The 67,341-nt window shown below is 41.0% G+C and overlaps 1 protein-coding gene and 1 pseudogene across 5 annotated transcripts; both read right to left on the bottom strand.

The window, feature by feature from the left end:
• Positions 1 to 5,761: 5,761 nt before the first annotated feature.
• LOC118350150 (ATP synthase membrane subunit K, mitochondrial-like) lies at positions 5,762 to 6,265 on the bottom strand (annotated as a pseudogene).
• A 19,015-nt stretch (positions 6,266 to 25,280) lies between these two features.
• On the bottom strand, positions 25,281 to 67,125 carry TBK1 (TANK binding kinase 1). 5 transcript variants are annotated; one of them, XM_025476722.3, is made up of 21 exons: positions 66,971 to 67,125; positions 64,519 to 64,633; positions 58,891 to 59,031; positions 54,688 to 54,817; positions 51,506 to 51,687; positions 47,020 to 47,180; positions 43,808 to 43,918; positions 41,325 to 41,504; positions 37,947 to 38,143; positions 36,453 to 36,511; positions 35,925 to 36,016; positions 32,331 to 32,432; positions 31,464 to 31,542; positions 30,780 to 30,901; positions 30,604 to 30,680; positions 29,844 to 29,883; positions 29,244 to 29,345; positions 29,033 to 29,129; positions 28,525 to 28,631; positions 28,236 to 28,307; positions 25,281 to 26,075 (listed from the first exon to the last, which is right to left on the bottom strand). In XM_025476722.3, exons 2-21 carry the CDS (start codon positions 64,603 to 64,605, stop codon positions 26,024 to 26,026), a joined length of 2,190 nt encoding a protein of 729 aa, XP_025332507.1. In that variant the 5' UTR covers positions 64,606 to 64,633; positions 66,971 to 67,125; the 3' UTR covers positions 25,281 to 26,023. The 5 variants fall into 5 exon arrangements, with proteins under 5 accessions (XP_025332507.1, XP_048971690.1, XP_048971691.1 ...); XM_049115733.1 differs by lacking the exon at positions 66,971 to 67,125 and adding an exon at positions 66,038 to 66,229; XM_049115734.1 differs by lacking the exon at positions 66,971 to 67,125 and adding an exon at positions 60,332 to 60,490.
• Between the last annotated feature and the right edge of the window lie 216 nt (positions 67,126 to 67,341).

Raw genomic sequence — 67,341 nt, 5'->3', positions numbered from 1 at the left:
AAATATTAAAAAAAAAAAAGGAAGGGCTGATGAGGGTGCAAACCGATAGAAACTTTCCGATACAAACTTTCTGTTAAAGAATCTGGCAATTTGTATGAAGATCCATGAAAGCACTTGACCAGATAATTCTCCTTTGGGAATCTGTATTAAGGAAATAAATGGAAACATGCAAAAAGATTTTCATACAAATATGTTATTGCAGCTTTTTTTGGTAGTAGTAAGAAGCAACTATTACTATTCTTCTTCAGTAAAATAAAGTCATTAAATCAATTACAAAACATGAATAAGATGAAATATTGGATCTTCAAGAAAATGATCACATTGTAATGAAGAGTGAAGATATATCTATATCTAATGCTCCTAATTTTATAAGAAATATATATAGACAATAGACACTTAAAAAGAGGAAAGATACTGAAATACACAGGGATTACTTCTGGGTTTGTGGGCTCTACATCCAACATGGGGATTGAACTCACAACCCAGAGATCAAAAGTCACACATTCTACTGACTGAGCCACCCAGGCGCCCTGTTTTCTTTGTTTCTTTCTTTTTTTATGTTAATACTTTCTTAAAATTTTTTACATTCTCCCAAATCATCATGTATTACTTTCATAATCACAAAACCATATGGAGTATTTTTTTTAAAGATTTTCTTTCTTTCTTTTTTTTTCTTTTCTTTTTTTTTTTTTTTAAGATTTTATTTATTTATTCATGAGATAGAGAGAGAGAGAGCGAGAGAGGCAGAGACACAGGCCGAGGGAGAAGCAGGCTCCATGCAGGGAGCCTGACATGGGACTCGATTCTGGGTCCCCAGGATCACGCCCTGGGCAGAAGGCAGACGCTTAACCACTGAGCCACCCCAGCATCCCAACTATATGGAATATAAAAGCAATTTGCAAAGTCTTCATGGTATTTTTTTTTAATTTTTATTTATTTATGATAGTCACAGAGAGAGAGAGAGGCGCAGAGACACAGGCAGAGGGAGAAGCAGGCTCCATGCACCGGGAGCCCGACGTGGGATTTGATCCCGGGTCTCCAGGATCGCGCCCTGGGCCAAAGGCAGGGGCCAAACCGCTGCGCCACCCAGGGATCCCGTCTTCATGGTATTGAATGCAAAAACTGAACACAAGGCTTCATCAAAATCTGAGGTTGACAAGTAACTACATAGGTTTTAAAATATGGTTTAGAGTTGAAAAGTGCTTTTCAACAATCTTTCAAGGTCCTCACCGTATCAGAAGGCCACAGGAAAATAAGAGCAAATTATTTTCTTGCCTCTGGCCAAATTCTATGGCTTCTAGGAGATTCGGCTCGAATCATTCTTTTCCAGGGTCTTCCCTGAACTGAAACCATCCTGAAGTCTCTCCAACTATCAGTGGCCAACACGAACCGCGTTGGGGATTATGGTTAGACCGAGAGATCTTGTCGCACAATCGGCTGACACACACCTCCTCAGGCTGGAGACATTGCCAACACTCAGAATCCTGTGGATGACTTTGGAACGACTGCATTGATCATTTTGTACGTGTAAAGCCAGTAGGGGAAAAATCTAAGTATCACATCCCAATTCACCAGAGGAGCTTGATTAGGTGGACCATTGAGAGCATGCGCCACGTCTTGGGGTATGCCTCATGGAAAAACAAATATTCAAGCTCTAAGACGATTCTCATCACCCTGGACAAGCACGGATCATTATCCCCGAGATGTACATACAGGAAATGATCTGCTAGTGTGGCATTCCCTATTTCCCTATTCCTACTGTGATACAGAGGGATTTTATACGCAGCCTGTTGGGAAGGCTGTTGTCACCATGTTCTGTGTGGCTCCATCCTGCAAAACCAAATCTGGGACTCCCCCAAATGTCAACTGCTACAGCTTAATGTTCTACAATCTCAAAATGACTGAACTAAAATAAGTATCAAATTATCATTTTCTAAAGCTTTTAGAGACAGCTCGGTGTTATTTAAAAAAAAAAAAAAATCCATACAAGAAAAAGACTCTATACAAGGAAGGAATGTGAAGTGTTTAAGCCCTGGAAGTGCAGGTATCTTCTCAGCAACTTCCTAAAGCATTTGTTGAAAGCTTGCACTTGAACTCAGAAATTTTTTTCCGAGGCCAACAAGCTTCTGTTCCTCCTCCCCAGAGCTCCTCATCACACGGCTATTAGCCTCTTTGCTCCCTCTTTGTTTCTTTCTTATTTTTAATGTTAATACTTTCTTAAAATAGTATTAACATAATACTATTTTACATACATACATAATACATACATACATAATACATAATAATAGGATGACTTGACTCCCAAGTCATCCTATTAAATTGCAAAGTGATCCCTAACCCAAGCTCTTCCTCCTAAGATGAAGGCACACTGTGGGGTTAGTTTTACAGGAACCCCAGTCGGCTCCAGTGGTAAAGTTCACGTGGGTCACTGCCCATAATGAAGCCGTCGGTGTGCCAGTCGTGGCCCCTCCAGATTCCCCACTCGTGCCCTGTGCTCCTGCCACGTATAATTAAGCCGAACGGGAATTCAGCAGATGGGAGCCGCACACGCTGAACCAAGTCCTCCCAACAGCTCTTAACTGTTCCGATCACGAGTCCGTTAGGGGGAAACCAGGAGCCAGATCTTGGTTCTGGTCTTTTGTACTCAGCGCCGGTCGGGGGGGCGGGGGGGCTCATGGGGAGTCAGCCTCAGTGGCCCCAAATTGAACAACAGCGCTGCTCATGTAGGAAAGCTGGAGGGGTGCCACCTAATTCTTGTAATCCTGTTCAGGGCCAGCAGCGAGCTAACAGAAACTGGGGGGGGGGAGGGCAGCAAACATCCTCAGCAAGCGTCCTCAACCTTATGGTGAGACAGACAGACAGACTAACAAATATACCCCGTCTTTCAAAGAAAACCCTCCATGTGTCAGGAGAGAAGATGCTAGAAATAGTTGAGGTTGCAGGGGAGCCGGCGTCGCGGCCTGTCGCCCCCCCACCCTTGGAGAATCTCAGCGAGGCAGGGAGGACAGTGTGGAGGATCTGCTGGGAAGCAGATCATGACCTCCTCGCTAGAGGTCCTTGCTTTGGGTTTTTTTTTTATATATATTTTTAATTTATTTATTCATGAGAGACATACAGGCAGAGGCAGAGACACAGGCAGAGGGAGAAGCAGGCTCCATGCAGGAAGCCCGACGTGGGACTCGATCCCATGACCCCAGGGTCATGACCTGAGCCAAAGGCAGATGCTCAACCCCTGAGCCCCCCACCCCCGGGAGCCCCAGGTCCTTGCTTTGATGGAACAACTGGAGGTTGCCCCGGCAGGGCCTCCCTTCTGAGCCTCTTGATCAGAGATCCCCCCCCCACACACACACACACACGCGTGCACACACACGCACGTCCGCATTGCCGGCCCATGCTCATGGCAGTGAGCGCGCCTGGCAGCAGGAGCACATTCAGAGAACGTGGACGAGCAGCTGTGCACCCGGAGCCTCAGATCTTATCCCCAGTCTGTTAGAAGAACTCTCAGAACATTCTACCCTGTTACTTCTAAAATCCCAGGCCACGCAGTCAAGCTCCTGCTGGCCGGGCCCGAGGAAAGGAGGAGGAGGAGAGCGTGGCCGCGGGCTGGGGCCGTGCGGCCGCCGGCGACCCAGGGTGGGGAGGCCCGAGCTGGGCCCGGCCCGGCCCGCCCAGAGCGACACCCGCAGAGCCTACCTGGGGGTCCTTGCGGCTCGACGGTCTCACTTCGCGGGCCGCCCCGCAGCTCGGCAGCTCCCCACTCTGCGCACAGTCCAGGTGCACCAGGTCTCGGCAGCGAGAGTGACAGACGTATCTGCCCCCTGGAAGAGAGGGCCACGGTGCCTGGTCGGCTCACGGCGCCCGGAGCAAACCGGCCCCCAGCCAAAGGCGGCTGGGACCCCGGGTACCGGACCTGTCTGTGTGAGGCCCACCGGTTCTTTTCTTTCTTTCTCTTTTTTAAAAAATATTTTATTTATTTATTCATGAGATACCCAGAGACAGAGAGAGGCAGAGACCCAGGCAGAGGGAGAAGCAGGCTCCATGCAGGGAGCCCGGTGCGGGACTCGAACCTGGGACTCCAGGATCAGGCTGTGGGCTGAAGGCGACACTAAACCGCTGAGCCACCCGGGGATCCCCCAAGGCCCACTGGTTCACAGCAGTGTGTGGGGCCACTTAAACCCGGCTGTCTTGGCCTTCACTGAAATCTAAACATGATATGTTGGTGAATGTATTCCACAGAGACAGATTAGGCTACTAGAAATATTTATATATATATAATATGTATGTTGTATATATAATGTTTGAATTGAGAAACATTGTATATATATATATACATTCAATATATGTATATATACATATTATATATAATATATATAATATATGTATAAAAGTATATATAATATGTATATTATATATATATAATGTTTCAATTGAGGTAAAAAGTCACATAATGTACAATTCACCACCGTGAAGAGTAAAATTCAGTCTTTTTCAGTATATTCATCATGTTGTGTAACCACGATCAAATTCCAGAACATTCCATCGCCCTGGGAACAAAATCCCTTACCTGTTAGCAGTCCCTCCCCATTTCCTTCTTCCTCTAGCCCCTGCCAACCACAGATCTATTTTCTGTGGATTTGCCTTCTCTGGACATCCCCCCCTCCTCCCGCCGGACATTTCCTATAAACGGAATCCTACAATCTGCGGCCTCTTGTGTCTGGCTTCTTTCACCCCGCAGGTGGTGGCACATATCAGAATTCCATTCTTTCTTTATTGTTGACTAATATTCCCTTGCCTGGAAGGGCCACCTTGTGTTTATCCACTTGTGGGTTGATAGACATTGGGTTGGTTCCAGTCCTAGGAATAGAATTGCTGGGTCATGTGGTAATTGTTTAATTTTTTGAGGAACTTCCAAGCCATTTTCCAGGATAAACACCTTTAACAGAGCTTTTCCAGCCACATTTACAGCACATACAGGAGAAATTCTGCAACTCTGTTTACCGGCAAACAGAATCCTCACAGTACTGGTCTAGGAATGGAGTCCGTTACGTTATGAAGGACTGAAGGCGCCTGAGCATGAGATAACTTTACCCATTAAAGTAGTTTTATCTTGGGGTGCCCGGGTGGCTCAGTGGTTGAGCGTCGCCTTCCACCCAGGGCATGATCCTGGGGTCCCGGGATCGAGTCCCGTGTTGGCCTCCTGCATGGAGCCTGCTTCTCCCTCTGCCTGTGTCTCTGCCTCTCTCTGTGTCTCTCATGAATAAATAAATAAAATCTTTTAAAAAAATGATCAAAGTAGTTTTATCCAGGTAAGAAGGACCCTGCAGGAAAATTTAGAGTGGGGATCTATTCACAGTTTTTATTCTAGCCAAGGAAAAAGCAGTCTATATCCTCCTTGTCATTAAAATGTCTTCTGTGCTGATGCCTTGATTAAACCTACAGGACAGTGTCAGAGACCTGGCTTCCAAAACAGCATCCAAGTGTGACCTAGGGGGACACCTGGGGGGCTTAGCGGTTGAGCATCTGCCTTTGGCTCAAGGCATGATCCTGGGGTCCCGGGATCGAGTCCCACATCGGGCTCCCTGAATGGAGCCTGCTTCTCCCTCTGCCTGTGTCTCTGCCTCTCTCTGTGTGTCTCATGAATAAATAAAATCTTAATAACAACAACAAAAACAAAGGTGACCTGGAAGCCAGAGGCTTGAGAGTCAAACTCAACTAATTTGCAGAGACTTACTTCTCATGCTTGTGCACATTCTTTTTTTTTTTTCCACGTTCGTAATTTATTGTACAAATTGAGTATCACATGATGAGTTGACATTAGCTTCTCCAAGCATGGGAACTTAACAGATGAGGTCCAAGTTAAAGTCCATTTATGTTGCTTTCACAACTGGTGTTTTTTTAGACCTTAATTTGAAGTATAAAATCATCAAAACAATTTCCTCCATATGTGGCCAATAGACAATTCATTCAATTACTGTGAGAGTATAAGAGTTGAAATATTTTTTGATGCCAGTGAAATGGAATTGGGCATCAGTTTCTGGACCTGCCATGATTTCAATCTTGCAAAAGGTAGCAATTCCACTGGTTGTGTCCTTCAACGTTATGCAGCTAACCTGCGGCTGGCCGGAAGAAATGCTTGTGCACATTCTTAAATCCATGCAGAAAATGCTAGTGCCTCCTTCACCCCAGGGCTTGTTGAGACTCAGGCTCAGCCCTCAGTGGGAGGAACGGGTACGAGAGGCAATGCTCACAGTGTGGCAAGTGCTGTGACATTACGGTGGGGACACGGAACCCATATGTGCCCATGCCTGGAAGCTAGTAGAAGCCCTGGCTTTCCCCGGCGTGCCCTGCACCCGAGCACCCCCACCATCCTCCTTCCAGCACCCCCCCACCCCCAAGCCCAAACACATTTTCCATCGCTTCTCAAGAAAGATTTGGGGGGGCAGCCCCGGTGGCTCAGCGGTTTAGCGCCGCCTGCAGCCCAGGGTGTGATCCTGGAGACCTGGGATTGAGTCCCACATCAGGCTCCCTGCATGCAGCCTGCTTCTCCCTCTGCCTGTGTCTCTGCCTCTCTCTGTCTCTATGAATAAATAAGAAAAAATTAAAAAAAAATTTTTTTATTTTTATTTTATTTTTTTTTATTTTTTATTTTTTATTTTTTTATTTTTTTTTTTTTTAAAAAAATTTTTTAGAAAAGAAAGATTTGGGAGCTGCGGACTAAAGCTTCAAAGTCCTTGCGTCCTTTTAGGAAGAATCTGAACTGCAAACATATGTCTTCGATATTTATAACTAGTCAAAATAATGCTGGAGTTAATGTTCCATCTATTCCAGAAAGTTCGACCCACTGGGCTGTCCTGTAATAGAAGCTGCAGGGCTCTGTCGTCTGCACCTTTCATTTATTTTATTTATTTGTTTTAAAGATTTTATTTATTTATTCATGAGAGACACACAGAGAGGCAGAGACACAGGCAGAGGGAGAAGCAGGCCCGACACAGGGAGCCCGATGCGGGACTCGAACCCGGGTCTCTAGGGTCATGCCCTGGGCCCAAGGCAGGTGCTCAACCACTGAGCCCCCGGGCTGCCCTCCACCCCTCATTTAACTCAGGAGAAATGTGCCTGATGGGAAATAAAGGGCTCTTGTGAGCAAACTCGGATGGGAACCCAAAGGGCCGACCGGGCCCGCTGGCCGCAGCCTGCAGGCCTCCGGGCCTGGGAGCGCAGCCGAGGCGGGGCTCCCCGCTCCTCCCCTCCCGCAGCCCCGGCGCCGGCCTCGGGGGCACAGCTCACCTGCGGCCGAGGTCCTTCACCTGCAAGTGTCCGGGGGCTCCGTGGGCGAGGGCCCGGCTGACCCGGTGACTCGGGGCTCCCCGCTGCCCGGCTCTGCCCCGGGGGCTCTGGAACATTCACCGCGGGGCCCCAGGTCACCGAGACCGGCCGGGGAGCCTCTCCGGGCTCAGGGGCGAGCGGCCTGCGCGGCCCAGGCAGCTGGTGGCCTCGGTCAGCCCCGCTGGGCCTTGGTTTGTTCCGCAGAATGGGGGGACTGGGGTCCCCAGCCCGCTGAGCGCCGCAGCGTCCTGTGAGGGCTGCAAGGGGCCCTGCGCTTCTCTCGTGATGAAATTTACATTCGGAAGCCCCTGGCCGGCTGCTCAGAAGAGCTTGGGACTCTTGCTCTCAGGGTCGTGAGTTGGAGCCCCACGACCGGGAGAGACATTACTGAAAATAATGATAATAATAATAAATAAACTTAACTTTGCATTTGTGAGCAGGGTTCGTGACTGATTGGAGTCATGGTTCCAGCTGCTTCCAAGGACGCGCACTCCACGCGGTGAAGCAGAGCACGATTCTCAGTGTTGGGGGGAAGGGACCACTTGTAATAATGGCCATCTAGGCGGGGAGACTGGGGGGCTCAGCGGTGGAGCGTCTGCCTTGGGCCCAGGCCGAGACCCCAGGTCCCGGGTTCGAGTCCCGAGTCGGGCTCCCTGCAGGAAGCCTGCTTCTTCCTCTGCCTGGGTCTTTCATGAATAAATACAGAAAATCTTTTTTTTTTTTTTTTAAATTCAGAAAATCTTAAAAAAAAAAAAAAAATAGGGCAGCCCGGGTGGCTCAGCGGTTTAGCTCCTGCCTTGGGCCCAGGGCATGACCCTGGGGTCCCAGGATTGACTCCCCCATCCAGCTCCCTGCATGGAGCCTCCTGCTCCCTCTGCCTCTCTCTCTCTCTTTCTCTCTCTCTCTGGGTCTCTCATGAATAAATACAGAAAATCTTAAAATAAAAAAAAAATTAACCACCCTTGCAAAGAAGGAAGCAGCCCCTTAGCACTTCCAGCCAGGGACGTCCCCTCTACTCGCAGCGACACTGGAGCCACCCGGCCTGGAGTACCCCGTGTCTGTGGGAGCAGGGCCCCGGGTGCCCGTGCCCCCTCCGTGGGCCCTCGTCCTCCGCGGGGGGACCATGGCCCGGCCCGGGGCGCGGGGGCCTCCCCTGCGAAGAGCCATGCTGCTCCTGCTGCTCCTGTCGTGGGGCCTCCAGGTCACCCCAAGATCCCTGGGGTTCCGCGCTCCTCCCGGAGCCTCAGCGCTGGGCGACTCCGGGACAGACACTGTCGTGGGTCCCCAAAGGCTCCAGGCCACCTGTGCTTCGCCTCTTAGGGTCAGTGACACGCTGCTCGCTTTTCTTTCTCTCTTTCTTTCTTTCTTTCTTTTCTTTCTTTCTTTTCTCTTTCTTTCTTCTTTCTTCTTCTTCCTTCTTTCTCTTTCTTTTCTTCCTTCCTTTGTCTTTCTTTTCTTCTTTCTTTTTCTCTTTCTTCTTTCTTTATTTCTTTCTTTCTTTACTTCTTTCTTTTTCTTCTTTCTTTCTTTCTTTCTTTCTGTTTTATTTATTTATTCATGAGAGAAATACACAGACACACACACACACACACACACACACAGGCAGAGGGAGAAGCAGGCTCCAGCCCGATGTGGGACTAGATCCCGGGACCCTGGGGTCAGGCCCTGGGCTGAAGGCGGCACTAAACCGCTGAGCCCCCTGGGCTGCCCTGTTTGTTTGTTTGTTTGTTTATTATTATTTTGTTTTTTTTTTTAACAAAGATTTTATTTATTTATTCATGAGAGACACAGAGAGAGAGGCAGGGACACCGGCAGAGGGAGAAGAAGGCTCCCTTCAGGAGGCCGATGCGGGACTCGATCCCAGGACCCCAGGGTTACGCCCTGAGCCCAAGGCAGATGCTCCACCGCTGAGCCCCCGGGGCCCCCGTGGCAGGTTTTCTATACCCTACTCTTTTAAACCTGCAGCTTAAAATCTAGTTGTATTTCATTGCATATGATTATTCAGTCTAGAAAAATGCACATCGAAGTAAAAATAAAAGTCACCCCTGAGCCTGACTGTAGATTTCCGCTCAGCTCATGCTCTCAGGGCCTGAGATGGAGCCGTGCTGGGCATGCGGCCTGCTTCAGGTTCTCTTTCTCTCCCTCTGCCCCTCCACCAACCCCCCTTTTCCCTTGCTTAAAAAAAAAAAAAAAAGGCGACCCCTGCTGCCCGAGGCACTGTCTCTAGATGGCGCCTAACTTTCCCAGGAACCCTGTGAGGGCATTACACAGAGGGGAGCAAGGTTCAGGGGGGCAAAGTGATTGACGGGAGGACAAGCCTGGAGCGGCGAGCGTCAGACCCCCAGCTGCCTGACCCTGGGCTCGTCCCTTAGCTCTCTTGCCCCACACAGACCCCCATCTGCAGCGTCACCAGCTGCCGGCAGGCCCACCGCCCCGTGTCCCGGGGCCTCCCGTCCTGTGAGCCAGCAGCAGGGAGGGATGCAGTGAGGTGAACCTGCCCTTTGCACGTCCTCTTCTGCTTAATGCTGAATGGAGATTGACTTCGTAGCCAGTTTGACATCTAAAAGTTATTTCCAATTTGCTGACATCAGACTAACAAAAGAATGTTCCTTTTCCAGTACATTTCAAAAAAAAAATTTTTTTTTTTTAATTTAAGAAAGCTGTATGCACGACATGGGACCTGATCTCACAACCCTGAGATCAAGAGTTGCATGGTCTACCTTCCAGCCAGGCGCCCCCCCCCAGTGTGTTTTAAGAACCCTGCAAAATCATCCCTTTGATGTGGATACAGAGTCCTGCCCTAGTTAAGAGACTTGAATTCCTCTATTTCTGGCTTTTCCAACAATTCCCTGTGTGACCTTGGAAAATCCACTGAGCCTTTCTGAGTCTGTTTCCTGAGCTGAAGTTGGATTAGACCAGTATTTCCCACTGGTGGTAGACATACCATGGCAGTACCTAAAACAAGAGTTTTAGATTTTTGGTAGTTATGTATTAATTTTAATGTGTAAAAAAATGTTAGTACATGACATCAATTATTTCCCAGGTATCACTTTTTAGGATGATGCTAAATAAAAAGGGCGAGTTATTTAGTAACCAGTATTACATAAACTCCAGTAGAGGGTTACCCAGGCAAGACAAAAATTGTGACAGTGGCCTGTGAATGAGTGAAGTTTGGGAAGTGCTGGACAGAACACAAGAGCTGCCTTTTACTGAACATTTACTATGTGCTGGGAACCTTGCACTTTATATGCATTTTTTTTTTTTTAAGTAGGCTCCAGGCCCAATGTGGGGCTTGAACTTTCAACCCTGAGATTCAGAGTCCCATGCTCAAAAGAAAAAAAGAGTTGCATGGTGTACAGACCAAGCCATCCAGGTACCCTTGCATTAATTTTTAAAATTCTTTTCTTTTTACAAGATTTATTATTTTATTTATTCTGTAAAGATTTTATTTATTCACGAGAGACACAGAGAGAGATGCAGAGACATCTCCCCCGTGGGGAGCCTGAAGCAGGATCCATCCCAGGACCCCAGGATCATGACCTGAGCCGAAGGCAGATGCTCAACCACTGAGCCACCCAGGTATCACAATAAATAAAATCTTAAGAAAAAAAAAAAGACTAGTGCAAACATTTTCACACACGGATGGAGCAAGCTTGATGAGCAAATAAATGAAGCTGGTGTCACAGGCTGGTGGATTTGTGGGGCAAAGCGGGAGAGCTGTTTGGGACCTTAGGGAACATCTTTGTTCGGGAGGCAATGCCTGTGTTGGGAAACCCATTCTTTGCAGCAAGTGAGAGGAGACAGGGATTTCAGAGAAAGAACGGGGTGGCAATTTAAAAAATATGGGCATCTTTGCCCAGACATCAATTAGCACCGCCCCCCGCCCGCCACCAAGCCCCCCACCCTGGATTTGGGGAGGGTAGTGGGTCTAGAAGCAACACTATTCCTGGATTCCCAGAGGGGTTCAGCAGCCCAGAGTAATGGGGCGGGGGGACGGAGAGGACGGTATTCCCTCCCCACTTTCCCAGGGAACCGGATTGTCAGGTGGTATACTTTGTTACATCTTATTTTTTAATTTATTTTTATTTTTATTTTTTTTACTTTGTTGCATCTTAAACCCCTGGCAGGACACAAAACTTCTGTGTCCCCTGCCTCTTTAGCTGAGACCGAGGAGGCCGCCGGCCCTGGAGATGCAGCCAAGAGGATACCTTCGGGCGGGATGGGTTACCCGTGGGCTCCTGTGCCTTGGGTTGCGCGGCCCTCTCACCAGCAGGTCTCAGTGCTCTGGACACAAGGTGTAAGGGGCGATCGCCGACCCTCTGATGGTGGCCAATGCGCAAAGTGCCTCGGCAAGAGCCGTGTGTGGGTGTGTGTGTGTGTGTGTGTGTGTGTGTGTGCAGGTGGGCTCGGTGGGAGGAGGGGGCAGGTAGGCCCGGGATTGAAAACGTGCACTGTAGGGGCACCTGGGTGGCTCCGTCATGGGTCATGATCTCGGGGTCCTGGGGTCGAGCCCAGAGTCAGGTGCCCTGCTCAGTGGGGGGCCTGCTTCTCCCTTTCCCTCTGTCTCTCCCCCTGCTCTTTCTCTCTCAAATACATAAAATCTTAAAAAAAAAAAAAAAAGTTAACCATTTCACCAACAGCGCTGAGCACATCCTACCACGGCCTCGCACAGTGGGTGGCTGGACGAGCTGAGACCAGAGCTGCCAGTCTCCCCCCCATGCCCAAGGGCTGAGAGGAAAATAGTAGACTTGACATCTGGAGAACAGAAGTCCTGTTGCAAAAAAAAAAAAAAAAAAAAAAAAGTCCTGTTGCAATTTGTTTTTGTTTTATATGCTCCTAAAAAAGGAGAAAGAAAGAAGAAAGAAAAGAAAAGAAAAGAAAAGAAAAGAAAGAAAGAAGAAAAGAAAAAAAGAGAAGAGAAGAAAAGAAAAGAAAAGAAAAAGAAAAGAAAAGAAAAGAAAGAGAAGAAAAGAAAGAAAGGAGGAGGAAGAAAGGAAGGAAGGAAGGTAGTTTCGAGCCTGGAGGGGCTGCATCCTGTCACCTAGGCTCCTTGGTGTTCTCCGAGCTGCTCTACTTTGACTGCACGGCCCGGATCCATCTGGAAAACCGCGTCAGAGGAAACACAGGGCATTGCCAAAGGCATTTGCTTTCGTGCCTCCTGGGTTCCAAAAGAGCCTGCTGTTTCCAAGGAACTTACAAGTGTGAAATTAAGATTTTGAAGCTTCACAAGTCGAACTTTGTACAATTTCACGCTCCTCCTCCCTTCTGGAGGGGGGTCAGCCCAGCGCGGGGGGGCTGTGTTCCCAGCTTGGAGCAGGGCACCCGGAGGCGGGTGGAGCGCTCAGCCTCGGGCGCATCCCCAGCCCCTGCCACCCCCAGCCGTGGGACCTGGACAAGCCACTAAGCCTCTTTGAGCCTTTGTGCTTCTTTGATCAGAATAAAATGGGGTGAGGAATAAGGAGACCTGCGGTGTTGCAGTTCAGGCCACAGACGCAGACTCATCACCCCTAAAGTGATGAATGGTAATGACCAGGATGAAACTTTGGGAAACTGAACCATAAAACACGTGGAAGGAAGAAAACTATAACCCACGATCCCGCTACCCGTGGACTTTCTAGTCTTCCCTCCTCTGAGCATGTTTATGGCCCACATGTGATCGGTCTGCATTACATCTGCAGGTTGGGATTTTCAAAATCAAAAGACTTCTCTGGGGATCCCTGGGTGGCGCAGCGGTTTGGCGCCTGCCTTTGGCCCAGGGCGCGATCCTGGAGACCCGGGATCGAATCCCACGTCGGGCTCCCAGTGCCTGGAGCCTGCTTCTCCCTCTGCCTGTGTCTCTGCCTCTCTCTCTCTCTCTGTGACAATCATAAATAAATAAAAATTAAAAAAAAAAAAGACTTCTCTGGCTTTAATTTTGGCCAAGGCCAACCTACCGATGTTTCAGTCTCTGTGTGATTAGCACACCCCGCTGACACAGAGGACGCATGGAGGGCGGATGTGGGCCAGCGGGGAGAGCCGCAGATGTCATCATCTGATCAGGAGCCCAAGCTCAGCCTCACAGGAGGGATGCTGCTTTCTTGCCACCGTCCAAGGAGTGGGGGACACGCTTCCCCATCAAAGAGCAGCATTCCTCAGCTCCCCATTGCTCTAACCCCCATCTCCTACCTGTCCGTGTGAGTGGCACGCCTGGCATGGGTGCGACTACAGGGAACGGATGGTGGGGGCTGGTCCCTAACATTGGAGGCCACGAGGAAGTGGCACTGGGTCCAATCTATCTATCATCCATCCATCTATCTATCTATCATCTATCTATCATCTAATCTATCAATCATCTATATTGTATTGATCACATATCAATATACATATAGATTTATTTATCACACTTTTTTATCCATTCATCTGTCAACGGACACTTAGGTTGTTTCCACACCTTGGCTATTGTGAACAGTGCTGCAATGACTATGGGAGTGCTAAAATCGAGATCCTGATTTCACGTTTGGAGGAAATTAATACTGGGACTTGGGAAGCTGCGACTTGGGACTTGGGAAGTTCTATTTTAATTTTTTGAGAAAACTACATACTACTTTACAATTTTCCTTTTTTGGGGGGAGGGTAACGATTTATTTATTTTAGACAGAGACAAAGGGAGAGTGTGGGAGACAGGGAAGAAGGGCAGAGGGAATGAATCTCAAGCAGACTCGCTGCTGAGTGTGGAGCCCAATAGAGGACTCGCTCCCAGGACCCTGAGGTCATGACCTGAGCCAAAGGTAGATGCTTAACCAACTGAGCCACCCAGGGGCCCCTCCATACTATTTTCTATTTTGTTGCACATACTGCATGCAGTCCCATCAGAGTATAAGAGTTCCAGTTTCTCCACACCCTCATCCACACTTGCTTTTTGTCTCTTTGATAATGCCCATCCGAACACGTGGGAGGTGGTATCTCATTGTGCTTTTGATTTGCCTTTCCCTGATGGTGGGAGATATCAAGCTCCTCTGCATGTACCTGTTGGCCATCCGTAAGTCTTCTTTGGAGAAATGTCTATTCAAGTCCTTTGCCCTCTTCAAAAATTGGGTAATTAGGTTTTTTTTTGCCATTGAGTGGTAGATGTTATTTATATATTTTGGAAATTAACTCCTTATGGGGTATATGGTTTGCAAATATGTTCTCTCATTCCATAGATTGCCATTTTTACTCTACTGATTGTTTGCTGTGTAGAAACTTTTTACTTTGATGTAGTCCCACTTGTCTATTTTTGCATTTGTTGCTGGGCTCATAGACATTTCAAATCCATCTATTTTAAGACTTTAATGTAGACTCTTCAGAGACTACCAACACCCACTATTTCAACCAGTCATTTGGTTTCTCTTTTTTTTTCCCCAGTGTCCTCTTTTCAGTAATGACCTCAATATACTTTTAGCTGGCAGGAATAGCAACAGAAAACCAGAGAACTGAAATACCACATTCATATTTAACACGTATATCTAGGCTTCCAGTCTGGAAATGTACAATCCACATTTTTTTTCCTTTAAGGGATGAAAAATTAGCAGCTTTTCTGAAAGCACCATTATAACCAGAAGGAGAAGCTAGTACCTATATGGAATACTTTTGTGACAGTTTCTGATGTAAATACATTCTTTCTATCAATTCACTCAGTCCTCACAAATAATCCTACAAGGGAAGTACTATTAGGATGCCCATTTTAGAGAGAGACTGAGGAACTTGACCAAGGTCACACGTGGAAGGTGGTGGGGTGGGATTATGGACCTAGGCAGTTTGGTTCTAACACCAGAGCTCTTCGTCGCAATGCTGCTCTGATTTTACTCTCTTCAGAGTACATAAATATCCTGGTTAACTTCCTGGTGGTATAGATTACATACAAGGAAATGTACAGGTTTTCAGTTGCATAAGTTTTGAGGTACACACCTCTGTAACCACCACCTCAGTGAAGATTTAACATATTTCCATCAACTCTCATGGTCCTTTTTTTATTTTTTATTTTTTATTTTATTTATTTATTTATTTATTTATTTATTTATTATTTATTTATTTATTTATTTATTTATGATAGTCACACACACAAAGAGAGAGAGAGAGAGAGAGAGAGGCAGAGACACAGGCAGAGGGAGGAGCAGGCTCCATGCACCGGGAGCCCGATGTGGGATTCGATCCCGGGTCTCCAGGATCGCGTCCTGGGCCAAAGACAGGCGCTAAACTGCTGCGCCACCCAGGGATCCCTGGTCCTTTTTTTAAAAAAAATATTTTATTTATTTACCCATGAGAGACCAGAGAGAGAGGCAGAGACACAGGCAGAGGGAGAAGCAGGCTCCATGCAGGGAGCCCAACGTGGGACTCGATCCCGGGACTCCAGGATCACACCCTGGGCCAAAGGTAGGCGCTCTACCGCTGAGCCACCCAGGGATCCCTCTCATGGTCCTTTGTACTCAATCCTCCTCACCTCTTGCCAGGTGAACACTGGTCTGATTTCTATTGCCCTAAGAGCTAATCTATTTTTTTTTTTTTTTGAAAATAATGTGATGAAGGTGGGAGAGAGGTCTTCAAATCATGTGCCCATGTAGGATCAATCTTGTGATTTCTAGAAGTTTCAAGCTTTTAGTTATGGAAGAAAAGTAATGAATCTGCAAGCATTTTCCAATATGTGTTCCCTCCAGATGATGTTTGGTGATATAAGTAACTGGGTCATACAATGGCATTTGTCTTATCTTTCACCACCCCCCATCCTGTACCACATCTTCTCTTGAATATGTTCTTGGTGTCTAGTGGGTGTCCTATTAGGAAAAAAGACAATAGGGGTGCCTGACTGGCTCAGTTAGAGTCAGAGCATGCAACTCTTGATCTCAGAGTCATGAGTTCGAGCCCCATGTTGGGTGTAAAGATTACTTAAATAAAAAAAAAATTTAAGAAAGAGGGATACCTCCTGGGTGGCTTAGCAGTTGAGTGTCTGCCTTTGGCTCAGGGCCCAGGGTCCTGGAATCGAGTCCTACATTGGGCTCCCTGCGAGGAGCCTCCTTCTCCCTCTGCCTGTGTCTCTGCCTCTCTCTCTGTGTCTCTCATGGATAAATAAAATCTAAAAAAAAAAAAAAAAAAAAAAAATTAAGAAAGAAAGAAAAAGACAATAAAAGTAAATACACTGAAGCCATAATTAAATGAAGATGAGTTTTAAAACAATGGTTCAATAAAGTTAAATAGTTTTCTTTACTGCAGAACTTGAATTAAAAAAAAACCAACAACTTGAATTTATGTGGGGTGTCCCCAAGGAGATATGGTATGTAGTGTTTCTGAAACTCATTGAGCACAGAATCTTTTATGATAGAGTACATCAAAGGCCAGTGAGTGTGCTGCCAACCATAGAAAGTGCTGAATTGAAATTCATCCTGCAAAAGATTTTGACTTTCTAATTAGTTTTTTGTTCTCATTAGCTATGGCTAACTAATTTTTTAAGTTAAACCATAAAAACAATAGAGAGTAGAAGTGCCTGGATGGCTCAGTTGGGTGAGCATCCAACTCTTGATTTTGGCTCAGGTCATGATCTCAGGGTTGTGGGATGGAGCCCCAGGAGGGCTCCTCACAAGTCTGCTGTCTCCCTTCCCCTCACCTTGAGTGTGTGTGCTCTCTCTCAAATAAATAAATCTTATTAAAAAAAAAAAAGACACTAAAAAGAAAAGTTCATTTTCACCTGTTCCAACTTCCAATCTCACTCCCCAGAGTAACCAGTATTTAGAAGTCTGATATAAACTTTATATTATAGGGACACATGGGTGGCTCAGCACTTGAGCATCTGCCTTTGTCTCAGGTCATGATCCCAAGGTCCTGAGATCGAGTCCTACATGGGGTTCCCCACAGGGAGTCTGCTTCTCTCTCTGCCTGTGTCTCTGCCTCTGTCTGTGTCTCTCATGAATAAATAAATAAAATCTTAAAAAAAAATTTAAAATAAAAAAAAATATTTTTAGTAATCTCTACACTCAACGTGGGGCTCAAACTTACAACTCTGAGATCAAGAATCACATGCTCCACTGACTGAGCTAGCCAGGCACCCCTCAGTTCCTTTTAATAAAATCAGTGAACATTAATTTTATAATTAGCAACGGTCTTTGTTAAAAATAATTTAATAAAGTACTTACAAAAAGCTTGCTTTCTTAACCAGCTTAACATCCCAACTACTTCTCAAATAATCTGTTTAGCCAAGTCTTTCTTCACAGCATGCACAAAAGCAAACAGCAGTCCAGCCCAGATGCTATGAGTCAGAAGAGACTGCAATTAATTGTTTTTAAGTTCATTACTTTTCAGTCCCTTTCCCCCCGATATTTCTGTTTTTCTTAAGTCATTATATAATTAAGAGCTTCCAAAACTGAAAAGAAGTACTTCTGGTCCCTCTAGAGTTTATTAGGTTTATAGGTAATTGTCCAGAACTTCTTTGGTCCTGGGAAAGGGACTGGGGATAGGGAGTAAGACATGTTTTCATCCTCATGGGGCCCACAGCCAGCTGCTAGGATAATGCAGGATGAAAAGTCAAAGAGGAATAAATAAATGAAATCTTAAAAAAAAGAAAGAAAAAAAGAAAGAAAGAAAGAAAGAAAGAAAGAAAGAAAGAAAGAAAGAAAGAAAGAAAGAAAAGTCAAAGAGGTGGCCCAGGGGAGAAATTGTTAGAGGATCAGACTAGGAGAGCTGATAACCTTAAAGAGAATAGAAGACTCAGAGGGTAGGGAATTCTCAAAGAAATAATGCAAGAAAATTTCCTAGAATTGAAAGCTACATGTTTCCAGTTTGAAAGGGCCCAGTGAGTGTTTAGTTAAATATACGATCTTAAAGATTTACTTTTGTTTGAGAGAGAGCAAGAGAGAGTGAGAGTCCACACTCAAGGGGTGGTTTTGGGGAGGGGTAGAAGGAGTGGGAGAGTCCCAAGCAGACTCCGCACTGAGCACAGGGCCAGACTTGGGCCTGATCTCACGACCCTGAGATCACCCCCCCCCCCAGATCAGGACCCCGGGGCAAAACCAAGAGTCAGATGCTTAACTGCCTGCCACCCAGGCGCCCTGGAAGGAATATTTAAGATCAAGTCTGATCTCTGTGTTTTGCAGATAAGAAATCACAAGTGGCTCACTCAGAGCCACAGAGCTGTCAGCGGCAGGAGCAAGGTCTGCTGCCACAGTCCCGTGATCGCCCCATCAGACGCCCTGGCCCCGAGCTGGGTGCTTTTCACACGTAGCTAATGTTTCTCAACTTGACTAGAATGGCTCCAGGCCATCGAATGTGGATTTTCTCATACACTTTTCCCCATTCTTCCCCTTCAAGATCATAGATTAACGAGGTGCTTAAAATATGTGCTGAATTCAGATTTGTGACTTTCTCTATTTCTCGCTAGTTTGTGCTTTGCTATAACTTAACTGCTTTGTAAGGTGGGAAGATAGAGAAGAAATAAAGGAGAGTGAGGTCAAGTTACAGGGTGATAAAGCTATTATTTGAGAGCTTCTGCTTAATTAGTATTAGAATATCAATCATTAGTCTTGCCTTGAGACCATTTAAGTTTTCATGTGGGGTTGGTTGGGATAGAGGTATGTAGGGAACCCTTGACAAATTTCTGTGGCACCTTTAGACAATAACATATTGATGAGTGGCAGCAGGGACCTGATGTTGAGCTATCTTTTGTAGGTGGCCACAATCCATCAATCTACACAAAAAGCTGGAACAAGGGATTAGCTGATTGCTAAGAGTCAATTCATCCAATTCAGATCCCATATGGCTGTCTTCATAAGTCAATTCAGTAAGAAAAATAGTTATTAACTGCCCACTATTCAAAACATTGTGTCAAACACGGGAGGCAGGATAGAAATAGTTCTTGCTTTTGAGGGGATATAATTGTATAAGGCGTTCATTCATTCATTTATTCATTCATAAAAAGATTTATTTTAGAGAGTGAGAAAGAGAGAGGGAGAAAGTGTACCCATTAGCAGGGGGAGGGGACGAGGGAGGGAATTCTCAAGCAGACTTCCCACTGACACGGAGCCCGATGTGGGGCTCAATCCCAGGACCCTGAGACCATGACCTGAGCCTAAATCAAGAGTAGGCCATCGGGATCCCTGGGTGGCGCAGCAGTTTGGCGCCTGCCTTTGGCCCAGGGCGCGATCCTGGGGACCCGGGATCGAATCCCACATCGGGCTCCCTGTGCATGGAGCCTGCTTCTCCCTCTGCCTGTGTCTCTGCGCCTCTCTCTCTCTCTGTGACTATCATAAATAAATAAAAAAAATTAAAAGAGTAGGCCATCAACCGACCGAGCCAGCCAGGAACCTTTATAAGACAATGTGTTTAAGTAATGTCTTTAGAATAGGGTAATTTCTAATCTAAAGACTTTATCAGACTTTTTTTGTTTTGTTTTTACGACTTTATTTATTCATGAGAGAGACACACAGAGAGGTAGAGACACAGGCAGAGGGAGAAGCAGGCTCCATGCAGGGAGCCTGACGTGGGACTCCATCCCAGGACTCCAGGATTACGCCCTGGGCTGAAGGCAGGCACCAAACTGGCCACCCAGGCGTCCCATATTTTATTAGATTGTAAGTAAAAATATTTCTGGAAACAGGTTATTCATCTCCAAACTAATGACTAGCAAGTTCTGCTTTGGAAGAATAAATAACCAGACTTTATGGGTATAGGTTATCCAGTGACGAAGGCTCTGTCTGAAATATTCTGTGAGGGTTTATATGTTCACATTCTCTGATGTGCACATACCACACACAGCACTGTGGTGTGGTAACAAGAGCACCGGGTCAATAAGTATAACGTAGGATAAACTTCTTCCCATGTAATAGTTTTGGAAGGTTAAGACCCAGGTGTCTCAACAGAGGGACTTTTAAACTATTAAGTTAGGGGATCCCTGGGTGGCTCAGCGGTTTGGCGCCTGCCTTTGGCCCAGGGCGCTATCCTGGAGTCCCGCGATCCAGTCCTGCGTCGGGCTCCCTGCATGGAGCCTGCTTCTCCCTCTGTCTGTGTCTCTGCCTCTCTCTCTCTGTCTTTTATGAATAAATAAATAAATACATCTTAAAAAAATAAACTATTAAGTTAGATTCCCCATATTTTGACAGTGAAAAAGGGTAAAATATTAATTAAAAGAAAAATAGATGCTTGAAATGTACTGGGCCTCACATTTTGTAGATTTTTAAAAAAGATTTTATTTATTTATTCATGAGACACACACACAGAGAGAGAGAGAGAGAGAGAGAGGCAGAGACATAGGCAGAGGGAGAAGCAGGCTCTATGTAGGGAGCCCGACGTGGCACTTGACCCTGGGACTCCGGGATCACGCCCTGGGCCCAAGGCAGGTGCTAAACCGCTGAGGCACCCAGGGATCCCCCAAGGTTTCTTAATCAGATATGTTCCTTAGTGATTACAGACCGTAGTCATTTCTGTTTTAATTAAAAGAGGATCTGGGGGCACCTGGCTGGTTCAGTAGGTACAGCATGTGACTCTCCATCTAGGGGTCGTGGGTTCAAGCCCCACACTGGGCATAGAGCTTACTTGAAAGAAAAAAAAAAAAGAGGATGTGGTTCTAGATCATCTGTCATAGCATCATTGTGTCTGATAATCTTCCAGACAAGGGGAAACCGTTATGCTCTAACGTAAGATGCAGAACTACGTGGGTATCAAAGAGCACATGATTATAACTTTAATCCCATTGTAGGATGAGACATTATAAAGAGAAAGAGAATTTGCTCACCTTGCTCTGGGTGCTGTGCCCCCCCCCCCCGACCCCCCCTGCAGAGCACAAGGGGGAAAGCTGGCTCTGCAGGAGGCACTTTCAACAAGACCCAGGAGCTCCTTTACTCCCTCCATTCCCCTCTCCTCGGGCCCTGTCTCACTCCAGTCAGGTAGGACTGGCTAGAAAATGCAGAGCTTTGTGTGATAGTGTATTTAAGGTACTTTAAAATCTCCTATCAATGCCTAAGAAGACTCTAAAAAACAAACACAAAAACTCCTGACTTAAATATGCTGCATAAAACTGACCCCAGTCAAAGAAATACAAGGTCACTGCCCTTTTTAGTTTTCTAGGAAAAGGGGGTGAACCTTACTACTGATTTACTCTTTTCTGTTTGCTCTGAGGTATTTTAATTGTACAAGCAAATTAAGGTTCATTGAAAATAAAAGCTATTTTTTTTTTCAAAGCTAAAGTTTCCTCCATCTTTCTGTAGAAAACTCTGAACCTAAATGCCTATGAAGCATAAAGTTGGAATTACAGAAATCTTTGTGGCTTTTAAATACCTTACTTTCAATTACTTTCATTTTTCTCTCAATTTTTCCTCAATCGTGTTGAATAATGCCTTAAGAGCTTTATTTTTTCTCCATACTTGAGGAGGCTCCATTTTAGTAACGGGGGTGGGGGTGGGGGGGTGGAGGGAAGCATCTGAAATGAAGCATTAGCTTGAGAAAACTTACCTCTACCTTGGCTCCAGACCAACTTGGATTTCCGATTCTTTGAGCAGGTCAGTGATTTGGGGAACCAGTAGAAGAGTCGAGCTATTCTTCTGAAGGTCTTGTTGAAGTCACTTCTTATGGCCATAGCTAGAATATGAATGTTCCAGAATGACTCCCTACAGAGAATATGAAGAAAACACAGTAACACCCACATCTGACACTTTAGCTGTGAACTCTCTTCCAGCCAATATGTCTGGGGACCACCTGTTAGCCCTAAATCCCCTTCCCCTGTCATTCCTTTGGTTTGTCCTTTAGACCTTAGCCCTCATAACTAGAAACTGTATTAATAGATGTTCTTTCTAAAGAAAGAGCTTTAAGCTCCAGAAACTCTAACCTATTATAACACTTGATAATTTTTAAGCACAGACAACCACCCCCCGCCCCGCTTCATAAAAACACAATTACTTCCATAGAGGAACGAAGTAACCAGCGTCCAGTAAAGTTCAGCATCCAGCAGAATTTCAACACAATTTGTAGGGTTTGGTGGTGATCAACAAGCTACCTCCCAAAGCCACAGCCTTGACTGCATTTGTTTCGTACAAATTAAAAATGTTTTATTTTGTACAAACTGAGAATTTTTCCAGGGATAAAGTGATACGTATTTTAAACTCTGGCAGGAATTTATCCCAGAAAAAAAAATTGACTGATTCTTACAAGCCAAGAAAAGTGTAAAAGAACAAGATTTTTTTCTAGGGTCCTATTTTGGAATTTGACCCTTTGTTCAATATTTTTCTAGACCTTTAACATTATTGTATATTATCTCAGCAGACACCAACGTCTAGCTGCCTACTAAGCAACTGGGACTGACATTCTGGTCATCCCACCTGAAGCTATGTCTAATCATTATTCTCTTAATGTCAAAAGAAACTTATGATGGCTTGCTTAGTCCCTAAACATGCTGATGTAATATTTGAGTTGTGCTTTTATACACCACACTAAACCTTTGCTACTGGTTTATATACTAAAAAACATAAACGATTTTACCAGTTTTTATTTCCACGTTGGTGTCTTTGTTTCCTATTCCCTTTTCGGTATTCCTTAGGAATTTGGACTATGAGTCTTCCTGGAAGTGACACTTGGGGAGGAAGTCCAAATAAAACAGCAGTGTAAGCCTTTGGAAGATACTTTGGTCTAATTTTTTTTTTTTAGTAATCTCTACCCCCAATGTAGGGCTTGAACTCACAACCCGGAGATCAAGATTTGCATGGTCTCGCTGAGCCAGCCGGGCATCCCAACTTTAGCCTTCTTAAAAGCGGGATGTGGGTGGTGGATCCAGCTAAAACAATAGTGCTACAACTCCTTTATATTTTCAACACTTTAGATTTTCAGCACTCCTCAGTTGCTTTTTTTTTTTTTAATTTATGATAGTCACACACACACACACACACAGAGAGAGAGAGAGAGAGAGAGAGAGGCAGAGACATAGGCAGAGGGAGAAGCAGGCTCCACGCACCAGGAGCCCGATGTGGGATTCGATCCCGGGTCTCCAGGATCGCGCCCTGGGTCAAAGGCAGGCACCAAACCGCTGCGCCACCCAGGGATCCCAAGTTTCTGATAGATCAGTTGAGATTGCTCATTCCTACTGACAGCACCTTTTTCTTAATTCCAAACAATGTACCTCTTATTTTTAGCACAGAACACCAGAAAAGCGAAACCATTGCTTAAAAAAATAACAGGATAGCGGGATCCCTGGGTGGCACTGCGGTTTGGCACCTGCCTTTGGCCCAGGGCGTGATCCTGGAGACCCGGGATCGAATCCCACGTTGGGCTTCCGGTGCGTGGAGCCTGCTTCTCCCTCTGCCTCTGTCTCTGCCTCTCTCTCTCTCTCTCTCTCTCTCTCTCTCGTGACTATCATAAAAAAAAAAAAAAAAAAAAAAAAATAACAGGATAGCAGTATAAACCCAGCATTATTATAGCTCTTTTCTGGAGGACTTATTGATAAATATATTTTGAAATAAATATTATGAGATCTTTGATATTTAAGAAGAGGTACCCTGCTTGACATAGTGTCATAGGTCTATAAGCCAATTATACAGTGTTTGGTAATTTCCAAAATCATAGAACCTGGAACTTCAGAAGATGTTATGGGATTATCTTTCGTATTTTTTCCCTAACCTCTACATCCTTTTTTATTCACTCAGAAACAGCCCTTTTTACCCACATACTTTATTATGTTCACTTATTTTATTTCTTCTGCTGCTAGAACTATATAGCTTATGTAAATAGTTAAATCCATGAACTACGTATTATTTTTATATCATTAATCTCTTACCTTTTGAAAATATATTCCAATATTGAAAAAAAGGCTACTAAACTGAAGATGTAACTTACTAGGTTATTATTAGGTTAGCAGACTAGTATTACCAGATATTCATTAACTTAAAATGTTCTGAAAGAGGATTGTATTTTTTTTTTTAAGATTTTATTTTTTATTCATCTATTCATGAGAGACACCAAGAGAGAGGTAGAGACACAGGCAGAGAGAGAAGCAGGCTCTGTGCAGGGAGCCCAATGTAGGACTTGATCCCAGGACAGTGGGATCATGACCTGAGCTAAGGGAGACGCTCAACTGCTGACCCACCCAGGCATCTCAGGATTGTATTTTTGAAGATAAAATATTAAAAGCAAGAATGCTTGGTTTCCATGTTGCTGTAATGGGGAATAAAACAGTAAATCTTAACCAATATTAATGTGGAATGGATTTGTTCTTATCCATACAACTCATAAAAATTCAGTTCCTGCAGCATGGGTTTGTCTATTGGTAATCTTTTCTAGAGGTGCTGAAAACTGAATCTGCAAATATATAAACTCATCACATAAATTTAAGTAAAATTTTACCTAATGTTCAGTGACAAACATTTAAACTGTATAACTACATACATGTTAGATAATCAAAGGAAAATTGAAATCAAGAGGGATTAAACACCCCTTCACCCGACAAACTCTCAGACTAAACAGGTATTTGACAGGGACCATTCACCCATGCATTTTTTTCTATAATGTGTACAGGTGAAACTTAAAATTTTCTACTACAATAATGCATTGATTTGAGATTTCAAATTAAAACCTAATCCATTTTCAGTTTTCCAATGTTCATGGTAGTTAAATTTATTTACTCTTTGGGACTTGGTATCTTCATGATATGCAGGTTGTGCACACTCACACTTCAATAATCTGGTAAGTCAGAAACCAAAACCAAAATCAAAACCACATACTTGCTGGATGGAATAATTTCTTGTTGAGTATATCCTTTAGCATAGGACTCTGGGTAGATGTTTCAAAGAGAATGTTCTCTTTGGGTTTGGATAGCATATATTTATGGGAGAAATTTATACTAAACTTAGAATCAGATTTAGAAGAGAAACAAGACTGTCCCTATATTCAATAGTCTGAGAATGATTTACCATCACTACAGATATTATTTTTCAAAAGACAAATTGTCAAACTATTGTACACAGAAAGATACAAAGTTTTACATTAAAATTGAGAAATTTATTGATATTTTTTCATGATGGAGTAAGCAGAATTAAATTAAACAAGAAACATACAGCTTGAAACACAGTGGAAATAATTCTAAAATTTTTATGAGTTATACACTTATGGCCAAAATAAAATCAATAGTTTTTAATAATTAAATCACTTTAAAAATTTTGCTCAATACTTTATCTGAAATTAAACAGATAATGACGATAACTGGGATCTTGGCACCTTGTAAAATGAAATGATGTCACTTTATCCTTCCCCCAAAATTGTGATCCTAATAAAATAGTGGTTCGGTTTGGCTCCTCACCCAAAGAAGCCACTTCTCCATTTTATCACTTATAAACGTGTCAACTATCAGTCTTTTCTATTTGTAAGGATGACAATTTTGGTTCCATTTAAAAAATGTTTCCAATAGGCAGTCAGAGATGTAGAACTCAGCCTTACTCAGAAGAGTAGAGGATCAGTATTTCAACATATCAGTCATGGCTTTCTTCTAGTGCTCACTGAGGTCAAATGTCCTCATTTAATTATAAATGTTAAAAGGTAAAAGTACATCTTAACAGCAGCCAAAAATTTATATATTTTTTATGTATTTACAATACTGTACATATTTACATGACCACATCAAATACTGAATTGTAGAAATAAGAGACCACTTATACAGGCATTCATTTAATGCCTCAGCATTTTTTCTTGTGCAAACTAAAACTGTTCTTAAACTCCCGGAAAGCTAAAGACAGTCAACATTGCGAAGGCCGCCATCCATGGTTAAAGAGCCAAACCTAAAACACAAAAGAAAACAGGAAATCTCAGATGATTCATTTGTTTGGCCGCTGACATTTTTTTAAAAAAAGATTTTGTTTATGAGACACCGAGAGAGACAGAGAGAGAGAGAGAGAGAGAGAGAGAGATTGGGAGGGAGGCGCGCAGAGACATAGGCTCCATGCAGGGACCCCGGGATCATGCCCTGAGCCAAAGGCGGATGTTCAACCACTGAGCCACTCAGGTGTCCCAGCCCCTGACATTTTAAAGAAGAATATAGGATATTTTTCAGATGAATAAACTGTTATTATTTTTTTAAAATTTTTATTTATTTATGATAGTCACAGAGAGAGAGAGAGAGAGAGAGAGAGAGAGGCAGAGACATAGGCAGAGGGAGAAGCAGGCTCCATGCACCAGGAGCCCGACGTGGGATTCGATCCCGGGTCTCCAGGATCGCGCCCTGGGCCAAAGGCAGGCGCTAAACCACTGCGCCACCCAGGGATCCCTAAGCTGTTATTTTTAAAGAGCTTAAGCAACTATGATTTGTTCTATTTCTTACCGAAACACAGTGGTATTATTATAAATTTTTTTTTTTTTTTTAATTTTTGTTTATTTATGATAGTCACAGAGAGACAGAGAGAGAGAGGCAGAGACATAGGCAGAGGGAGAAGCAGGCTCCATGCACCGGGAGCCTGACGTGGGATTCGATCCCGGGTCTCCAGGATCACGCCCTGAGCCAAAGGCAGGCGCCAAACCGCTGCGCCACCCAGGGATCCCGTATTATTATAAATAAGTGAAAAAATATCAATCAGTGGCTTGGGAGGACTTCTTTTTTTTTTAATATTTTTTTTTTAAAGATTTATTTATTTATTTATTCAGAGAGAGCGAAAGAGAGGCAGAGACACAGGCAGAGAGAGAAGCAGGCTCCATGCAGGGAGCCCGATGTGGGACTCGATCCCGGGTCTCCAGGATCACACCCCGGGCTGCAGGCAGCGCTAAACCGCTGTGCCACCGGGGCTGCCCGGGAGGACTTCTTAAGAGAAAAGCATGAAGGATGTGATCTAGAAAGTATTACGAAGAATTGGGTAACTTCTTTTTGGTGGGGTGGGATTTAGAAAAGCAAAGATAAGGAGTTGGGATTAAGTATGACATATTTAATGGACAATTAGGAATGCAATCTTGCTGGAACAGAATGTGATTTTGGGAACTAGTGGGAAGTAAAGTTGAGTGAAAAGGCTGGGCCAGAGTATTTTGTTCTTTAAACTCAAGTGTGAATTGATTTTTTATTTTTTAAAAGATTTTATTTATTTATTCATGAGAGACACAGATACAGAGGCAGAGACATAGGCAGAGGGAGAAGAAGGATCCCAGGACCTTGGGATCATGCCCTGAGCCGAAGGCAGATGCTCAACCGCTGAGCCACCCAGGCGTCCCTCAAATAAATATTTAAAAAATAAAATAACAATTCTAGATATATTTATTTAGAGATAGTGAATGAGGGTGGGGAGAGGCAGAGGGAGAGAAATCCTTAAGCAGATTCCCCACTGAGCATGGAGCCTGAGGCTGGGCTCCATCCAGTGAACCTGAGATCATGACTTGAGCTGAAATCCATTTGGACCTTTGACTGATCCACCCAGGCACTCCAATAAATTATAATTCTAATGAGATGTATGAAAAATAATGTGCAAAACATTTTCATTTTCACAAAGTGATTTAAAAAAGCAAATAATTCTATTAACCAGTGCTACTATAAAATGGAATCAATCACAGTTGACTTGTCCTTATCCAAGCAACCCCAAACACACTAAAAGGTATCTTGGAAATCACAAAACAACAGGGTTTTTTTATGGACTTTATGTCCTTTTCCCACTACTTAACCTACTGGATACAGGAAGACAGGTACAAGCACAGATCTGTATGTACTCTGCTGCATATAAAATCACAGGGCAGGGGACACCTGGGTGGCTCAGCGGTTTGGCGCCTGCCTTTGGCCCAGGGCGTGATCCTGGAGACCCAGGATTGAGTTCCGCATCAGGTTGCCTGCATGGGGCCTGCGCCTCTCTCTCTGCCTATATCTCTGCCTCTCTCTCTCTGTGTCTCTCATGAATAAATAAAATCTTAAAAAAAAATTAAAAAAAATAAAAAAAAAAATCACAGGGCAGGATATTTACATTACTTACCTTTCTAAAATATGATTATTTTCAGCAAGTTCTTTAACCACCCCTTCCATTTCTTCCTTTAATTTCTTCATACTATGTAAACAAAACAAAGATCAATGCCTCTGCTCAAAAAAAGTATGCAAATGTTTTAGAAATACATTATGTTTTAGTTCTCTAGATAGGGTGAAGCCATTAAATAACATTAGCAAATGTATTCACAACAAATACCAAAATTTCAAAATAAAAGAAGATCACAAACTGAAATAAAAATGAATGGAAATATCATAGCTACACATAATAAATTTCTTACCCAAGAGTCATTTCCACTAAGGTATTAGAACATGGATAAATTGGGGTCATGGTATGTTTGATTCCACTGGAGGCTGCAAACATTTTCTGGGGCAAAGTTTCTTGTAACTGAAACAAAAAAAACCCCCACATCAATCACTGAACAAAGTACAGACTACATCAAATGTTACATGTTTCAGTATGCCCTTCATAGCTTCAAATTTTAATTTCAAAACTATGAATGATACAGTATTAAAAAACTTTTTCAAAGATGATTAAAGAATGGTCTGTCAGATGTTTTTTTAAAAAGCTTCTTTAGTTTTTTATATTTTATCAGATGCTTTTAACTGTAAAACATCTAAGTTCTGAAAAGTTGGCTCAAAATATGTATTACGAATGAGCAGACAAATAAATATAAGGTTTATTATGTCCTATTTCTCTCCTTTCGGTCATTGCAAATATAAACTGAGAAGAAATGTATTTTCTCCTAACAGGAAAAAGATTTTTTCTAGATACTTTGCCAGTTATACCTCATTTGTGTAGTCTTGATACTTTGATACTTCTTCCTCAATATCAAAACACTGATTAGTTAGGGATAATAACTGTTTCCTAAGATGAAGCATCTTTCTGAAAACCAAAAAGAATCAATTAATAAGCAGCCTAATGAAATATTAATCTTATTTAAAGTATATAATGTACACTGAATTGTACATTGTACAGTCAACCACTAAGTTTACTTACCTCATCCATTCTTCTGACTTATCCAAAAATGTCTCATATTTTTTAACACATTCATCTGTAAAGTGGGTCATAGCTTTTGTTGCATGGTAATACAGTTTTTGCCTATAATTTAGAAATAATCACAGGCTTAAACCAATGTGACGGTTTCTATTTCTGATAAAAACTTTTCAAATACATAAAATTTATGTTTCTTAATGACTGTTCTGGCTTTAGAATATTTATAGTAGAAAGCCAAAGGGTTCTAAGACAGATATTACAGTAGCAAGAACTAAAAGAGAAGGTTCATAATGGAGAACGGCCAAAAAATATTTAATGATGTTAAGGTAAAGAAAGTGGTTAAGTCTGCCCTTGCCTATGTTTTCTATTAACCATCCTTCTGCAATCAGAGCACATGATGCAGAAGATGCCCCTTCATTCTCCCTTCTCCTTAACCTCTCAACCAGGGACCAGACACGTGGGCCTCAAATATGTGCACACATAATAACGATTCTGTGAAGCCAAGGTTAAAATGTATCTTTTATTACAATTTCAACTTTAAGAGGAATTGTATTAATAACATAACCAAAAATAATTATTATTAAACATAATATGGACACTTACTTATCAAATTTGTGGATCTGTTCTTCATTATAGGCTAATCCTGAAAATAAGAAATGTTACTTCTGTTAATGTAGAATAACAAAATCATGCACATTTCTTTTTCTTTTGAGATTATGACTTCAAAAAGGCCAAGAACTTAAGATGACACAAACTCATGACCAATGGGTTAGATATATATATATAGCCTTTTAACTGATCTGTACGGTGTTAACTTAAAGAATATTAACTGCCAACATTTAACATCAGGATATTTCCTTCTTTCTTTTAAAGATTTATTGACTATTTAAGTAACCTCTATACCCATGTGTAGCTCAAATCCATGATCCTGAGAACAAGAGTTACATGTTCACTGACTAAGTCAATCAGGTGCCTGCAGGATATTTCTAATAAAATCTGTATTTCCAGCCTCTCTTGAGAATAGGAGGATTGTGGGCAATGAATCCGGTGAACTGAGTAGTGATTCTCCCCTTTAGATGGGTATCTCCTCTCCTGTTCTCCTCAGTCTCCAATGTCCAATCTCATTTCTTTCTGTTACACGACTGATCTCTAGAGATTTCAGAGTTCAGGACCCTTTATTTAAAATATTCAAAAGGTTGATTTTAAGGATAATTTTTTTATATTGAACCTCTTTTCCAACAGAATCAAATCTCTGAAATAAATAACTTAAGGAGACACCCTTATAAATATACCAAATTAATTCAACGGAATTACAACTAGTAGAGCTGATTCATTAGATTAACAAGTGGCAAATTTTACTTACTACGTTCTGCTTTGTCTTTTTTGAACTGATAGTAAATCTCTGTGATGCAATTTAGCAGGACTTGTAGCTTTTCTACACTATATAAAGAAAAAAATCCAAATAAATTAATCAAATCAATGTGAAAAAGGACATTTAATTATAAGAGCAGAAACTATTAATAAAGTTATATAACCTACTGTCTATCTTTTGGATGAGTGCCTTCTTGATGGGCCCATGTATCTGACAGTAATCCACCTGGAGATAATTTGCTTTCGATATCCTGAAGACTAGTTTCTATTGTTCCCTGAGAACTGGAAAGCTAAATAAAACCAATGGGATCAGATTCAGATTAGCCAAATACAGAAATGATAATCACAGTGCCAATGGAGTCTAAAGTTTGAATCATACTCTTTTTTATATTACGTCAATTCAAATTCAAAAATGCAAGGACTGTTTCTTGGCCTGATTTTCCACCAAGAGTATCATATAATAAAACAAGACAATACGTTTTATAAAACATTTCTTACATTAAATATCCTTTAAAATACTTTTAATCATCTAATTAAGCTTGTTTCTTTACCTGTAAAATATGGTTAATACTTTGTTTCTTTTTTAAAAAAAGATTTTATTTATTTATTCATGAGAGACAGAGAGAGAGAGAGGCAGAGACACAGGCAGAGGGAGAAGCAGGCTCCATGTAGGGAGCCCGACATGGGACTCGATTCCAAGTCTCCAGGATCACACCCTGGAATGAAGGTGGCGCTAACCGCTGAACCACCGGGGCTACCCAATACTTTGTATCTCATAGCATTGTTGTGAAAGTCAAGTAGGAGAACCATTAGCATAGTTCCAATGACAGTCATAATTTTGTAAATACTTACTCTCAACAATTTGGTGTGTATGTCTGAAATTTCACCTAACTCTGCTGCTTCTAGGTTGATCTTCATCAACTTTTCATATCTGTATACAAAACAAGTACGAAAAAATTCAATGAGCATTATGAATATACAGATTTTAAAAGATGTTTTATAAATTATATGTTATTATAATTATTTAGAATACTGAATGCAAAGACTAATAAAAGTAACAGATTCCAAGAAAACCTGATGTCTCTATAAAGAAGGAATTTTATATACTTCTACTAATAAATTTTAATGTATGATAACATAAAAAAGACAATTATTAAGTCTTATGCCAGCAGAACAGTCAAAATACTAGATTGTGGAATGGCAGTCAATAGTACATACTAATTTCATTAATTGTATTTCCTCTACAGTATAAATAACACAGCCTAGGAACAGGTAAGTCTAAAATATTCTGTTTCAAAAAATAGTCTCAGGGATAATATTAATTAATAAATAATAGTAAACTACAAGTAAACCCCAAATTCTATAAACACTACCAAAATACAGTTCTAGAATATGTTTTCCTACTTCCTTCGTTGACTGCAGTTTTTATATTTTCCCTATTCAGAGTGTCTACCTTGCAAGGTTAAAAAATGAGATATTTCTATGTCAAGATTACCTTTTCCTTTGCAAAGGGAAGGAGAAAATGCCACCAAATGTTCATTTCTTACTGAGACAACTAAGTATTTTTGTCTTTGTGAGGAATTAACTTAATCTAAGACTATATCTTAATACTACAAACACTTGCATGGCAACTATATTATGCCAAAGATAGCTAAATAAATGAAAGAGAAATGGGACAATATTTATCATTTTAACCAATTTATTAAGTAATCTACTTACACTTTCACAGTTTTTTCAATGTTTCTGATGCAGAAATCCAGTGTGATCACAACTTCTGTCTTTTTGTGAACAGTTTCATTATAATCATCTTTAACTAATTCTCTAAAAAATAATAATATTCTCATTAGATTATCTAAAGAATGATTCTTTTCTTTCTTTCTTTCTTTCTCTTTCTTTCTTTCTTTTCTTTCTTTCTCTTTCTTTCTTCTTTCTTTCTCTCTCTCTCTTTCTTTCTCTCTCCTTCCTTCCTTCCTTCCTTCCTTCCTTCCTTCCTTCCTTCCTTCCTTCCTTCCTTCCTTCCTTCCTTCCTTCCTTCCCTCTCTCTCTCTCTCTCTCTTTCATGAGAGACACAGAGAGAGGCAGAGACATAGGGAGAGGGAGAAGCAGACTCCCTGTGGGGAGCCCGATGTGGGACTCAATCTCAGGACCCCAGGATCACGACCTGAGCCAAAGGCAGATGCTCAACCACCGAGCCACCTAGGTGCCCCAGATTTGTTTGCTTTAAAGAATGATTTGTTTTCTCTTGTCTATCACTAATTACACTGTGTTACTACTGTTTAGACAAATTTATTAACAATCTTGTTATATTATGAAAGCTAATTCATTTTTTCCCCCTTGGGATTAATCTTGCCAATTCACTTTTTATTACTGAAAGCATCGCTCTGACCCCTATCTAGGGCACAAACCATTAATTATTACTTAGTAGGTTAACAGTTTGGAAATCTAAGGCATTAAAAAATTGAATTAAGGTAAAAAAAATTAAGGAATGAAATTAATCTACAATCACATGAATACCTAAATATAAATAGCATTATGCTTTACACCAGGAGAGTTAATTTTTACTATTCATAGTAGATTATGACTCTGAAGAAGCAGGATAACATAGTATGTAATAAAACTGGAAGGCTTTTGGTCTACATTAAGGGTCAACAAACTAAATTTGTTCTTGTGAAGAATAATATTTATAATTTCAAAGGTTGTAAAAACAGAAGAAACCTTATGTGGCCCACAAAGTCTAAAATACCTATTAACTGAAAAAGCTTGCCAACAGTGATCTACATAAAAACTATTTTAAAAAACCCCTCAAAACAAAAACAAAAACAAAAACAAAAAAACAAAAAAAAAAGGAAAAAAAGCCAAAAACTATCTTCTTATGACTTATGAAATGAAAAGTTAGGACATAAAGGGAACAAAAGCTTTTTGGAGTAGTGACTGTGGTAGATAGCAAGAGCAAGAGAACATGAGAACTGTTAGTAACAATACCACAAAAGTAAGAGTTTACTTTTCCAGAAAGTGTTTAGTAAAAATGAGAGGCTCCTCAAGGGACAGAGAAGAGCGCAAGCTTACAAAGTGGATACATATCCACATACAATGAACACAAGAAACTCCATCAACCTATGGACTAAACATAAAAATGAGAGGCGGGAAAAAGTGTCATCATTCTTTTTTCTTCTTAAAGAGCCAGAACGAGTATGATGAGATGCTTCATGCATGTTTGTGCAAGAAGGGAAGGGTAGGCATGAGGCAGGTATAAATAAGCTGTCATAAGCATTAAAGCCAAAGAGCACTGTAAACCCAGAGAACATGAGGCCGTTACTACACGTACATAAAATTCAAAAGCCTCAAATGATGTACAGAAACTGGAGATGTAATGTTCAAGGGAGACCATTTATTCTCTGCTTCTATCAGATGAGAGATAACATCTACAAATCAAGAGAGATAAAACAAACAAACAAACAAAAAACCAAAAAGGGCAAGTCATATTCATCCACAAAACATTTCTTATGGTGGTTACTTTCAGGGAAGAGACTTACTAGACTAGTAACTTAACTAGATGGTCTTAACTAGATGATCAATATTCTGACCTAGAATAAGTTATTTAGTAAAAACATGCTTTTATTGCTTGTCAAAGTAAGTGTGTACTTCACTGAATAATTTCATTTCTATGAAAAGTCTAGAATAGGCAAATCTATATAGATAGTGTATTTGTCATTGCCTGGGGCTAGGAGGTTACAGGGAAAATGGAAAGTGACTGCTAATGGGTACAGGGTTTCTTTTTTTGTTGTTGTTTGTGGGTACAGGGTTTCTATTTGGAGTGACAAAAATACAATGAGTGGTGACAGCTGCACAACTCTGTGAATGTACTAGAAATCACTGAATTATACACTTAAGAATGGGTGAATTAAACAGTATGTGAATTATAGCTCAAAAATGCTGTTACAAAAATAGAGTGTATACTTCATTTGGGAAAAAGGCAAGAAACAGGAAGATTCTGAGGATATAAACTTTAGAACAAGTACAGATTGTACTGCATTATAACAACTCCAAAGTGGGGATGCCTGGGTAGCTCAGCCGGTTAAGTGTCTACTTTGGCTCAGGTCATGGTCCTGGGGTCCCAGGATTAAGCCCTGAGTTGGGCTCCCTGCCCAGCAGGGAGTTTGCTTCTCCCTCTCCCTCTGCCCCTCCCTGTCGCCTGTGTTCTCTTTCTTTCAGCGGAATAAATAAAATCTTAAAAGAAAAAAAAAAAAAAGCCAGGGTGCCTGGGTGGCTCAGTGGGGAGCCTGCCTCTCCCTCTGCCTCTGCCATTCCTTCTGCTTGTGTGCACATGCTCTCTTTCAAATAAATAAATAAAATTTTAACAACAACAAAACCTAAAGCCTACCAAGATAGTGAAATGACAGCCAAGTAAGGGCCCTGGAAAAAGATTTCATTTATGACATTGTAGAGTGTGGCATAAGTTTTAAAATTCAAATAGTATTTGTCCTCCCTGTCTCACAAGTTTATTGTAGGAATCAAATGAAAACATAGTTGCTAAATGTTTTATAAACTAAATGTGAAACAAATGTATTATAATAAAATCTAAGGGACACCTGGCTGGCTTTGCTGGTGGAACATGTGACTCTTGATCTCGGGGTTGTGAGTTTCAGCCCCACGTTGGGTGCGAGATTAGTTAAAACTAAAGTCCTTGGGGATACCTGGGTGACCCGGGATTGAGTCCCACATCAGGCTCCCTGCATGGAGCCTGCTTCTCCCTCTGCCTATGTCTCTGCCCCTCTCCCTCTCTCTCTCTGAATGAATAATAAATAAAATCTTTAAAAACAAAACAGAAGGGATCCCTGGGTGGCGCAGCAGTTTGGCGCCTGCCTTTGGCCCAGGGCGCGATCCTGGAGACTCGGGATCGAATCCCACGTCGGGCTCCCGGTGCATGGAGCCTGCTTCTCCCTCTGCCTGTGTCTCTGCCTCTCTCTCTCACTGTGTGCCTATCATAAATAAAAACAAAACAGAACAAAAACAAAAAGAAACAAAAAACCCCAAGCACCTGACCTTACCTAAAGAGGTGAAGTGTCAATGATAAGTTACCACTTATTTTCAAATTTCGTTTTTTTTTTTTTTTTTAAAGATTTTATTTATTTATTCATGAGATACATAGAGAGAGGCAGAGACACAGGCAGAGGGAGAAGCAGGCTCCATGCAGGGAGCCTGATGTGGGGCTCGATCCCGGGACCCCAGGACCACACCCTGGGCCAAAGGCAGGCAGTAAACTTCTGAGCCACCCAGGGATCCCCTATTTTCAAATTTCAATCTATTACTTACATCAACCATCGTATCCCCTTTCGCATTAATTCCTGATAAAGCTGCAAAGTACTGGCAATTTTACAGGCATAACACACGACTCCTGTTATTGCCTAATGAAGAAACACAAAATGTGAATATTTGGTGCTAATTGTGGTACAGGGTAAGAAAAGCTTCTACATATCAATTTTCAAGCTTATATATTTTTATCAGGTAATTTAAAAACCACAAACTACCAATTTCTAAAAGCTATAGAGAGATACAATAAATATTTCATTATTAACATGATAATGTTAAACATGCACTGCCTCTAGAGAGAAAATTTTTTCTCTAGGAGAGAGATTCAAGATTTAGGAGTTCAAGATTTAGGAATTCAAAGAAGGAAGAGAACACAAAATAATTTGCAATGGATAACCATTTAAATGAATAATTTCCTAAATCATATAGGCATATGTACAGATAATACATTTTATTGTTTCTACTATTGATAATTTTAATTCAGATGTTTACACAGTAATTTTGTTCATAGTAATTTAATTAAATACTAACCTTAGCCATGCTAGCATCCCCATCTAAATCGTAACGTGGATGAACTTTAGGGAGGGAAACTGAAATAATAAAATAATATAATAAAATAATTAAAATCAGAAATAAAATATTTTGAATAAATTATTAGAGCCTCTATGTAGCAATTTAAAAAAAATTAAATATTAACCTCTAGATTACCTCTAAATTAAACATTAGTAGCAAAACTCTAACGTTCTTCTCCAGGTTAAAAAAAAAATCACTTAGAAAAACATAAATAAATCACTTTAAACAATTAATGCCCATTCCTTAACAACAAAGAAGTTCCCTGAAATATTTCTAAGAAGTTCTGTTTTTTTTTCTTAAATATATTCCAACACAATAAGTTTAATGCTTCTCTTTAAATCAAATCCCAGGGATCCCTGGGTGGCGCAGCGGTTTGGCGCCTGCCTTTGGCCCAGGGCGCGATCCTGGAGACCCGGGATCGAATCCCACGTCGGGCTCCCGGTGCATGGAGCCTGCTTCTCCCTCTGCCTGTGTCTCTGCGCCTCTCTCTCTCTCTGTGACTATCATAAAATAAATAAAAAAAAAAAAAAAAAAAAAAAAAAAAAAAAAAAAAAAAATCAAATCCCAAAGATCCAAATAGAAAAGTAAAATCTGGGTAATCTTTTTTTCACCAGTAGGATTAATAATTTGATTCCAAATGTAGATCTAATTTTTCTTAGACTCCAAAGCCTGGCAAAGTATCCTATTCACACTGGATACAATAAATATTTGCTCATATTTATGATACAAAAGGTTATTTTTTTTTTTTTTTTTTTTTTTTTTTTTTTTTTTAAATATTTTATTTATTTATTTAGGATAGTCGCAGAGAGAGAGAGAGAGAGAGGCAGAGACACAGGCAGAGGGAGAAGCAGGCTCCATGCACCGGGAGCCTGACGTGGGATTCGATCCTGGGTCTCCAGGATCGCGCCCTGGGCCAAAGGCAGGCGCCAAACCGCTGCGCCACCCAGGGATCCCCAAAAGGTTATTTTGAGTGTGAATAAATACTAAAAGCAGAGAGCTACAGTAAAACATGCATGACAAACTATTTTACCATTTCACCATTTTTTGAAACTATTCAAAGTCAAATTCTGTAGCCTATAAAGCTTTTCACTTTTATTACTAGTCTAATTCAACTAATTTACAAAATTTTAATGTTTATGAAAATTCTACATTACTATCATCAATAAACTTTATGAAAATGCCAATTATTTTTATAGGTCATCTTTTTTTATTTTTTTTTTTAAATTTTATTTATTTATGATAGTCACAGAGAGAGAGAGAGAGAGAGGCAGAGACACAGGCAGAGGGAGAAGCAGGCTCCATGCACCGGGAGCCTGACGTGGGATTCGATCCTGGGTCTCCAGGATCGAGCCCTGGGCCAAAGGCAGGCGCCAAACCGCTGCGCCACCCAGGGATCCCAGGTCATCTTTTTTTTTAATGGCTAGCAAGATCGCCAGGAAAATCCCAACTTACTTTTTTCATATATCAATCCTATGGTACTCAGAGGTTCCTGACTTACTACAAAGATGGGATTTTCCTCAGTAGTTTTAGGGAAATGCTGTGCCAGTCTTCCAGGTTCTATGATTAAACGTCGTCCTTCATATATAAGTTCTTGGTTTGAAGAAATAATTTTGGTTTGTTTATACACCAGTTCATGAAATACAGTAGCACTGTGTGAGAAAAATTCAAAAGGACAACACAATTGAGATTAAACGTAAAAAAATTTTGGGGCTGAGTACAACAACATTCATTTCTATGTGATACTTCAGATCATGGCCAGGCTATAGAAACACTGTTGATGTGGGTACTAAAATGTCTATTAAACTGAAAATTCCACATAACCTGTCTAGACAGCAATCAATTCTAAAATACTTTTATGTCTGAATACCCATGCTGGATATGTGTAAGACACAGAAATCTTTTTTTTTTTAAGATTTTATTTATCCATGAGAGACACACACAGAGAGAGGCAGAGACACAGACTCGATCCCCAAACTCTGGGATCACCACCTGGGCTGAAGGGAGACGCTCAACCACTGAGCCACTCAGGCGTCCCACGACAGAGGATTCTTAATGTTTAATAACAGGAAGTCAACATAGCAGAGCACTTCAAGCACGGACTCTGGATCAGACTACTTGGATTCAGATTCCAGTTCTATTTACTTGCTGAGTTATCAAGCTACTTAACTCCTCTGTGCTAGTTTTCTCATCTATAAAACGCAAGCAGTATCACCTACCTCACAGAACCATGGTGAGGATTAAATGCCTTAAACAGCTGAGAACCGTCTCTGAGACATGACTGTAAAATATTTGTTAAATGAATAAAACAAGATTTTTTTCAAAATGATGTTTTGGGGAAAAAGGTAGGTTCTCCCTGAATAGACCTATGCAATCAAAGAGACATAACAGCAGCAATGCTGTGATTTGGCTCAGGCTTAGGTGGGCTTTTGATGTTCAGATGTACTCTTAAAATGAAATAGTGGCTAGTACCTAACTACGGTTCATTTTGTTTTTTTAAAAGATTTTATTTATTTGAGAGAAAGAGAGTGAGAGTGCGCATGAGCGGGAAGAGGAGTAGAGGAAAAGGGACAAGCAGACTCCCTGCTGAGCTCAGAGCCCAATGTGGGGTGGGGCTTGATCCCAGGACCCTGCGACCATGACCTGAGCCGAAATCATGAGTTGGTGACTGAGACACCCAGGTGCCCCTATGATACTTTTTTTTTTAAAGATTTTATTTATTTATTCATGAGAGACACAGAGAGAGGCAGAGACACAGATAGAGGGAGAAGCAGGCTCTTTTTAGGAAGCCTGATGTGTGACTCGATCCCAGGTCCCTGGGATCATGCCCTGAGCTGAAGGCAGACGCTCAACTATTGAGCAACCCAGGCATTCCCCTATGATACATACTTACTTAGGCTATTATATAACAAGACAAAGATAAAAAAATATATTTGATATGTCATTTTATTTTATTATATTGCTATATATTTAAGTTTATAATACTAATAGTATATTATACATGGTACATATTACAATCTAAAATATTTTATCTAATTGATTTTATTCCTTAATTAATTGCCAGTAAAGGTCTCTTTTTGAGTTTTATGAGACATCAAAACTGCTATTTGAATCTTGTTAAAACAGACACTAAGGCTTATAGAATGGGTGAAATGTTTTTTTCCTCTTCATTTTAAAAAACACTGAGACCACTGTAGATTCGCATGCAGTTGTAAGAAATAATACAGAGATGCTATATACCCTTTGTCCAGTTTTCCCCAATGGTAACATCTTGCATATAATATAGTATACTACAACCAGGATATTGATACTGATATAATCTACCTATGATATTCAGATTTCCCTAGTTTTACATGTAAGCGTGTGATACTTAGTTACGTTCACTTCTTTTTTTTATTTTTTTTTAAGATTTTAATTTATTTATTCATGAGAGGCACAGAGACAGAGCCCGATACACGGGCAGAGGGAGAACCAGGCTCCCTTTAGGGAGCCTGACGCAAAACTTGATCCCAGGACCCCAGGATCACAACCCAATCCAAAGGCAGACGCTCAACCACTGAGCCACCCAGGCACCAGTTACATGCAGTTCTAACACATAGGCAGATTAAACAAAAATAATATAGGTATAATGTGTTTTTGTTTAGTTAACACAAATGATTATTTCTCTAGCACTTAATAAGGATTTTATGCCACGTATGCAAATAATAACCATACTAACTATATTTAAGACTTATGCTTTAGGGGCAGCCTGGGTGGCTCAGCGGTTTAGCGGTGCCTTCAGCCTAGGGTGTGATCCTGGAGACCCAGGATCAGGTCCCACGTCAGGCTTCCGGCATGGAGCCTGCTTCTCTCTCTGCCTGTGTCTCTGCCTATTTGTTTCTCAAATAAATAAATAAAATCTTAAAAAAAAAAAAAGGCTTATGCTTTAAATTTTTTTAAGATTTGAGGAGAGAGAGAGCATGCAAGAGCAGGGAGAAGGAACAAAGGGACAAGCAGACTCTCCACTGAGAAAGGAGCCTGAGAAGGGGCTTGATCCCAGGACCCTGGAACCATGACCCGAGCTGAAGGCAGATATTCAACTAACTGAGACACGCAGGTGCCCTGTTTTAATATTTTTTAAATGACAGGGCAGTGCCAACAAAACAAAACAGGCAGTTTTCTTTTTTTAAAAAATAGGCTTTACGACCAAATGGGGTTTGAGCTGAGGACCCAGAGATTAAGAGTTGCATGCTCTACTGACTGAACCAGCCAGGCAACCCTGACAGGGCAGTACTCTTAATAAAACCCAGCCCATTTATTGGTAGATTATGTAAGAGAGAAGGCATAGAAAAAAGAATTGTCTTGCAAAACTTGCAGTTTAAGAACTAATTTACCCGTAAATTTTATAAGTAGAAAATTAATCCTTTTACTTCAAAAATAAGAGAAAAAGAACTTATTAAGCACTGAAATGTAATTTCCTAAGTGGGAAGTGGGTGTCTTTGGAGAAGCTGAGACATCTTTTCCATTTCCTCTATTTTTTTTTAAAGATTTATTTATTTATTTATTTATTTATTTATTTATTTATTTATTTATTTATGATAGTCAGAGAGAGAGAGAGAGAGAGAGAGAGAGAGAAAGAGAGAGAGAGAGGCAGAGACACAGGCAGAGGGAGAAGCAGGCTCCATGCACCGGGAGCCCAATGTGGGATTCGATCCCGGGTCTCCAGGATCGCGCCCTGGGCCAAAGGCAGGCGCCAAACCGCTGCGCCACCCAGGGATCCCATTTCCTCTATTTTTAGGAAGATAATTATAGAACACGTTATGATATAGGATGAAAACATAAAGAGGTACTTACGTATTATAGCCATGAATATAAATCTTATGAGCTGTCATTTGTTGCAGTGAAAAAACATGAATTATCATTCGATGAAGTATATCACTAGTTTCTGCAAAAAACTGGTCAAAACCCCAACACTTTTCCTGATCTGCCTCCAGGATGTTTGCAAGAACGGGGGTAAGTAGAACTTGAAGACCCCTAAAATAGTATTGAAAAAGTTACTTGAAGAGTGAATGTTGTATTTTGTCTAGGTACAAGAATCATAATATTTACCAACAAATCAAAGGAACTGCTACAACTTAGATGATCTAAAATTTTAAAATATCTGCCAACTTTTCAGAAAGTCAGGTAACTTCGTTTAAGATCACTTCTCAATTAATCAGGGGTTATGGTATTTTTATGTTACCTTATCTTTTACTGATTATTTTCTTTGATTTGCTCCTTCTCAAGTTTTCTTACTTTTCCAAACACATTCTAATGTTATATATATCCATGGCCATCCAGGCAAGATTAATGGATTAGAACCAGGAAGTCATGATGATAAGATAATGGTTGAATTTCAGAATCTTTAATGTCCTTTTAATATGGCTCTCTAATATATAATTTTAATGTTGAGTTTATATGCCTTTTGTAGTTTTCTTTTTGTAGTTTACTTCTTTAGAAAGTAAAATTAATATAATTATCCAGCAATCAATTAGTGCCAACTCAACTAGAGATAATCTTTGACTAATAAGCTTAAATTTAAGGGGGAGTGGGTGGGGAGATAGGGTAACTGAGTGATGGATATTAAGGAGAGTATGTGATGTAATAAGCACTGGGTATGATATAAGACTGATGAATCACGGACCTCCACCTCTGAAACCAATTAATACATTATATGTTAATTAACTGAATTCAAATAAAATTTTTAGAAAAAGCGTAAATTTAAAAAAAAGTTAAAAAAAGAATGGAAAGGCCTTTATTTTTTCTCATGCTTTCACTGAATTATATAATATACTCAGACTCTCAATTAGCAATTTCAAATAGTTAAAAAAAAAAATATATATATTTAAATGTAGGCTCAATGCTTAGTGTAGAGCCCAACATGGGGCATGAACTCAAAATTCTGAGATCAAGACCTGAACTGAAATCAAGAGTTGGGCGCTTAACTGACTGAGCCACCCAGGTGTCCCTAAACTATATATTGACTATGGTAACAGACACTGGAACAATTCTTTGGTGTGGTTATTATCATTAGTTGGAGGTGGACAGTTGGTAGCATGCAAGTCAGTTAAATGAGAATCAACCCAGAAATCTTTGCTATGAGTCTTAGACTGAGCTTTCAAAGCATTGAGAATGTAAGTCTGCGAATGGCAGCAGCTACCTTGTGGTTACCAGCAAAAAGCCTGACCCAGAGTAAAGACAAATCAGAGAAAAGCAGATCTAATGATCTGAAGAGACCAAGTCTTGACGCAACAGTCTGAGTCCAAGGATTCAGCTTGGCTTTGAGTCACATACACATGTGAACTTTCAATGAGAAGGGTCAATCTATATCCTTTTTCACCTACACACTAAGTTATTAGGTCTTTCTCACTTGTTACACAGTTTTGGCTAATACATATAATGATGGTTATCTTTTTTTTTTTTTTTGCAGTTGTTTTCATTGCTAATTTGTATTACTTAAAGTATTTATAAAAATAAATTTAAAATATCTTTTGAATTTATTTATAGAAAGAAATTTTTGCATTCAAAAAGTACCCACAAACTATAATAGATGTTAAGCTAGTAAATCATAACCTACGTTACCTGTGGATTACACAAGTGCCACACTCAGGAAAAATGGAAGTTAATTTAGTAATCAGAAATTCCAAATATTGATAAGTGTCTTGGCTTTATTTCCAGAGTAATATCTAAAATAATTTACTCTTTACTTTTAATTTCCTTCTCCTTAAGTTTCTCTTTGTGGTAACAGAATTCATGTCTGATAATATAATTTTTTTGAGTTCTGGTTGCTAAGTTAAAGAAGACCCATCTGAACATTTGAGATGCTGAAAAAAGTAGTAGAAAGTGATTAATTCTCCCCTTTTCAAGAATATGAAGACTTTTAAAAAATGAGGATATTACTAAACTTATTGAGTGTTCTTTAGAACTCTAGTTATTCCCTCCCATCTGTACCACTATTTGTGGTCTGTCAATATGGATGGTCACTACAGAAGATGCCAAGGTCCTAAGCTGGATCTCTACTCAGGACAGAATTCTAAGACTAGTGATTAGCAATTTCAAAAATGTTTGTCCTCTGTCCTAATAGAGATCTGACAAAACTATTTATATAGATCAGAATCAATCTTTATAGTGCCACAAGGCCAAAGATGACAAATCAAAGCACATCTAAAACATAGTAACATCTTACAAAAAAACCCCCCCGAAAACCCAAATCAAACTACACTTAAGTATTTGTGATTTTAGTCAATAAAGATTTCAAACACTGAAGTGTAAAACAGAACTGGATACACCATACTGACCTAGAAAGACTACAAGAAACAGGCATGTCTCTACTCCAGTCGATTGGCCCATTTTCTGCTTTCTGTACTCCAGATATTGCACCAGAAGGCTTTCCAGTAATTATTTTATACCTTGGGAGGAATAAATGCAGAATAAAATAAGCAGTTCATTATTGCATGGCGTATCAATGGGCTTTGCAAAAATATTTCCTCAGTTGCACCTACAATTATCTACTAGACGAAACTTTGTGATTGATGTTCACAGGATCCATAAAACAATCAAAATACTTTGAATCTGACTGACTGAAGTAGAATAGTGTGGTTGTACGATTATTTTATATATGCCATAATTAATTTTCATTGGGATCTCAGAGTGACATATAACAGCATCTTGATGTTGACAACAAAAATATTAATTTTCCATCTGAAAAAATCGAGCAAACACAAAAAAAGTTATGTTACAGAATGTTTCTAGGTCATAAAAATTCATTTTACCCATATTATCCAAAGGCAGTCAACTAGACTACGAAATTACTGCAGGATGAACAATAGCATTTTTTTTTTTAAGAAAACAACACTATACACAGCACAGTATAAGAAAGATTTTTTGAAAATAAAAAAAATACACAGACATATAGGAATAGGGGTGTGTACGGGCATGAAAAGCCAAATTTAACTGGATCCTTGAGGTAGGTGATAAAAAAAAAAAAAAAAGAGGTGAAGAAAGGGCTGGAGGGGAAAGCAAAGGAATACCATAAAGATGTAGCAAGTCAATGAGAGAGAGTCCATGAAATCTGGCAGGTTTCAACACTTTCCTAAACAAAACCTGAGAGTGGGAGAAAAATAAGGGTTCCATGCCTTCAGAAATACTTTCATCCAGATGAAAATGTAAAACATAATACAGCAGTCTTACATAGTTTATAGATACTATTTCTGGCATGACTTTTTGTTCATTTGTTTAATGTCTACAGAAATGTGCTCTGAGCAAATCGATATATTCTCTAAAAAGCAGAAGACACTAGTACCACTGATTTCGACCACCTGCTGCTTTCTCAGGAGAGGCAGCCAGGAGTTCGGTTTTAACATTTTTCAAAGAAGGAATTTAATGTGAAAAGTAAGTTGCATTCACATGGGAAAAGATCTGACTGTGGAGGAGTAAGTAGAGATATGAGATTAATGTAAGAAAGAAGTGATGAACAGAATGAGTGGCACAATTCTTACAATTTCTGGAAAAGCTTTACTCATTTTGATAAGATCCATATATAAATACACTGATGACATGAAATGAGATACCAAGGGAACACTGCTATAACGTGATAAATGCATCCTTCAATAGTAAAACAGTCCATTACTATCTCAAGCACCTCTGAACGTTATCAGTGTTCATGAAAAGCTGTGCATATAAAGAAATAAATTCTTCTAATGGGGTATCTGTGCACATGAGGACAAAAATGATCATTTTGTCACGTTTCCTTTATTAGGGAACATCATGCTTTTATTTAAGCCATTTTTAGGGCAGCAAGAAATGCTGCAAAATCTTTAAAATATATGTATGACTACAAAAACATGATTAACTGTTAGGCACAATTTAGGTTTAATGAGAAAAACACAAACTGACTCTCAGCCTTCATTAATGAAAAGATTTTTATAAAAGAGGCACTGCTGTAAAGCAGGCTCAAAATGACATTATACCAAGACCATCAGTACAGTAGTGGATGAGTCTTTTTTGCATGAATATTCAGACTGTCCTTGCTGAAAACATTCAGATATACAGGTTTTAGCAAGAGTCACTGTATCAACTGGTTCTACCTCCTCAAATCAACAAACATATTGAAAAATATTCTCCTTCAATTTCCAGAAGTGAGATTAAAGATTATATTCTTTTTTTTAAAAGATTTTATTTATTTATTTATTCATGGTAGAGACATAGAGAGAGAGAGAGAGAGAGAGGCAGAGACACAGGCAGAGGGAGAAGCAGGCTCCATGCAGGGAGCCCAATGTGGGACTCAATCCCAGGACTCCAGGAGCACGCCCTGAGCCAAAGGCAGACGCTCAACCACTGAGCCACCCAGGCGTCCCTAAAGATTATATTCTTAAAAAAAAAAAAAAAAAAAAAGATTATATTCTTATAGTTGTGACTATTTAAATCATGTCTGCTTACAAAAGGCAGGTAAAATGCAAAGGTCTGAGAGAAATATTAAGATCTAATGAATGACTGGACACACTGGGCTGTCAGCGAGTTACTGTCCCAGAACATTCTCTAAACAGCATTTATAACCTTACAGCTTTATGTGTACATAGACTGGCCCTGTCTCATGAAGCAGGGTCATTCACTAATTTTTCTTACAATAAAAAGACATGTGGTCAGTGTAGAGATGTTTATAAAAAATTTCACATCTAGAATTCCATTTCTCTTTCCTCCTTTATTTGGTTTACCAACAGTGATTTTATACAAGTTAACTATTTCCCAATAATTATGGCATTTCATAAAAGTATAATGTACTACTAAAGTACATTTTTAGCCTTTGGACTGAAACCACGACACTAGAAAAAATCATTAAATGTTATATATGTATATTAAATGTTATTTCTGAAATGGTAAAAGAAATCAGATCAGGGTAAAAATCTTTTTTTTTAAACTTAAAAAAAATATTATTCATTCATTTGAGACACAGAGAGAGAGAGAGGCAGAGACACAGGAGAGGGAAAAACAGGTTCCATGCAGGGAGCCCAACATGGGACTTGATTTCGGTCTCTAGGATCACACCCTGGGCTGAAGGCGGTGCTAAACTGCTAAGCCACCCGGGGCCGCCACCCGGGGCCGCCCCCTGCCCCTTTTTAAAAAAAATTTTATTTCTCTTAAATCTGGTAATGGTTCTAGTACCTCACAGAGTTATTCTTTTTTTTCAGTTATATAAAGGAAAAACACCCTGATAAGTAGTACACATAGAGAAATAAACAGTGTGCTGAAATCGAATCCAGAAAGTATATTTTTAATAATGGACCAAAGACTGATGCCATTTACACTTTGTATATAAAATACTTAAACACAATATGAAAAATTATGCCTTTATAAGGTTGCATTCTTATTCAAAACAAAATAGCTTGAAATACCAGAAATGATGGCTAAAAGCAATTTTCATTAGTGTACATCCCTAATGCATGATGAAACAAAATAATACGGAAATACATTTAAAAAATTATTTCTAATTTCAGATGGAGAAACCACTTACATCACTTCTTTATTTCTACGTGGCCCTTCAAATGGTCTAAATGGCAGTGATCCAGTAGCTGCATGGTAAAATGTTACCCCAATGCTCCAAAGATCAACTGTTGCTCCATATTTCTTCTGATGATCTTTTCTTAGTACTGCTCTCTCATACATATCAGGATGCTTAAAAAAAAAGGATGAAGAAACTAACTTGTGTTCCATGGTAATACGTTACACACAAATGGATGTTCAAAAACACCTACAAATTCTGTCATATTTTCCAAATAATTTCACTTCCCCAATCTGAAAAGACTATTTTCCTTCCTTCCTTCCTTCCTTCCTTCCTTCCTTCCTTCCTTCCTTCCTTCCTTCCTTCCTTCCTTCCTTCCTTCCTTCCTTCCTTCCTTCCTTCGTTTGTAAGAGAGAACGAGCACAAGCAAGTGGAATGGCAGCATAGGGAGAAACAGACTCCCCCTTGAGCAAGGAGCCTGATGTGGGCCTTGATCCCAGGATTCTGGGATTATGACCTGAGCTGAAGGCAGATGTTTAATTGACTGAACCACCCAGGCATTCCTGAAAAGAGTATTCTATTTTTTTTTTCTTTTACTCAAACCTCCAATACCATCCTTCCTTTGATTCTCAATTTTGAAACCTCACTTCATACTTCAATGAGGAAATGGAAGCAATCAGAGATCAATTCTCCCTTATGCCTTTTATCAAATACCAACCTACCTGAATCCATGTCCAGACTCCAGGCCTACTTTCCAGTATGATGGAACTGCTCCTATCAAGGGTTAACTTTTCCATCTGTGCTGTGGAACCTACCCTATCGTTTCAACAATTCTAGAAATCAATTCTTGCAATTATCCCTTTTATTTTAATTTTTAAGTTTTATTTATTTATTTATTTGATTAAGAGAGCACACAAGCAGGGGGAGAGGCAGAGGGAGAGGGAGAAGCAAGCTTCCCACTGAGCAGGGAGCCCTACGCAGGGCTTGATCCCAGGACCCTGGGACCATGACCCAAGCCAAAGGCAGATGCCCAACCATGTGAGCCACCCACGTGCCCTAACCCTTTTAGGTTTCAATTTCCCCCACTGAATCATTTCTTTCAGTTTAAGATCTCCCGTTTTCTTTCCCTCCCTCCCTCCCTCCCTCCCTCCCTCCTTCCCTCCCTTCCTTTTTCTTTCTTTTTTCTCTCTCTCTTTCTTTTTTAAAGAAGATGGTGCGGGAGGGGGAGTATAAGAGAGAGAATCTTAAGCAGGCTCCACACCCAGTGCAGAGACCAGGGCTCCATCTCGTAACTCTGATATCATGACCTGAGCCAAAATCAAGAGCTGGATGCTTAACTGACTGAGCCATCCAGGCATCCCTAAGATCTCCCATTTAAAAAAAAAAAAACCTAAATTGACTCCACAACCCTTTGAGTTATGACCCAATTCTCTGCTTCTCATCATAGCAAAACTTCTCAAAATAGCTGTTCACCTGATAACTGCCTCATTTCCTCATCTCCCATTTAGACCTACGGCATTAAATATTATCTATATACTTTAACTCCCAAAACTATTTCCTGCCCTGAGCTACAGATTCATATATTCTACTATATTTTTAAAGGTTTTTATTTATTTATTCAGGCAGATATGTGTGTGCGTATATATATAATGTGTGTGTGTATATATATATGGGGGGGGAGGGAGAGGCAGAGACACAGGCAGAGGGAGAAGCAGGCTCCATGCAGGGAGCCCGACGTGGGACTCGATCCCAGGTCTCCAGGATCAGGCCCTTGGGCTGAAGGCAGTGCTAAACTGCTGAGCCACCTGGGCTGCCCATACTATTTTCTTTAATGACTAAAAAGTAGCTCATACTTCATCATATCTAAAAGAGACTTTTGGTCTTCTTTTTTTTTTTTAATATTTTATTTATTTATTCATGAGAGACACAGACTGAGAGAGAGAGAGAGGCAGAGACACAGGCAGAGGGAGAAGCGGGCTCCATGTGGGACTCGATCCCGGGACTCCAGGATCACACCCTGGACCAAAGGCAGGAGCCAAACTGCTGAGCCACCCAGGGATCCCCAGACTTTTGGTCTTCATTCTCAAACTGGTTTCCTTCTAATCTTTATCCTCTAGGAAAGAAGTAACATCATCTATCTAGTTGCTTATACCCCAAACCTAACAGGCAGCCTTGATTCCTTTTTCTCATCCCTCACATGCAATCCATCAGAGCAAGTCATATGGACTCTGAGATAAAAATCAAATTTTTAGAATTATTTCAGAGGGTTAACTGGGGATGTAGCAACAACCCAGCCAAATAGCTAATCTGATGTTAAACACATGACTTTAAGCCCTGGAGACACTATACTAGAGTTCTGGAGTACAGATACATCTCATAGGACATGGCTTAGGAGCTTAAAGGTCTAGACAGAGATTCTGATGGACATTTAGTTCTGCAGAATACAACCAGGAGTCATACATGCTTAGCCTCCTGACATTTGCCTTTATAAAAGTTATGCATTAGAACTTTAAGATTCTTGAAAGATAAAGCTATAAGTGTGTACTCTGGACCAAAGTAGAAACATCATCCAAATCAAAACAAATGCCTTAAAAACAAAACAAACAAAACAAAACCAAACAAAACAAAACAAAACAAATGCCTTATGACATGGTGGTATGTGGCTGTGGCCCAAGGACTGGGAACCAATGCAGATAACACTACTAGGAGGGTGCTTCTAAATGATGCAATCTATGAATCTGACTCCCAAAAGGTCACAATCCCTGGAGACAGTGTGTGTGTGTGTATGTTTGTGTGTGTGTGTAATGGGGGGGGGGTAGGGAGGTGGAAGGGGTAAAAGGAGTGGGAGGCTAGGGGTGGGGGAAATTGGGAAATACATTGTAATGAGAAACCAAAAGACGTGATAAACATGAGGGGTTTGAATTGACTGTCCAAACATATGCCTATCAGACATATGGGGTCTATGCAGTTTTGCTGGTTTTGTGGTATAGCACAGAAACTACTGTCCTTAGACGTGCTGGCCAGACCTTTGACCAGTAGGTAGTACTTAGTGTATAAATGGTGCTGTGAACAGAGTACCTGGATATGCCCGATATCCTCTAGCACACGAGGGTGCCACGCTGGGAAGAGGAGATACAACGATTCTAGAAAGAGACGAATGTATCATTCGTATTGCACCGCAAAAGGTGCAATAATACATTTCCTAACTGGTAGAATTCCCCACAGAGTGACTGACTGATGATCTTGGCTTAATACATGCTGGTTAGACAGATCTGTGCTCACTGGCTCTCTCCTAAATGTGCTTCTTGTTTGTGTAGAGCCTGGGTCTACACATATGGAATAGGAACATAAGGATAAAGCTACTGTAAAGCTCTCAGTGTATATTATTCAGATATCCATCATATTAAAAATGGTGGAAGAAAGAATACTGAAGTTTTCTTTGGACTTCCACAAACAAAGGGAAGGAAGATTTAAGATCTGGTCTGGGAATTCCAAAATGAGAAAAATATTCACTTAAACATAAATACTTCTAGATTGCTGAGCTTCAGGCTATTAACTCTTTTTATAACTTTTGGTATACTGTATTTGAAAAGAGGACTGGGCATAGTCTGAAATAGGAAAGAGATTAGAGTAAAATTTCAACCTGTAGTACAGCATGAACTCTGGGGAGTTAATTTAATGTTCAGTTCTTTCCATTTTAAAAGTCTGTTAAGAGGCAAAAGCTAAACTCATACAACTCAATACCAAACCCCACAAATAATCTGATTAATAAATGGGCAGAGGACCTGAAAAGACATTTTTCTGAAGAAGACAAACAGATGGCCAACAGGAAAAGATGCTCAATGTGACTCATCATCAGGGAAATGTAAATCAAAACCATGACATATCACCTCACACCAGTCAGAATGGCTAGTATAAAAAGACAAGAAATGACAAGTGTTGGCAAGGATGTGGAGAAAAGGGAATACTTGGGCACCATTGTTGCGAATGTAAACTCGTGCAGCCACTGTGTTGAAATAGTATGGGGATTCTTTGAAAAATTAAATATACTCTTTAAAAAAAGATTTTACTTATTTATATTAAAGAGAGAGAGAGAGAGAACAAAAGAATATAAGCAGGGGGAAGGGCTGAGGGAGAAGCAGACTCCGTTGAGCACAGAGCCTGACACGGAGCTCGATCCCAGGACCCCGGGATCATGACCTGGGTCAAAGGCAGACCCTTAACCGATGGAGCCACCCAGACGCCCCAGCTTTTTCTTTTAATATAGATCTATATCATTAGTAAAATTAACTTATGAGTGTTATCAAACAAGAATCTTTTACCAGAAAAATAACAGCATCCTTAGATACCAATATCTAATTCCCTCATTACATATCATATAATGAAAATAAAATTTTTATCTTTGTCATAAAAGCTACATTTTATAGTGAACTAGTTGAGCAGTTACCCATATTTACAGCATATTCAGCTTTAAATAAGTTAGTGATACATGACTTACCAAATATTCTTCTGTGCCATACAGAGAAACAAACTGTTCATCATCTTCTAATTCTCTAGCTGCACCAAAATCTGTGAGCTTGTACACAGACTGTCCATCTTCCCCTATAACACGCATGATATTTCCTGGTTTGATGTCACGGTGTACTATGCCGTTTTCTCGGAGATGATTCATTCCACCCACTTAATAAAACAAAAGAAATCATAATGTAGGCATCTATGCATATATGTGTGAACATCAAATTCATTGATATCATTCACTCATATTCATTCAATATGTTTTTCCATAAGTTGGTCTAAAGTCATTTTTGCCAAAGAAGGAATAGATGGTATTTTACATTTTATATCTCATGTCTGAGTAAGGATCAATATGGTCTAGGGAAGAATCTAATCTCTCTTAATTAAATACTATTAGGAAAAAAGGAACAAAATGGTCTTAAGCATATGACTTTCTGAATTACTTTTGGTTATATACAGGAAGGTAACCTGCCTAAACTTAAGGATAATGATTTCTGAGAAAGATATCAAATTTTCACCATAATTTCATATTTCTTTAGCTTGGGAAAAAATTCCGTAAGAAAGTAAACTGGACTCAATACATAAAACAGTAAAAAAGTAATAGAGGCAAAGTGTCAGATTTGCTTCCGTTAAGAATATATTTCTTATAAGTTTAAAGCTGTTCTTCAAAGGCCATTTCCCCCTTTTTTCAGGATAAAGATGGCTACGTTGCTGAAATTAAGCTGTTTAGCTAACTGACTGGCAGTGCTACTGAATGCTAGTTTGAAACATTTGACAGCTGACAGGTGAATGTCCAAATATAACATGAAAATCAGTTTAGGGGCATCACATTCAATTATGGAAACTCAGGGCTACTGGTATTCTTAGGAAGTCATAGATTATTTATAACTTCTACTTGGTTAAACAGGCTGTAGCATATATTGCTTCTCTCTCATCTTATCCTTGCCTAGAGGGTCTCCACACTGCTTCTAGTGTCAAGTTTAAGAATTCCCACTAACCTTATGCCTTCTTTATCACTGGACTTTTCCCATTCCTCAAATACTGATTCACTCCTCGTCAAGAAGATATTATTCCCTTTGGGTGCCATATTCTTTTTTTTTTTTTAATAGCTTTGAGATAAAATTCACGCATCATAAAATTCAGCCTTTTAAAGTATACAATTGAGTAATTTTTAGAAGAGTCAAAGTGTACAACCATCACCACTATTTTCAGAACATTTTCATTATTCCAAAAAGAAACCCCATACCCATTAGCAGTCACTCAAGTCTGCCATCCCCTCTAGCCCCTGGCAACCACTAATCTGCTCTCTTTCTCCATGGATTGGCCTATCCCAGGCATTTCTTTTTTTTTTTTTTTTTTTTTTTTAAGATTTTACTTATTCATGAAAGACACAGAGAGAGGCAGAGACCAAGAGGGAGAAGCAAGCTCCTTGCAGGGAGCCCGATGAGGGACTCAATCCCTGGACCGGGATCACACCCTGAGCCGAAGGCAGATGCTCAACTGTTGAGCCACCCAAGTGTCTCATCCTGGGCATTTCCTATAAATGAGATCATAAATACTGTGACCTTTTGTGTCTGGTTTCCTTCACTTAGCATAATTTTTCAAGGTGCATCCATGAGATAGCATGTATCAGTACTTTTTCTTTTTTTTAAAGTAAGCTCTAGGCCCCATATGGGACTTGAACTCACGACCCCAAGACCAAGAGTCGTATGTTCTACTGACTGAGCCAGCCAGGCGCCCCATTTTTTTTTTTTTTTCATGAAAGAGTAATATGTCATTGCATGGATAATGGGTATTTTGCTTATTTACCAGTCGATGGACACTTGGGCTATTTCCATTTTTTGGGTATTATGCATACTGGTGTACAAGTTTTTGTGTGCATATGTTTTTAGTTCTTTTAGGTAAATACTTAGGAATAGAACTGCTAAGTCATATGGTAATTCTTTTTTTTTCCATATGGTAATTCTATGTTTAATCTTTTGAGGAACTACTAGACTGTTGTCCAACGTGGCTGTACCTTTGTACAGTCCCACCAGCTATATGAGGCTTCCAACTTCTTCACATTCTTGTTAAACCTGTTTTTGTCTTTTTAAAATTCTATTTATTTGAGAGAGAAAGAGAGAGAGCGTATGTGTGTGCGTGAGCACAAGGAGGGGAAGAGGTGGACGGAGAGGATCTCAAGCAGGCTCCCTGCTGAGCACAGAGCCCAAAGCGGGGCTCAATCTCATGGCCCTGAGATCATGACGTAAGCCCAAACCAGAAGTCGGATATTCAACTGACTGGGCCACCCAGATGCCCCTGTTTTGTCTTTTTGATTTGGTCATGCTAGTACGTATGAAGTGCTATCATTTTGTGGTTTTGATTTGCATTTCCCTAATGACCAATAGCCCTGAGCATCTTTTTATGTGTTCTTGGCCATGTATGTGTATCTTCTTCTTTTTTTTTTTTAAAGATTTATTTATTTATTCATGATAGAGAGAGAGCGAGAGAGAGAGAGAGAGAGAGAGAGAGGCAGAGACACAGGAGGAGGGAGAAGCAGGCTCCAAGCCGGGAGCCCAACGTGGGACTCGATCCCGGGACTCCAGGATCGCGCTCTGGGCCAAAGGCAGGCACTAAACCACTGAGCCACCTATGTGTATCTTCTTTAAAGAAATCATTATCAAATCTTTTGCCTACTTTATTTTTTCCTTTTTCCCATTTTTAAATTGGCTCATTTGTATTTTGACTGTTGTCAGGATAAAAATTCCTTATTAGATATATGATTTACAAATATTTTCTCTCACTCTATGGCCGGTCTTTTCACTTACTTGATATTATCCTCTGAAACATAAAGGTTTTTAATGTTGATGAAATCCAATTTACCTATTTTTTCTTTTTGTACCTATGCTCTTGATGTCATATCTAAGAAAGTATTGCTAAAAGGTCTTTGGTTTTGAATATAAAAAGAATATGTTATCTTTAAAAATTCTTATGTCATTAGGGGCATGTGGGTGGCTTAGTCAGTTAAGGGTCCAACTCTTAATTACAACTTGGGTCTTGATATCAAGGTAGTGAGTTCAAGCTCCGTGATGGGCTCCATGGTGGGTGTGGAGCCCATAAAAAAATTTTTTTAATGTCATTAAATTATATATGCATATATCTATAAAATCATATAAATAAACATACCCACATCTCGCAAAACAATTAAGAATTCAGACTCTGGCAGTCCATAGGCATTAGATGGCTCTTCTAAAACAGTATATAAACTTCCACATGGACAAAATTCCATAATAAGTACTTTATGTCTTGTTGTTGTCTGGAAAAAAAAAATCACTAATTGGGACTCAATATAAAAAATAAGTTTTTATCATTTGCTAGTACTTACCTGATTTCACTTAAATGTAGAATCTATTACAATGATGAAGGCACTGTGAACTGCTTTACCTGGGATTTGTTAAATATTTACAATCAGTAAATATTTAACATATAACAATTAACATCTTTGCTCCCCTCCTTTTTAACAATTAACATCTTCTAAATATACAACACATCTAAACTAACATCTAAACTACTATTGGATTTGTTTTTTTTAAATGATTTTATTTATCTATCTATTTATTTATTTATTCACTCACTCACTCATTCATTCATTCATGAGAGGCACAGAGAGAGGCAGAGACACAGGCAGAGGGAGAAGCAGGCTTCATACAAGGAGCCTGAAACAAAACAAAACAAAACAAAACAAAACAAAACAAAACCAAAAAACAAAACAAGGAGCCTGATGTGGGACTTGATCCCAGGACCCCGGGGTGACGCCCTGAGCCAAAGGTAGACGCTCACCCACTGAGCCTCCCAGGAACCCCTGGATTTTTTTTTGAAGACAATCAAACCACAATGAAAGTTGCCTAATCTGAATTAGAAAATCACTGCTATACTATTATAATGGTTCTTTAAAAATTACCTTTAACTTCAAATACATAATAATACATTTAGGACATTAATCCTCTAATAACTCTTTTAAAACACCTGAAATTCTTCTCATGACAAGTGTTTTTACTTCAGGGAATGCAGTGCTAGTCTTAGAAACAAATAGATGGCCGAGTAGTCCCTCTTGTAACAACGTTCTAGTCTATCCATCTGCATTTGAGCTACTGATTTGTTTTAAACCTTTTAATGTATCACTGATTATAAGATACACCATCAATTTAAGAACAGCTTTAGAGGGAAAAAGAAGTAACCACCAAATTACATATATATACTGATTATAAGATATATGCCCATTTCAGGATCTTGAAAATGTGATTATGGAGTGTTAAAATCCAGCATTCATCTCCAATTTTTCATCCTTTCTTTTATAATTTTTTCTACATATTCCCAAAACAGTTTTATAAAATATTTTGTATTTCTCTACTATTAGTTATAAGAAGAGATAAATAACTTTAAAAGACTGTTATTTCTAAATAATCAAATAATATGTTGACTGTTGAAAATTTGGGAAATACTCATAATTCCATCACCCAGAGAGTATTTTGGTGCATTTCCTTTCAGTCTTTTTCCTATATATCAAATCACATTATAGATACATAACACTATTTGTACATAATACTGTATTTTCCAGATCATACCGCATATCTAGTCTTAATCCTGTTTTTCTACCATAACATTACACACAAGCACGTTCCCAGGTGATTAAAACTTTGGTAAATCTCTCTTTTCATTACTGCTTAACTATTGTGTAGCAAAGAATAAATTTTATCCTATAAGGTAAAGCATTTGTCTGCCCACGGCTACTAAGAGGTGGTCACTAAGCATCTGAATATCTTGTCTGCTAGAAGTCTTTCTTTCAATGAGGGCTTTGGCCATGTAACAGTTTAATGATGTGACTTTACAACAGGGGTTTTAGGATGTACATGTCTATCTCAATTTCCAGAGGAAATTGAGACTAAAGGTATTGACCTGAACCTCTGGAAAGGGCTAAACACTAAAGGCAGGCAGTATGTGATTAAGTCCCAATAAAAACTCTGGACACCAAAGGCTCAAGTGAGTTTCTGAGGCTAGTGATTTTCAGTGCATACTGTCATGCATCATTATGTATCTATGAGGACAAGCAAGATTAATGTTTGAAATCCTCCTATATAGTGTCTTATGAATTTTTTCCTTTGGTTTTAATTTGTATCTTTTGCTATACAATAAAACCGTAACTATGAGCATAGTGCTTTCCTGAGTTCTAAGAGTCATACAACATTCTATTTTTAAGATTTTATTTATTTGTTTGACAGAGAGAGCAAGCGAGCATGAGTAGGGGGAGGAGCAGAAGGAAGGGACAAGCAGACCCCCTGCTGAGCTAAGAGCCTGACATGGTTGGATCCCACAGCCGTAGGATTATGACTTGAGCCGAAACCAAGAGTCGGATACTTAACTGACTGAGCTACCCAGGCGCCCTGAATCATTCAACATTCTAACAAATTGTCAAATCTGGGAGTAGTCATGAGGAGCCCCATTTTTTTTTTTTTTTTAAAGATTTTATTTATTCATGAGAGACGCAGAGAGAGAGAGAGAGAGGCAGAGACACAGGCAGAGGGAGAAGCAGGCTCCATGCAGGGAGCCTGATGTGGGACTCGATCGCAGGACTCCAGGATCATGCCCTGGGCTGAAGGCGGCACTAAACTACTGGGCCACCAGGGCTGCCTTTTTTTTGTTTGTTTGTTTTTAAGATTGTATTTATTTATTCATGAGAGACATAGAGGCAGAGACAGGCAGAGGGAGAAGCAGGCTCCATGCAGGGAGCCCAAGGTGGGACTCGATCCTGGGACCCCAGGATCACGCCCTGGGCCAAAGGTAGGGGCCAAACCCTTGAGCCGCCCAGAAATCCCTGAGGAGCCCCAAATTTGTAGCCAGCTGGTCTGAAGTGATGGTAGCCCTAGGAAACTCATTCAGCTAGTGTCTGAATGAGCGGAGTCCTGTGGGGACTGTTCTCTTTGACTGTGTAGTATGGCGTCAAACTCTTTGGTCGTTGGCGTCAGAAGTCTGGAACAGGGGATCCCTGGGTGGCTCAGCGGTTTAGCGCCTGCCTTTGCCCCTGGCGTGATCCTGGAGTCCCAGGATCAAGTCCCACCTCAGGCTCCCGCATGGAGCTTGCTTCTCCCTCTGCCTGTGTCTCTGCCTCTCTCTCTCTATGTCTATCATAAATAAATAAATAAATCTTAAAAAAAAAAAAAAAAGTCTTGAACAAACTTGGCAATCTGGAGGGCTACACTCTTAACCTTGAGCACAACAAACTGCATAACTATCCATCACATATTCTAACTTATTTTACCACTCTTTATTGTAAATAGGGCAGTAATGAACATCTTTGTGCATAAAACTGTAATTTACATTTCTGATTAGTTCCTAAGTACTCACTAAAAATGAAATCAGTATAAGGAATACAAACTGCCAAACTATTATTCAAAATGTATGATTTTATGGATTACTCATATCTAAAGGGATTAAACTAAATTTCTATTTCCATTACTTCTAGAGAATTTTCCTAATGACATTCTTATTTTCACTGTTTCTCCCTAAAATCAATTCTATCTTTTACATACTATATTAACATATATAGTATATACTTTATATACTGTATTGATTTCTGGATTCTTCTTTTATAAAGGCTTCTTTGTATTGTTTGATTTGCTCCTTTTATAATTATGTCAATTTAACTTCACCTAGTTTTTGGTTTTATTTATTTATTTTTTTTAATTTTTTAAAATTTTTATTTATTTATGATAGAGAGAGAGAGAGACAGAGACACAGGCAGAGGGAGAAGCAGGCTCCATGCACCAGGAGCCCGACGTGGGATTCGATCCCGGGTCTCCAGGATCGCGCCCTGGGCCAAAGGCAGGCGCCAAACCGCTGCGCCACCCAGGGATCCCAGTTTTTGGTTTTAGTAAAAATACTGATAACCATATTCTTTTCTTTCTTTTTTTTTTTAAGATTTATTTATTTATTCAGAGAGAGAGAGAGAGAGAGAGAGAAAGACAGAGACACAGGCAGAGGGAGAAGCAGGCTCCACGCAGGGAGCCCAATGTGGGACTTGATCCTGGGTTTCCAGGATCACACCCTGGGATGCAGGCGGCGCTACACAGCTGCGCCACCGGGGCTGCCCTGATAACCATATTCTTTACTCTTAGTTCTTATACTACTTTTTTGGATTATATGATACTTCATTTCCATTGTTTTATCTCTTCAAGAATCTTTGATGACAGAGTGTTTGGTTATATGAGCTCTCATTTTCACCATTTAAAAAAACTCATTGTTTATAAAACAATTTTTTATATTAGGTCATACCTCCTGGATTGTAATAACTACAACAAATAGGACAGGATTACCTAAAACTTGATTACTTACCTCCTCTTCAATAGCAAATAATTTGACAATATTTTTGTGATTGAGTTTTTTTAACACTTCAAATTCTCTCATTTGAACATCCACTGGACGAAGGAAGCTTATGTTATTAAACACTTTGATAGCAAATAAGTCACCAGTTTTCTAAAAAAAAAAAAAAAAAGAGAGAGAGAAAAGTCTTATTTATTTATAATATTATAATGAAGATTAAAAAAATACTATTAGAATTAGCTATAACAATTTATCTGTCTTATAGAACACCCAAATATTTTTCAGCATAGGTAATTGTAGTAGGGCTCTTGATTTCCTTTTAAAGTTAAAAGCATGCAACTCTTGATCTCAGGGCCGTGAGTTCAAGTCCCACATTGGGCCTACAGCCTACTTAAAAATAAGTAAATAAAAGTTAAAAAAAAAAAAAAAAAGAAAAAAAAAAAGCTTCCACTATGATACCTGAGGCAAAGACAGCCATTTACATAAAAGATAAGAACTCAAAAAAAAAAAAGAACTCTAATAATACCCGATGTGAGAGTATATTTTATTTTTATTGTATTTTTTTTGAGAGTATATTTTAGATAAGAAAGTCAGATAAGAAACTCAGAAGGGTTTCTCCAGGGCCTAATAATTTAAAAACTAAACAAAACAGCAAAAGAGAGATTGAAAACAATACTCCATATATGAAATTTCACTAAGAAACTCAAGGTAATGAAATTAACTGTTAAGAAACACTTGAGAGCACCCGGGTGGTGCGGTTTCAGCCACGATGTCATGGGTCCTGGAACTGAGCTCTGCGCTTGGTGGGGAATCTGCTTGAAGATCTTCTCCCTCTGTCCTTCCCCCTGCATGAGTGTGCTTTCTCTCTTAAATAAATAGAAATCTTAAAAAAAAAAAAAAAAAAAAAAAAAGAAACACTCCCTAGCTGCAATACTGTATTTGTAGATATGTTATGTGGAAGTAGGAGCTGAATTCAAGTAGCCTATCGTCCTTGGATCGATTGCATCACTGCTACTTTGAAGATCTTTCTGTGACTTCATCTAGATGACTAGGGCAGATTGTTTCTTTTCCTTTTTTTTTTTTTTTTGTTTAAAGAATTTATTTATTTATTCATGAGAGACACAGAGAGTGAGGCACAGACACAGGCAGAGGGAGAAGCAGGCTCCCTGCAAGGAGCCCGATGTGGAACTCAATCCCAGGACCCCGGGATCATGACCTGAGCCAAAAGCAGATGCTCAACCACTGAGCCACCCGGGTGCCCCAGGTTGTTTCTTTATAGAGCTTTCTCTTAGAGAATCAAAGATATTTCCTTTTCTCTCTGGATGTAGCTACAGCACTCCACTCTTACTCTCTCATGGAATACTGAAATAGATTACACAGAAAATTACAATGCACAGCGGTAGCTGGGACTCTTAGAAGTAGAAATATATGCTGAATTTCAGGTAAACGTTACCTTCTTATGTTCTTCATATTAACTTTACTTTAAGGCTCTCTCTCTTCCAGACCCTCCCATTTCCTTCCAATCATTCTAATCCGCAAGCCTCTCCTTGGTGGTCAGTCCAGATTCTTTGAGTTTAATCTTACTTTTCCCACAATCCAAGGTTGAACTTCCCTGGAGCAAGTGGAAAGATCATTTCCTCTTTGACTTTGGGGATCAAGCACCACCTGCCTAAAGATATTTCATGGCTGCCTGTCAGGATCTCCGTGCTGAGCCTGCTTTGATGCCCTTTCCAAAGCTTTCCGTACAGATTCACCACTTATAGCCATGATTACATCAGAAGCTCACAATCTTTTTCTCACTTCAGAAACCTCATGATCTTTTTTTTTCTTAAAACCATTTAACTGCTTCACAACATCTTGTCAAGATCACTACTTGGAGACCACCACCTATGTGATGTGATCACACTTCCCTCACTCTTGCCCACCACCCATTTTTAGACAATATGAAAATAGAGTAACAACTGAACCACAGTTAAACTACATTGTTTTTCCATTTGTTTAATCGGTATAAGAACACTGCCAGATGTATACCACCAAGATTTTTCTTGAAGATACTTGTTTCCAACCTAGTCTAAAATTAGGAGATTCCTAACAGAGGAGCAACTGGAAAATAAGACAATGTTGCAAAGTGCCCAATGCCATTAAGGCTAGTATTTTGTAAACTTTTGTAGTCTGTATCATACCTTGAGATCACTGGCATATGTGTGGGAATGTACTGTTCTCCCTTTTTCAACTGCACAGTCACTGTCCCTAAGTCAAAGCATAGATGAGTAATACTTAGAGGATCTATGTGCATATATATAGTCGACCCTTGAACAATGTGAGGGTTAGGGGTGCTCACCCTCCGTGCAGTCAAAAATCCACATTTAACTTAGACTCTCCAAAAACTTAACTACTAATAACCCATTGTTGACTAGAAGCCTTACTGGGAACATAAACAAGGTAAATTTTGCATGTTACATGCACTCCTACAATAAAGTAAACCAGAAAATAAAATGTTATTTATTTATTTTTTTAAAGATTTTATTTATTCATAGAGCCAGAGAGAGAGAGAGAGAGAGAGAGAGAGGCAGAGACACAGGCAGAGGGAGAAGCAGGCACCACACAGAGAGCCTGACGTGGGACTCGATCCCAGGTCTCCAGGATCACGCCCTGGGCTGCAGGCGGCGAAAATAAAATGTTATTAAGAAACATTTGGGGGCAGCCCCCGTGGTTCAGCGGTTTAGTGCTGCCTTCAGCCCTGATCCTGGAGACCCAGGATCGAGTCCCATGTCAGGTTCCCTGCATGGAGCCTGCTTCTCCCTCTGCCTGTGTCTCTGCCTCTCTCTCTGTGTCTCTTGTGAATAAATAAATAAAATCTTTTTTTTTCTGCTTTTTTTTAAATTTTTTTTAATTTTTATTTATTTATGATAGTTACAGAAAAGAGGGGGGGAGGCAGAGACACAGGCAGAGGGAGAAGCAGGCTCCATGCACCGGGAGCCCGATGTGGGATTCGATCCCGGGTCTCCGGGATCACGCCCTGGGCCAAAGGCAGGCGCCAAACCGCTGCGCCACCCAGGGATCCCTTTTTTTTTTTTTTTTAAAGGAAGAAACATTTGCGTAGCTCAGCTGGTTAAATGAGCTCAGGTCATGATTCTAAATTCCTGGGACTGAGTCCCGAATTGGGCCCCCTGTTCAGCAAGGAGTCTGCTTCTACCTCTCCCTCTCCCTCTGCCCCTGCCCCTGCTTCTCTTCTCTCACTTGTGCTCTCTCTCAGATAAATAAAATCTCAAAAAAAAAAAAAAAAAAAGTACTCATAAGGAAAATACATTTACAGTACTATACTGTATTTATTGAAAAAAAATCACATGTAAGTAGACCCGTACAGTTCAAACCCATGTTGTTCAAGGACCAAATGTATAAATACAGGCAGATCAAATATCCTTCCTACAGCTCTCTTCAACTTCACCATGGTCATCACACACATACACATTCATCAGATAAACTAGTAACTAAAAACAACTCAGTGAGAGACAGCTGAAGGAGATAATATACTTTGAATAACCAGTAGTAAATTTGGAAATTGGGTCATTCTAGGCAATAATATAAAAATAATATAAAAAGGTTTAACTAATACCATGGTTAAAAATCCTTAGTTACTAAGGGCAAGTAAGATTTTTGTGGGTATAGTCCTAAACCTTTGAAACTGATGTTACCGAGAACAAACATGGTTTCTCAAAATACATCCCTGGGAAGAATATTAGGGCCTGAATACTAAACTGACTCTTCACAATCTTTTAGTAAATTCCTAGGACTCTCAAATCCCTATTTTAGGCCTTCTGACTATATTGAATAAAATACACTGTTTCCTTTGAAGAAGAACTTTAGCTTATCTTAGGGTAGTCCAATCTGTCCCCATTCATTCATTCATTCATTCATTCCACAAACATCTACAGAATGCATACTATATACAGGAACTTTTTTTTTTTTTTTTTTATATACAGGAACTTAAGGACACCGAGTATCTAAGGAAAGAGGACCAGAATATATGAATTATGCCTCACCCAATTTCTGTCACTGTTGACCACTTATCAAGCCATCAGTTTCCAATTTACATCCCTTCCAATGCCAACCTTGCTACTAAACCCAAAACTCTTTGTGGGAACGAACTGCACATTCACTAAATCCATCACAGTGCCTGTCACATACCAAGTGATTATTAAAGTTAAGTTAATTTGGGTCACAGGAAGACAGTCAGATAGGGTCTCAATGTTAAATCCTGTGTCATCATCCATTTTTTTTCTCTTCTTGGGATAGAGTACAACACAAAAATTTCTAGGATAGGAATATCCAAAGCGACCACAATGGATTTGATAAAGGACCCAGAGACCATAACAAACTGAATCAAGGGACTAGAACCTGTGGACAATTCTGGAATCAGAGGGGCAAAGGCTAAAAGCCGTATCACACTTCTGATTCATTCTCTATGAACCAGAGGCTGTTTACAGTCCTCATTTCTCTCCAGAGGAAACAGCCCCTCCCTTCTGAGTGCTTATGGTTTCCGACAGAACTGATTGGTAATCACAAGGCTACCGGAAAACACGAAGGAAAACATGAAGAAACTCCTCCTTACTAAAATATTTTAAGCTCTTGTTTCTCAAAATAAGAATTTAAAAGGCTCTGAACATCATTAAGCTCAAAACAAATACACAGTGTGAAAAATTAGTGGATTATTTGCATTATAAAAGAATGTTTTTAGTCCATTACTTTTCCAGCTTACTTTCCAGAATAGGAACTTTAATGACCTTAAGTTTCATTTTAAATTATTTTAATTATCTTTATTTTCATCCTCCAGTATAGAATCTGACAGAAAACCTTTTTGGTTCTTGAAGTGCCTCCGAGATTAGCCCTTTTATTCTATTCTAATGTCCATTAACAAGTTCTGTTTACCTTATACCCTTTAAGGGTGGGCTCCTTGCTGATAATCTCATTTTATTGCAATCTACCCTGTAGGATGCTGTTTACTGGGACACGTAGCTGTAGTACCGCCTAGCAGAATCCTGTGGCTTGACCTCAAACTGTACGTCTGCCTTCCCATACTTCTCCCTTGTGTGTAGCCCACCTCAGTGCATTGCCAACTTCTCTGCTAGTGAGATCGCTCGCTACCATAGAAGGACCAGGTTGGGGAAAGAAATCAAAAGGTACAACACTAATTTTCCTAGTCTCTTTTTTAACCAATCTCCTTTTTTTCTCCACTCCCAACACATAATCTGTGCTACCACTGGGTAAGTATCACTATCTCTGACACAAGCTATATTTTATTTTATTTTTTTTAAAGATTTTATTTATTTATTCATGATAGTCACACACACAGAGAGAGAGAGGCAGAGACACAGGCAGAGGGAGAAGCAGGCTCCATGCACCGGGAGCCCGATGTGGGATTCGATCCCGGGTCTCCAGGATCGCGCCCTGGGCCAAAGGCAGGCGCCAAACCTCTGCGCCACCCAGGGATCCCACAAGCTATATTTTAACCACAAAAACAGGAACTCTCTTTAAACAGTATAACCAAAAACATTCTGTCTCACGTTTTAGGACAAGTGCGCTTCTCAGAAGAGTACATATACAGTGATAAAAAGCCTTCACGGTTTTCTCTGAACCAACCTTATGCCTTCCACGAAAGACATTTGCAGTAGCTCCTTGGCCTAAAATATCAGATAAAAGCCACAGATGATTGGAAGTGCTCTGCATCTCGGCTTGGTCAGGAGATCTTGTTACGCTAAGAGAGAAGAAAAAATTTGCATGTTTTAAGGGAATAATACATTTAAGGAACAAACATGAGCTATTTTTAGTCTCCAGGAAGATCACCACTTATTGTTAAACTGAAGCGTACAGTCTCACATAAAAATCAGTTTCCAAAAATATTGAAGGCTAAAATGCTGTGTGGGCTCTGAAAAAAAACATTAACCAATGACATCTTATATATTTGCTTTAACTCACTTATCACAGAGCTGCAGAAATGTTTATGTCCCTTCTAATTTTATCTCAGAGAGAGTGATACTGGCCACTTAACTCCTTCAAATGTCCTGGAAGATTAATCAATGATGAATTATTATTATTATTTTTAACTTTATTTATTTATTCATGAGAGACCCAGAGAGAGACAGAGACACAGGCAGAGGGAGAAGCAGGCTCCATGCAGGGAGCCCGACGCAGGACTCGATCCCGGGTCTCCAGGATCACGCCTCGAGCCGAAGGCAGATGCTCAACAACTGAGCCACCCAGGCATCCCCTCAATGATGAATTATAAGGTGCTTTAATGTAACAATGTAAAACGTAACAGAAATATAGAAAATACTTTGTTTCTTTAAGGGCAGGGCTACACTAATGAAAACTGTTGCCACTGCAGAACATTTCCAGGAGGTAAAATTTCACCAGCACATAGCCTCACAATCATAATAGAAAAGTGAAACATTTTTTTGTTCCTTAAAGGTTATCAACTCTCCTGGAATTAGAGGATAATGTGCCCAACTTCCAAGTCTATAAAAATACACATATTAAGTGTTTATTACTAAGTCTTAAAAAACAAGGAAAGGAGGCTATGTAGTATTAAGTAAAATCTCTGTAACCTCTGTTTGATTTTGCTGTAAACCTAAAATTGCTCTAAGAAATAAAGTTGAGGGGATCCCTGGGTGGCTCAGCGGTTCCGGTGTGATCCTGGAGTCCCAGGATTGAGTCCTGCGTCAGGCTCTTGCCATGGGGCCTGCTTCTCCCTCTGCCTGTGTCTTTGCCTGTCTCTATCATGAAAAAATAAATAAAACCTTAAAAAAAAAAAAAAAGAAATAAAGTTTATTTAAGGAAAAAAAAAAAAAAGCATCACCCCCCCTACCTAGCCTTCACCTTTAACACAGAAAAGCTATTATGACTATCAGGATATTAAAAATACTTGAGCTCCACGTTGGAATAAAAATCAGCGTGAAATGTAGCCTCGCCACGCCCCCTTCAACCTGCGGTAGTATCAGATCAGGACAGATCTTCATATTCCTTTGTAGTCAGTTCATCAGAGCAGAGTGGGGTGTTCAGTGACGAATTAATTGATGACTACCCATATTCCAGGAAGGCTTAGGGACATCATGAATGGCCCATTTGCAACAGGGTCGCATATTAAGACATCTAATCTTACCGCCCGTCTAATTTAGATAAGGAAATGTCACACGCAGCAATGTGGTGGCAATAAGCAAGAAAAAGGAGATGCGCTGTTTCACAAGTAAGGCAGACACACATATGCTGCTGGAGGGAACCGGGGGGACTTCCTCCACTGTCTTCTCAGATATTTTCCAGGAACGAAAAAACCTGCCCCAAGTCCAGGGGCTGAGATAACTGTAAAATGCAAAAAATGGTGTCATTCGGAGCCTTGTCCCGGGTCGTGAGTGGCAGAGAGAGACACCTGTGTCGGCCAAGGTGCGTGCTGCCTGCAGGGGATGCGCGCGCAGTCTCGCGACGACCGGGAAGGCCCGCGGGAGCCGCGGCGGGGCGGTGACTCAGCGGGTCCGCGAGGGGGCGCGGCGGGGCGCGGCGGGGCTCGGCGGGGCACCCACTGCCGCAGCTCGCACCGGCCGCGGGGTCGGGCCGCGGGGGCGGGGGCGGGGTCGGGGTGGGTGGGGGCCCGCGCTGGCGGCCGCTCCGCGCCGGGGCGGCAGCGGCCGGGTGAGTCGCGGCGCGGCGGGTGCCCCACACCCGGGCGCGGGCCCGCATCGCCGCGCGGCTTCAGCTTCCGGGCGGGCCCCCCGGCCGCCCCCCGGCCGCCCCCCGGCCCCGACCCCCCGCCGCCCGTCCACGCTCGCAGGCGCGGGGGCAGAGCGGCCCGCTCCAGGAGGCCGAGGCCCGTCCGTCGCCGCCGCGCGCCGACCCGGGGATGCGGGCCCGCGGGGGCGCGTCCGGGCAGCCGGGGTCCCGAGGCGCTCGGCCCCGGTCGCCGCCCCCCTCCCCCCCCCGCCCTGACTCAGCATCCCGGTTCCCGGCCGGGGGCGGGGGCGCTCGGGCCCTGCCGCCCCCGCTGCCCGGGCCCCGCGCCGCTCGGCCCCTCCGCCCGCGCCGCCCGCGCCGCCCGACTCACCGCGCCGGCCCACGTCCGTCGCAGCACCTCCGACGGGCTCCCGCGGCCTCCCGGAGCCTCGGGGCACTTCCGGCTTCGCGAGCCCTGGCCGGGGGCCACGTGACCGACGGCCGGCGCGCGCCGGTGCGCCTGCGCACACCCGCCGGACCGGCCGCGGCCTCGGCGGCGCACACAGGGCGGGAGCGCTGGTGCGGCCGCTGCCTTCCCGGGCTCGCCGGCGGGCGGGGCGGGGGAGGCGGGGAGGAGAGGGAGGCCGGGGGAGGGGGGCGGGGCGGGGCAGGGGAGGGGGCTCCGGGAGGGCGGGGGAGGCTGCGGGGGGGGCCGGGGGAAGGAGGCCGGGGAGGCGTGGAAGGGAGGGAGACCAGGGTAGG

This window comes from Canis lupus, chromosome 10, assembly GCF_003254725.2.
Source record: "Canis lupus dingo isolate Sandy chromosome 10, ASM325472v2, whole genome shotgun sequence".
NCBI lineage: Eukaryota > Metazoa > Chordata > Mammalia > Carnivora > Canidae > Canis > Canis lupus.
This window is presented reverse-complemented; position numbering and strand designations above follow the sequence as displayed.

Coding starts and splice junctions, on each gene's coding strand:
- TBK1 (XM_049115733.1), bottom strand. CDS start 66,138: ATGTGTGTCTGCCTTACTTGTGAAACAGCGCATCTCCTTTTTCTTGCT. Junction 31,543..32,330: donor ATTGAAAAAACTGTGAAAGT/GTAAGTAGATTA, acceptor TTTTGTATACAG/ATATGAAAAGTTGATGAAGA. Junction 28,632..29,032: donor ATCAAGACTACACAAATGAG/GTATAACTGGCA, acceptor TTTTTGTTTCAG/TTACAAGAAACTTTGCCCCA.